We start from the raw sequence: 72,089 nt of genomic DNA on the forward strand, positions 1-72,089 counted from the left end.
CTTTGGCCATTACTGTGGTTCAAGCCCACCTGGAGCTGAAACATCACACAGTAGATCAACTCCCTCTCTCTCTCTCTTCATCCTCCCACAGTGGAATGGGAAGGAGAATCTAAGTAAAAATTGTATGTTGAGATAAGAATAGTTTAACAATTGAAAATAAAGTAAGTTAAAATAATAACAGTAAATAATAATAATAATAATAATAATAATAATAATAATAATAATAATAATAATAATAATAATAATAATAATAATAATAATAATAATAAAATAATGGAATAACAAGTGATGCACAATACAATTTCTTTGTACAGATTTAGTGTAAGGAAAGATGTCAGGTGCTATAATGGAGCAGCAGCTGTAAGACTGTATCCTCCAAATGAAAATCTTCTCGGCAAAGATGGATACCTTCAATGTGTTGTTAAATTATCTCAAAATGAGCAGAGATCTTTGAAAATGTGGAAATAAGAGGCACACACCTCTCTTTTCTCTAGATAAGAAGGGAAAAGCAGTGTTCTTCTGAGGAGTGTTGATTAGTCTGTAACCCCTAAACCTGGCAGGTTAGAAGTACTGAAATTAATACAAGAAAATGGCAATTTTGTCTAATAACTAAAAAGATTAATGGTGAAAGAAAAAAATCAATGACTAAGCAGTAAGGTAGATTAGATGCTTGTTAAATCTTGACTCAGCAGGTTTAACTTGCACATATATAAGCTCATATTATCTTTTTTTTTTCCAGTACTCCTGGCTTTACTGTCTACATCATTTTCTTCCGTAATTTCAAGTATAGCAAACAGCCAGAGAACAGAACAAAGGAAAGTACTATGTTTGAAGTTCTTGGCTTTTTCCTGGCTTTGTAATTAAATCATATGAAGTGGGAAATATTCCATCTCATCCAGGTAGATAACTAATTTTAAAATTAAAGGTCTATAAACTGTAAAGATTTTTTTTTAATTTTTTTTTTTTTTTTTATTTAAACCTATACAATTTAATCAATCCAACCTGGAAAACCATGTACCTTTTTAGGTCTCAAATTTATGCATCTATTAGATTGAAAATACCAATATCAACAAGAACTTTAAAAAAACTTTTAAAATTAACAAAAAAGGAAATTGACATTTTCTTACAATGTTGAGTTTTAAAGATGTGAGTTAGTGATAAGAGAAGAAACAGCTGTAGTTATAGACTATGCACCTTTCTTAACATGGAATTAAGCTGTATCAGGTAAACTGCCTTTAAAACATTCATAACCATCAGTATCTCTGTGCAAATAGTGAAGTTTATTACTGGAAAAAACATGAAAATACTGCCTGAGAAGACAGACCTTTTGCTGTTGCTTGTATGGATTTAAGGGTGTTTATTTGATTTGTTTTCTGCTGCTTATACATTTTGACATGGAAAATCTGTTTTCCTACAAAATAAATAGTTCCATAGTAGTGTCAGCTGCTTTCCATTGCAGTACATTTTACCAGGTTTATTGTGATCTATGCCTTTATGCAAATCAAGCAGCTAATATTTCTTTGGATTTTTTCATCTGTTTTCTTTTTCACTTTCTTCCTGAAAATAATTTTTCTGTCTACTTTTTAATAGATGTTTGATGTACAAGCCCCGCCATGAGCAGACAGTGAATGAAGCAGAGCTGGTCGAAGAGGAAGCTCGTACCCCTTGTATCTTCCCTGTGGTGAGAGGCCAGGAGTGCTTTTGCAGGGAAAGTTCCACCTTGACACTTAGAGTAGATGTCATATTTCCTCTTTGCTGTTTCATAGGGAAGTTGCTACTTATGGATGCTAGCTTTGGAGCAGGCTGCAGGGAGCTGCAGAAACTGCAGGCCCCATGGCCTCTCAGTCCTGCCTGAGAAGCTAGCCTGGGAAATTCATAGGAGGATTTCAAAACAATCCTCAGAGACAGAAAACAACTGCCAGGTGCTGTTTGTCTGTCCTCTTGTTTTCCTTGCAGGAGAAAGTCAGGGGGTGGTGAACCCAACTGACCAATGATGGTAATGTAGCACTTTACTAACTAATAAGAGTTTCCTTTCTGTACTTTCCACGTATCTGTCTATAAGACAAGCCTAAAGTAATAAACTGGGGGATTTCTCCTGTTCTGACTCCCTTGAGAGTCCTTGTCGTTCTTTCCGGCCATTCCTAATTAGAACGACAGCTACTGCTTTTGGAGGTTAGCTACAGTCCTTGGAATTTCATCACTGATACACCTATATGACTCCTATATCACAGCTGTTAGGAAAATCACTTGCCTGATGTGTCAGCAGTCCCTGTAGGGAAACCACCTTTGTAAAACCACCTTGAGTAAAAAAAAAAAAAAAAAAAAAAAAAAAAGTCATTCAGAGCTACTTTAGTGTCTTCACTATCTTTGAAAGTCCTGAAATTGAAGATAGCTGTTAGTGCTTGCTTGTTTAATCCAGAACTTCAATCTCTACTTGTTTTAACCTTTCTACATACATGTTATTTCTAATTGGTGCAAGACTGTATCAGAAGAACCTCCAAAACAAAGACTAATAATGGAAACAGCAACATACATTGTCCTGTCTCTTTGCTCAGTAACAACTGAAGTGGAGATTTTAGGAAAGACAGAAATATTTTTTTCCTTAGAAATCAGGATTTATGTTGAGTAGTTATTGGAATAATTAAACAAGGTTGCTGAGACATGGTGAGAATTTAGTGGAAAATTTAGATTCAGAATAGGGGAAAGCAAAGAATAATGTAGGCAAACCATAGATATCAGGCATGACATCAGCTAATGCAGAGTCATGTGTAGGCAGTAAAGAGAAACAGGAGTCAGAAAAGATGATAGTGAGGTCGGCTTACATAAAGATCCTGTAAACTTTGACAGACTGCAATAAAACAGTCTTTCTTCTTCAGTATTCCTTACAAAATGAAGCTGTTCCTTAGGGGAGAAGTAATGTGATAGACATGAATTTCTTCATAAGCTTTCAGTGCCTTTCCTTTTGGTATCATTTTTAGTCCATAGAGAACTGTCTGATATTTGATGAAGTTTTTGCTATAAGTACAGTTGCAAAATGAAAAGAAAGTAAGAACCTTGATAATCACTTTGCAAGAGACCTGTGTGTGACAGTTACATGAAGCAGTGAGTGAAAAACTCTGAAAAAATAGATGAACAAAAATGGGACTCGCTGACCTCTTTCAGTCTTGTAAAGACTTTCTTGTGAAAAGGAATAATTCTTCACATAAGCATCTGAGAATGAAATTATTTCAAATAAGGCCTATGCTTTTTGACATACTGAAGTGTTCCTAATTCTATAAAAGGTGAATTAGAAAATCGTATTTGAGTAGCCAACTGAATTGAGATAAAATGCAGTTGAAATGAAATGCAATTGTCTATAATGAGGAAAGTGGTTGGCCTAACAGCAGATGACTACTTTAAGTCAAATGACTAACAAATTGTGTTAGTTAAAATGTAGGACTGGAATGCATATTGTGGAACATCAAAATACCTTAAAATGTTTCTTAATAGTATATGCTTTGCTCTTGTTCACATCCTACAAGAGATTATAGGAAAGATAGAAATGATAACATTTCTTAGTATAACTTTTAATTGAAACACTATTACTCAATCCTACTAGGATTGGTTTGTCAAGTCTATAAGATTAAGATATGAGTAAGAAGTTATACCACCATATATTGCTGCAGTCTCTAATGTGCTTTAGAAGAAAATAACCTACAGCAATACCGTTATTCTTGTCATACTGTATATAGAAAAAATAATTACTTTATAATTCTCTACAAAACCTGAGGACATGAGTAAAGTAGAAAATAAGTCAAATTAAATATTGAAGTACCTATGCTTTTTAATCCTTTTTGATCCATGAATGTAAGCATACTGTTAAAGTAAAAAAATAAAGAAAAAAATAGTAGGGAGAATTAATCATGACTGGCTAGATTTTTTTTTTCTAAAGGCACAAACTTCATTCTAGAATTACACTGAAATCATATTAAACCTTAAATATTTATACCCCAGCTTTACTTCTTAATAGCATTATCTTTCAGTTTTATTCTGGTTTTTGTTGTGGAATTTTTTGTTTGTTTTCCTTTTGGACTTGGAGTTGCCTATACATCCCTCTTAGTTAATATCTTACCATACTCTTGGAAGGGAGCTAACCCTAACCATTCAGAAGTCTCTTCAGATCCTGCCCCTCAATGTCAATTATTCTGGCATCATCTACTCACTTTGTAGTCACTTTTATGTTTCTCCCTTTTAATGCTTTATTTTCTCCTTACATGTTTTCCTTCTCTCTTCTCCTGCCGTTTGTGTTATCTCTAGTCCAATAGGTTCCCAGCTGTAGCTTCCTTTGTTTCCTCTGTTTGTCTCGTAGCTCTTTTGAATCCATCCCAGTATTTCTGGATTGTTCTGATGGTATTTGGTCTCTTTTAATCAATGCCTTATTTAAAAGCAAGGTGTTCTCAGATTTGACCTGAAGAGTTCTTTTTTCCTACTGTGACCAAACAGCTAAGTAATTTTCCACCTTTTCTGAAGACCTATAATACTGCTGTCTATCATTCCATTGATGATATAATAGATGCAGAAAGTCAAAGAAAATAAAAGCAGAAAGAATGTAGACATTTGATTAAAGACTTAGAGAAAACATAGTAAAATATTATTTGTTTAACCATTTTGGAACTTAAAGATTGTATAATGGATTTTGACTTATGGTAAACATTTTTTTCTATCATTAACACAAATCAGCAATTCTAATATATAAATATTATCTGTCCCAGAAACTCACACAGACATAGACCAGCTCAGAAAGGCCTTTTTTCATTTATTTACTACTGAGCTGGGAAGTGTACTCTTTCTATAACCTGTAAACAACTGTTACAGGAAATGTTTAAAACCATGCCTTATAAAAGGATCTTCTAAATTCCTTTAAACTCAGAATTGTTCTACATCTATATTCCTTTCACTTCCTTTCAAATAAAATAAATTTGAGTAACATAGGTATTTAAATGGGTTTGATTTGAATATCAGATTACTGAGTTAGGAGAAAAGGATCTCATGCAGAGAATATCCTGCTGCCAGTCTGCTTAATAGCTAAGTGTAAAAAAGAATCCTGTAAAATTATACAAATATATGTCCTCCTAATAAAAATGTTCTAAAGATATTTAAAAATATTTTTCTGATTTTTTCTATTCTGTATTGATGTTATAACTCTAAAGAACATTTCAAACTTAACTTAATAACCTTTTGACTATATCACTTCTAGTTTATTCAGAGTTTTCTCAGAATGTTTTCACTTTAATATTTCAAATGATCTCATCTGCCTGGAGAAAAGCATCGGCCTCTAAGGTAACTAGACCTAATGCATTCATGAATGGGTAGATTAATCTCAACACATTAAGTTGCAGTCGTGAACTACCTGCAAACTGGTTATAATATATAGCATCTACACTGCTCTTTCTTGCACTTGATGAACATTCTTTTTAAGTTGTTCTGTCATCTCCTCCAATCTCAGTAAAACACTCTCAATCAGACATTAGAAAGATTAAATAAAGTGTACAAACTGAGACAAATAGTTGAAGTAATAAGAACGTCTGGTTGGAAATTTCCTGCCCTTATTTTTCTTTTTTCTTTTTGGTTGAGTTTTTGAGGAGATTCACTGTTGCCCCAAAACTGTCAATATTCATTTTTGTATTTGGCATTTTTTTGTTGCTATATTTTATATATTAGTAAAGGCCTGTATGCACAAACCAGCCTTTGAAGTAAGTCGTGATATTAAGGGCTAAAGTCCTTGAAACCTTCATGCAGAAGAGAGAGTAAAGCAAAACAATATCCCTGTGTGTAAGAGAAAAAATGTAAACTGTGTGTGTTAGCCAATAGTAGCTTGTTCTGCCTGCAGACCCTGTAGAACCCTATAAAGTGTGCTAAAGATAGAAATAAACTGGCATTCACGATTACTTCTGTGAAGAGTGGTGAAGAGCTGGCGGTCTCTCAACATTTGGCGCCCGAACAGGGACACCCTGCGGGCAGGGGGGCTTCAGTGGATCCACACACGGTGGGACGGAGCCTTGGACCGAGGTTGGTGGAGCGGATCTGAGTGCAGATAGATGCTGCCTTGGATCGGTACCAGATAGGCGGCTCACGAATCAACGGGGGTGAGTCGCTGGGGGAGTCCGAAGGCAGGGGCGTGGTAGAAGGGTCGCACCCTTCCCCCCTGCCGCCGAGCCGCTAGCATGGATGTGGAATTTGTAGCGGCAGAAAAACTGCTTCTCTGCATCCTCGTTAAACGAGGCGGAGCAGCCAGGGAAAAGGACCTGAATATGCTCATTATATGGGCTAATTGTCATGAGCATTTGCAGTGCTCGCACTGCTTCTTGCAGGGCAAGAACGGACTGATATATCGGCTCTGATATGGGAAACGGCAATTACGGAAAAGAGCAAGGACACTGTGTTTCTCGGTCGAACTTGGCAGATTGTAATTAATACCTTAAAAAACAGAAAAGTGAGATATGCTGAGGATGTGAGCCCTGTAATTCTACCTGCGTCACAGCGGCAGATGCCTTTACCTCCCACTGCTGGGCAAGCTCTCCTATCTATACTGCCCATGGAGAGAGGGAGGGAGAGTTAGGGAAAAGAAAATAATGAGAAAAAAGTTCCACAGGGAACGCTGAAACAACGAACAGAATCTGTTCAGTTATGGCAGGATGTGATACATCCGGAACTATTTGCTTCATTTTTTGAAGTCACTTTTAGCACTACAACCTTATTTAAGTTCCATCTTTACCACCCTGAAAGAAAAGAAGCCAGATTTAGACTGGTTTCCACCCGAACCAGGAAGATATGAGGGAGCGAGGTGAGCGCAAGAAAAGTTCCAAGGCCACTCTGAACAATTACAGAAAGAGCTGAGCAGAAACAGGTGGCTCAGACAGCTTCAAAGAGAGACAAACTAGTCAAAAAATCTCAAACTATATGGTATCTAGTTCAAAATTCATCCTTGTAATTAGAAGCTGATAAACGGCAATGATCACCGTTGTTAGCACCTGGCCGTGAGAGACTTTTCGTGTAAAATCGCCTGCTTTTGCAAAAGTATGCCTTCTTCCTCTATCAGCAAACAACAAGAGAGATTGAGAGAAAAACTGCATTTGTTAAAGTTAACTTTGTGAGGCTTTTTTTTTCTTTCTCTCCGTTTTTCCTCGCTGCGAGAGTATGTGGAGAATGTGAAGAAAGATAAGAGCAGAGCTGCAGCAGCAGCAGAGTGGGCCGTCCACCCCCCCGCTCCCTCTCTCGGGGGGGGCACTGGGATGGTGCCTGGTTTGTTGCACGGTCGTGATTTATTGGGTTTTCGGAGTGTTTTTGTATACCCTTTTAGAATTAATTTTGTGTTTTAAGTAATTATGAGTTTATGCAATTGCAGTTTTTAGAGTTTTACTAGAGAAATTATTGTGGTTCTTTGAAGGTTTAAAAAAAAAAAAAAAAAAAAAAAAAAAGAGAAAAAAAAAAGGGGAAAAAAGTGCTTAACAGAAGTTGCCTTGCAATAATTGGTTTTAGAACCCAAGGTTAAAATATGGTGTGATTTACAGCTTCTAGGAAAACCTTCTTCCAATTAATGTTATCTACAGAAGAGATTTGTGGTTTAAAAAATAATTAGTTAAGAGAACTTTACTGTACAAGACAAAGTTAAGTTAAGGTATATATTATCTATTTGCTTGTTTTTTCCACAATTTTAATAAGGGAATTTTAATGTAAGTTTTTTTGTTATAAAACACATATAACTGCATATATACCAATTTGGATTTTAGATTTTAGTTTAAAAATTAGACTTAATGTTTTTGAAAAGTGTTACAAAAGCTGGATGGCAACTTGCCAAATCCTGTGTTGTTGTGGTGGTTTTTCTCCAGAAAAACTACACTTTAACATCCTAACCAATTTAAGCATATACTAGGCAAATTTCTATTATGAATAAGTATTTTTAGTAACATTTGCAGTTATTGTGGGTTATTTTCAAAGCTAGATGACATAGAATTGTGATGTGTTTGCTACATCTTTATAATCTTTATAGTGAATTTATGTTATTGTTATATTGTGTTTAAAAGGTATATATTAAACTTTTAGTTGCTCTTTTGTAGTAACAGAATAAGATTAAGTTATGTTTTCATTTAATATAGATTAAGTGTTAATAGAATTAAGGATAGTCAAGTTTTATAATGTTTAGGCTTGAATGTTTTTAAGTTAAGTTTCCTAACTTAGATATTCTTTTAAGGTTAAGTTTGTTATTTCCTTTTGTCATATATAATTATTGTTGAGTTTAGATATTGTTTAATTGAAATTGTTTTATGTTTTCTTGGAGACACTTGTTTAAACTGCAAAGTATAGTTGTTTTCCTAGAGAGAGGAGGACGGCCACAGCTGAGACAGCTGTGATGGAACACTGATGAACACCTGCTTGTGGATAGAAGTGAATGCAGTCTGTGACACCCTTGACTCCATCAGGAGTTCTACTGGTTGTTGCAAATCTCTGCAATTTTGTTTTTCATAGCTTTATTATTTTTCAGTGTTTCCAGAATTTTAAGAAGATGTACCATTGCTGAGGATCAGCTGCCATGGGGGAGGCTCCAGATTAAACCAACTGCTGCATGGTTTAATTGGTCTGGTACCTGAGGCTCCTGATCATTTGCTCTGTACAAATGCATTTTAACAGTTTGCTGTACTGTAAGCATCTCATAGCTGCTACTATTGAGAACCTTGTTTTAGAAATGAGTTAAGAGGCATCTTTCCAGTTTAAAGCCAGGCCCTGGCCAAGCCTTGACTTTACCTGGATAGAATGTTTGCCAACAGATCCAGATATTTTCTGTCCCAAATCAGTATTTGAGTCACTTTTTGACTCAGCAATTTGACCCTATTAATATGACAGCTGGATCAATTTTGAAGTGGGCTTGGAGAGTCATTTTCCGGAGGTGATGATCCAATCCTTCACTGATTTTTGTTTCTGTTTGTTTGCTAACTATGGGATGCTAGTGCAGTGTTTTAGTAATTAATCAGTTTTATATTATATATGTTATTAATAATGTTTAAGATTTAATTGATTTTTAACTAGTATAAGTTCTTATTAATTGTGTATATAGTTTTGTGTTGATGTTGTTGCTTATAACAGAAGTACATCTCATTTTTATTTTTTTTAAGAAGACGGGGGAGATTGATGCCCTAAAAGCAATTTAATTAGTGTAATTCATTAACTTCAAGGAGAGAAGTGTCTGTGTTTTGTTGGCAGGTTCAAAAAGGTCACCTGTCCATCTGACCAGACTGTGTGCCTCTGAACATGTGAGATCCAGTGAACAGAGAAGTCATCACACAGCCTTGGTACTCCAGACTTGGATCAGAAGTGGACCTGTCAGGACACAGTTGTGTCTGAACACTATACAGACAGTTGCCAACAGAACTTTTATGTTGTTATTATGATGTTGTGTCTCTACCAATTTTTCAGGTATCCTTTGTTTTAAGATTTAGAAGGATCTGAAGAACAACTTGAACATCAAAGCCCTCAGTCACCGATCAACTGCCAGCTGACATCACGGGAGCAGTGAACATTCCATGACTGAATCATTCTGGAGAAATTCTGTAGAAGATCTAAAAAGTGTAGAGACTCCATTTAACTGTATATAAAGCAAATTGTTGTTGTGTGTTTACCCTTTCAGCAAATTGCTTTCACGCTTAGACTACATATATACCAGAGCACATGTGTTAAAAGTAGTTAGACAATAGTTTAAGTGTTCAGCTTGTATAGTAATTGTTATGTTAGTATAAAGTATAAGTATCCCCTCTTCAAGAGGTAGTGTAAGCATCTTTGAAAGTTCATTTAACAATTGAAGTTTTAGCTGTGAGTTTGCAAATATGGTGTCATTTACATGGTAAAATGCTTATGGTAATTGTGTTGTGTATAGTCATGACCAGCTGTCTGCTAACTAACATCCAAAAGCGACAGAACATATGGGTCACTCTGGCACATTGAACTGGCCAAAGGTCAATGTGTTTGAGCCTAGCCACCCCTGGAGATCCTTTCGCACCTCTCTCACAGGAGTCCCTGAATGGGATCCTCCGGCATTTAAAAGTTTAATTAGTAACGAGACTTGACTGAATCGATTGGCAATGTTGCAAGAGTGCAGTCGCACTGCTGGCTTCACATTAAGACAACCTGAAGCCTGTTAGCAAGCAAAAATTACCGAAGTTCTTAATGTTACAACCCTCAGAAGAATTGGATTTGTTATGTTCCACCAATACCTCAGGTGGATGGATAATGTTTGAACCCCCGACAAAAAGTCATTCTAACAAAGTAATACAGCACTGGGTTGCAGTCAACCCTATAGCTGATCTCGTTACTACCACTGTAAGTAAAGCCTTTATTCGTGGTGCAATCTCACAAGACAATTACCAAAACGATCACCTAGTTCCATATTCCTAATCTGTGGAGATAGAGCATGGAATTAGATTCCTGCTAATCCACATGGAAGACCCTGTTATCTTGGGAAACTCACTTTGTTCCACCCAAGCTTACATCAATTGTTGAATATAGCTAGCAAAATGAAGAACATCAAACAGTCAAGGCGAAGCCTGAATGAATTAAAGTTTAGCCACCCTAAAAAGGCTCGCTTGCTGGACTAGGAAAGAATTAAACTTAACATCCACAATGTTAAGTGAGCTTTCAGACAATGTGAGTAGTGTATATTATGCAGTACTATGAAATCAAGTTGCAATTGACCTTTTGCTCTTAGCACAAGGACATGGTTGTGGGGAGTTTGAAGGCATGTGCTGCTTGGATCTTACTGATCATTCAGCTTCCATCCATGAGCAACTACAACAGCTACAGGATGGGTTGCATGCCCTGAAAGAAGATAGTGATCCCATTGGAAGTTGGTTCGCCAGCTGGGGCATCACAGGATGGTTGAAGTCTCTTATGCTAGAAAGGGGACGACAGTCTAAGTTGTATGTTATCTTATCCAAAGCCTGGTTTGTGCAAAAAGAGAAAGGGGGATTTGTTGCTATATTTTATATATTAGTAAAGGCCTGTATGCACAAACCAGCCTTTGAAGTAAGTCGTGATATTAAGGGCTAAAGTCCTTGAAACCTTCATGCAGAAGAGAGAGTAAAGCAAAACAATATCCCTGTGTGTAAGAGAAAAAATGTAAACTGTGTGTGTTAGCCAATAGTAGCTTGTTCTGCCTGCAGACCCTGTAGAACCCTATAAAGTGTGCTAAAGATAGAAATAAACTGGCATTCACGATTACTTCTGTGAAGAGTGGTGAAGAGCTGGCGGTCTCTCAACATTTTTCTTTCTCCAGAGTTGAATAATCTTGAATTCAAATGTTACTGTTTGATACCAAATCTAAACTCTTCTGGAGCTTTAAAAATAATGTGTTGTTCATCTTCCTCTTCTATGTCTGTAGTTAGCTGTGTAGGAAAGAAGCCAGAATCATAGGCTCAGAGTAGAAAGTGAAGGTACAAGACACCATAACAAAAGCTGCCATGAAGCACTGGCAGTTCAGACAGACAGGCCTCTAGCACCTCAAACTTATGTTCTACCATTTTTATTATTTCCCAATACCAATTCAATTAACCAAAATATGTTTTTATATATTACTAATTATAATACTGATTTATTATTAATAAATATGTATTAATAATAAATTTATTTAATAATATTACTAATATTAAAAGTATGAATTTGTGGTAGCATTCCATTTATCTGTGTTAGTGTGAATGTCTCTCTGGTCAGCTGTTCTCATCCTCTCAGAATGGAAGAGCAGAGCACCATTTTGTCTGTTCCTGGCACACTTTACAAAACAGTATATCAGTAATGCTTCATGGCTAATTGTATCAAAGGCAGCTGCAAGACCCAAACAAATTAGTTTGAAGCCTAAACTCACTGCCATTGCCAAGAGGAGATAAGCAGACAATAAAACATTGAAATTCTCCTGTCATATATGCTGATTAAGGTTAAGGATTCCAGTACCAGCAGGGACTGGGATAATTATATCTATGCCTATAGATTATTCCTTTCTATATGGTCCCCCTAGAGAGGAGCTGGTATATTGATTTACTAACCTGAGGATTCAGAAAGGCTGCCTGTTTCCCTTGGAACTCAATCAAAACTTGAGGCATAGTTCCAGGGTGTGAATCAGAAACTAAGGAAAGAAAAACTGGCAAAAAAATGCCAGCAGAGCAAGTTCTGCATTCATCCTAAACAAGTTTAACCTTGGTCAAGAAACAACTGGGAAAATGTCTCACAACAATTAGTAGATATGCTACTAATGTAACCCTATATGAAAAAAAGAAAGAATTACATATGTTAAATAGCCAGTTGATTGGAATTTCCCATTTGGGAAATGGTTTTCTTATACAAGAAACAGATATAGTTTAATATTTCAAAATCTACTTGATTCATCAAATAATGAACTACTATATCTTATTCCATCCCATTTGGATGGAAATGACCTCTTTTACACTGCAAGCATATTATTTCTGTTATATAAACTTCCCTCAAAACTATTAAGGACATTACTATTACAGGGTACTAAATGTATATATTGTATTACATATAATATATTATTATGTATAATATATATATATATATATATATTACATATAATCAGCAGCCTGATTTTGATTTTCTGTCTGTGACTTGACTATCAGTATTGCAAGATCCCACCCTACATTTGACCCACGGTTTTTCCCAAAGAAAAGATGGTTTTAACCATGCTATTAAACATGCTCCATGGTATTGAAAAGCGAAGGGCATATTTCAAATCTTCATGCACACGTTATTTACAGTGTTTATTTGGACACGAGAGGAAGCAGACAAAAGGATGGATCAGCTAAGGATGTCTGTGTGTGAATGAACACATTCAGCTAACCAGGAGGCCCACCAAGGCACAGCTGAAATGCAAGGAGCAGGTTTATTCCATTACCACAGACATGGGGACACGGCTCTGCTGGGCTCAGCTCATCCTGGCAGAAGGGGCACTGCCTGCCCCCATGGATCCAAGGGCTGTGTGCAACCACAGCTCATCTCAAGGCTCTGCTCCTGTGATCTCTCTCCCAGCATGAGGCTCAAGCCTGTCTGTGAGAGTGAGTTATCTCTACATGGGAGTTCTACTTCTCAAAACAGGCAGAGGATGAGCAACACTGGGCATAACAAATGGAGTTTGCCCACACCGACGTTTTTAACAGCAAGGTGCAAGTTGACTTTGAGCAAAACTCCCCCCTCCTCCTCACCAAACCTTAGGGTTTTAACCCCTTGCTCCCAACCAATTAAGTCTGTTCGCATAGTCATCTAATTCTGCTCCTTGAAGATTCCTGTGTGCCACCATTATGAGGGAAGGCAGGCAAGTCCTTGTGCATGTGTGACTATGTGCACCTCTGGAATACACACACATGCTTAATTAAACACGGAATGCACTATCTAGAGTTACAATAGCTACACAAATTCTCTTCAAGACACAGAAATGTTTCCTTTCCAGCTAGAATACTTCAGTATAAGCTCTAATTATGTGAATAATTTATCTCAAAAATAGGTTTATGTATCGTCAATATAAAGTAAAATCTAGTTTAGAATTAAAAAACTGAGATTTAGGTTTATTTTTATCTTCACTCCCCAAGTTTTTTGATGTTGAAAAACTCCCTCAATACTCCTGGGTTTCCAGGGTTTATTATTTTAATTGATGACAATGCTAATGCAATGCATGTTTTCAGAATGAAAACTTTACTTGAATAAGTGGCAATATCACTGCAAAACTTAATGGTCTAAAACTCAGAAAACATTAAATCAGAAATTCAAATGATTTCTCCCTTATCATCTCTCATTTCATCATTCTTTGATGATGTCTAAGTAAGATTTGAAAACTGAAGATCCAATAGTGAGGATATCTGTACATTAGAAAAAAAGGTGTATATAAAATTATACGGATTCCTATTTGTAGTTATTTACCTGAAGAGAAAAGAAATAAAAGTATTAGATATTATATTTTATATATAATATATATATATAGTACACAAAATGAATCTTTCAGATGTTACATATAGATATTTTAGATTTTATTCTTCTGTGGTTCTTATATATCCTGGAGATCTTAACTAACTCTCAGAAAAAGGTAGGTAAAATTTAAATATACATGACATAGAGGATTAAATAGATGACCTTTTAAAAAACATTCCAACATTGTTTCCTATAAGCTTGTCTATATCCCTGCTTCCAAATCTTCTGATGCTGCAAGAAGTTTTTATTTCTTAAACTCCTCATGTTGTCTTGAATCATGAAGAATTCTGTTTGATTCTGACCTATAAACACTAGTCTATATACATATGTACAATTTATATTATATTTTCAGGTAAAATACTGCAATTCCTGTGGCAGCTATTTTTGGAAAATAGCTATGAACAAACATATTTATGATTGGTCAGTAGAAAAAATAAAATTGAGTGGTAGTTTGTTAGGATTGAAAATTCAGGTACATATTCAAAAACACACATTCAGAATTTAACCAAGATTTTATTTTAAAGTGATGCTTCTTGCTTGGTTGTGATTAATATTCACACATTTTCCTGAGCTGTCATAACATTTATCTTCTCAACAAATCAAAAGGGCTAGCAAAATTAGGTATTAAATGTTCTAGCCTCTGACTCTAGCACCTGAAAAAGAATTTCAATCAGCACAATCTATATTTCATTAAAACTTGTATTATATTACCAGAGTCTTAACCCACAATAACAGGATTTTAAGCTATTATTGCATTAGCATATAGCATGGCAATAATTTTTTTAATTTTTTTTTTTTTACTGAGAGAAATCCAGATTTTTAGCTGATGGTGAATGGTAATCTAACAAGCCCTGTTTCCAGAGGTTCATTTTCATCATTGCTGATATTACTGTTGATTCTTCTACAAAGCAGGTGAGTAAATATTCCATTGCCTGTAGTCCATGCCTCACTTCAAATGCAGAAGAGGATGGAGAATTAAATTTTTACAAAGTGGAAAAGAACAAAACTTGTGAGGAATAAAATGCTGTGCTTCTTTTTCACTAAAAGATCCTAAAAGGCAGAATGAAACTAAGAAATGCAAGCTTCCAGTGTTGACAGCATGATTTGACTAACAAAAACCAATTCTATAAGCAAGCATTTCTTATTATAAATTAATTTTGTAGTAAAATTATAGACACACATATGAACTATATTTTAAACTGAAAATGATAATTGTGTACATATGTGCATATGATTTTAAAGTAAAATATTGAAAATTAAAATCTTACACTAATTTATGTGGAAACAGGATTGACCTACGAGCTCAGGATGACTGACCCTGAAGTGATGGCAATCTGGTATCACACATCTGCGTCATCAACTGCTGGTCACCATGACATTATTTCTGAGTTACCTGTAATGCTATGTCAAGAGAATATTTTGAATGTCAGAGTCTAAAGGAGATTGCCACGTCTCTTTCCTCTATACAAGTGGAATTTGTTTTCTCTTCAGATTTCTATCTTCCACACACGATGAGAAAGCGATTTCTGCAATTCTGTACTGTCACACATTCCCTGCGGTAAGTTTGGAGGTAAGACTGAAGAAGCAGAACTTGGTCCCTATCTTCTGTGCCACATCTTCTTGAGAATGAGGTCAGATAAAGGATGTATCAACATGGAATGTTAAATAATATGGAATATTCCCCAGATAGGGAAGTTGTGTAACAGTAATAAGCACCTAGCCAAGCCCTGTCTGAGAAAACCCAAGGTATAGGGAAAAGAAACCTCTCTACAGGTGATAAATTTAGGGGGTTTTGTGGACAGTGTGTGATTTTCTATAGTATTTTGAGGGCTTTTCAGTTTCAGATTAATGCAATTATTAAAGTACAGTGTTGCTAAGGCAACCTCCTAGAACATTCCTTCCCTGAGGTCCACAGAAAATCCCAAGGAGCAAAGAAAGCAGTTAATTCCTACCTACTGTGTACTAAAATTTTTTTTTCTGGAATCTAATGCTTTTTTTCACATCTTTGAGCTCATTTACTTGCAGAGAAAAATAAGGAGAAAAAAAAAATCCTCCTTTACATTCAGGAACATACCTCACATACTATCACATTCCTGAATGTTCTCTATTGTAAAAATCATACATCTCTTCTGACCTTGTTGTCTTTGTTTTGTTACATAAATTATTCAGTTTTGACATGTTCTATAGGTCAGAAACTGAGCAAAAAGCATTTCAGAGACTTAAAAATAGTCAGATAGAAGAACTTCAGATAGAAGTTCAGGTTTTTTCCCCCCTGCAATCTGCTCAAATACAGGCTACTGCAGAAGTTGATTAAATACGCAATATCCAAATAAAGTGTGCACTTTGGAATAAATTGTCTGTGTTAAAGCTAGAATACTCTAGGGGCTTGCAACTCAAAAAAAGGAAAATTAGCCTGGAATGGATATTCTCTGCTTGGATGTGAAAAAAAATAATTAGAATTATCATTAGCAAATCAGCTCAAAGGATAGTACCTAGTTAGGTAATCTCATATGGTTTCTGACATGCATTTGCCTGTCAGAAAAACACCTTCGCTTTTTTATCAAATATAATTTTTTTATTTAACCAGTCCAAGAAACGTAACTCATTCAATATGTGACATTTTCAGTTTGCTTATTTTAAATGAAGCAGTGGAAAACAGATTTTTATTGAACTACCAAGAGACTGCAATACATAGAGATTCATTTTAGTGACTTTGCAGATGTCTTTTTTATCTATCTCTCCTCTCCTTACACTCCTTTAGCTGCTGCTCAGGAGAAAACATCCATTTAGGGAAGAAAATTCAGGTTTTACTTTCACATTAGTTTTAACATGCCCATTAAAGTCTGTGGTACATTAAATACATTAAGAGTTTGAAAATCATAGTTTGTAGCCTCAATGAACTCCTGAAAAAGGCAGCATAGCCATGTTAGTTTTGCTAGCTGTGATTAGCTGTGCTATTTTTTTCTCCACTTTATCTTCTGACACTTCTCAAACTGCCACCACCCTTAGTATCTTCAGTCCCATCCTTTTTTTTAGGACAGACTCATAAACGATGCATACCTTTACCAGGCTTATTAACAGACCTTTCCCCTCCACATCTAATTAGGCAATTTCTCGTCTATATTTTTAATGCCCCCACTATTAAAATAAAAAAATAGTTAAGCAGTATGCTGGAAATCAAGTATGCTAATTTGCACAAATTCTAGAAAATACTAGTTCCTTGGATGTTTTTGTAGAAAGTAAGGAGAAAAAGCACTAGTATTTCCAAACTCATGACCTTCTATTTTATCAGGTTTTTGTTCTATTATCTATTTTTTTTTCCATTCTTATTCTGTTATCCTCATATTCTTGATAAGAACATAAATCATTTAGCTTTGCTGTTATCACAGATTCAACTCAGATAAAAGGCAGAAAAAGTAAAATATAAAGTTGTTGTTCAAGTGAAAATATAAACAAGTAATAAAAAGATGCAAAAGGTATCCTCTTCCTTCATATTTTTGTTTTTCTGTCTTTAATTTGAATTTCCATCCTGTGATTTTTGAGTGTGTCTTACTCCTCCCTACCTTCTTCTCTATTTTCTACTCAAAGGAAAGAGCCAAAAGAGAAGGAGAAATTTTAATTTTTTATTTATGAGTATTTACAATTACATTTGTGCCAAAATCTGAAAAATCGGAAATTTGACAGAATTGGCCATGGAAAGAAAGATGTAGTGAATTAGCTAGAGGATAGGTGGTTGTTCTCTATTCCAAAGAACATGACACTTAACTAGTAAACATGTTCTGTTCATCTATCTGGGAGCTTCACCAAATTGAGAATTTTGGCTTTATTTTTGGTGGTTGTTGTTATTTATGGTTTGGGATTTTTGGGGGATTTTTTGTTTGGGTTTTTTTTTGGTTTGGTTTTTTTTTTTTTTTTTTGGGTTGCTTTTTTCTTTTCAGTTTGGTTTGTTTTTTGCCTTTAAAATCTATTTAATTATTTAATTCTCCTTCTTGTTCTATTGAAATCATGATCTGGAATGTGCAACATCCCAATAACAGCCAAAAGTAGGCAAGTAAGTAGGCTTACTGTCCTCAGTAAGCAATATATTAGTAACAACCAAGAAGAAAAAGAAGAAAAAGCTGAACCAAATAAAAAAGTCAAACAAGAATTACCTTGGCACAGTTATGCTGAAAAATGCAGAAGCTACAGTAATTTAATAGATAGAGCAGGGTCCATGTTCAAAGAGAAATTTGTAAGCATTTTTTTAAAATTCAAAACAACATTCCTCAGCAGCTGGAATCAACTACACTTCATCCTCATGGCACCTAAAAGTTTTATCCTGTATATAATCTGAGTTTTGTAAAGTCAAGGTATGAGATTTGGAAATAAGAATTTAAGTTTTATTCTTCTAGGTTTGTCACTCCATAAAATCTGTACACTATACCAGTGACCTTGAGTTACTTTGCTAATTTTTGACTATATGGAACATCTCATATAAAAGTTCTGAGAAGAGATGCCAAATAAATTATCATTATATGTTCTCCAGCTTATCGCTCAATAAAAAAAAAAAAATAAAAAAAATATTAAAATAAATCAGGTTACTCTTAGGTTACTTGGGAAACACCTCTAAGTAAGAAACATTGTGGTAAGGATTCATTCCTTTCTGTTTTCAGGTTGGATCTTCAGACTGATAGCAGTTTCTCAAGGAAAGAAGGGATTTGAGCAAGGTGTAGGAAAGAAATGAAAGAAAACTAAATCATCACACCAAATTCATTATTTATTTTAATGTCAAAGGATTCTGTCTGCAAAGACAAAGCAGGATTATACCTCTTAAAATTTGTATCACTGTTGTTGGATAAGCTTAATGAAGTGGTACAAATTTGACAACAAATGTCAGAGAAAGCTAAATTATTTCTAGGATTATGGAAATAAAGGAAATGCTGAAAATGAGAAAAATGGTAATAGTGTTTTATGTATGCTGCAAATGTGTGTTGTCAATAAAAAGGTAAGCATTTTAAAATATTTTCTCTGGTGTACAGTGTTCCTTCTTTGGCAAAGGTAGTTTATAGTTGGAGTTGGATGTTTTTTACCTATAAATTTCAACTTTACTAAACCCACTATATAACTTCAATTTTATTGCATGCAAGATAGAATCATAAAAAGTGTATGGCATCAGCTCCAAAGCCAGCAGGTTTACAGTTACTGACTGAAAGCAAATGACATAAGGTGACAAATGAGAAACCCCTTGAATTTATTGAATTTATTAAAAAACCCCAAACTTCACTGGACAAAAAAATCTGGTGTTGATTATCTTGTTCAAATTTCAGAGGTGAGGTTGTTTGACTCTGGGTCTCAGATAAAAGAATGGAGTCCAAATCTTTACCCTGACCCAGGTGATGCACAGAGCTTCACCTTGAGCGAGGTTTGCATCCAAGAGAAGGAAACCTCTTCAGGGAGGCTCAGGTTCTAAATCACATCAAAATTTGAAATTACTTTTCAAATTCCTGTTTAGAATCACTTTGCTTATTTCTCAGGAAAATATAGTGAAGATTATCTCACTCATCTCCTTGAGATAGTTTGAATTGGAAATGCTTGGCAGTCAAAACTTGCAAGAGAGGTAATAATGTAAACTCTTGATATTTCAACCTCTGATTGTTTAGGGCTTTTGAACTGCTGCCTAACAAAATCTGACATCTGCTGGTATGATGAGGATGGGAAACGCCAATTTTTAAGCATCTGTGCCTATATTTTGCTGAATGGTTCTCTGTCATTATTTATCTTCTCTGGATTTTTGATAATCATGCTTCATATTAGGACCTTCTATACATCAGTTTTCAAAGACACTAGAGTTGTGTATAACCTCCTCAGACATACATTCCCAAGTCATGATTCTCCCTAGAGGGTCTGCATTTCAGCAGCTAATAAGAAAAAATTAAGAATTCCAGCTACAACTAAGGATCCCTGTTTCCTCTTTCATTAAGATGAAGATATTGATGCTCTTCCCGGAGTTTCCATCTACATCTATGTCTTCCAGTAGAATGGAGCACATCAATCTTTTCATTGTCTTCTTCAAACATCTCTGCGAAAGCTGTGGAAATGAGATTTCTGCTATGTTGAGGATTGCTTTGATCATTTCCTATGGCAGAGAGAACAAGTCTTCATACAAATAGAGTTATCTGTTATGTAGATAAATACTACCTGCCTGTTAAAGCATTTGACCTAGCAGACAAAATGTTACTGTTCTTATATGAACCAGCAACTTTACTGACTTTAAAGTCTTTTTAGAACATGAAATGGAAGTTCTCTTACCCAAAAAAACATCCTCTCTGAGTAAAGAGAAGATGAATGCATGAAACAAAAACAAGACAGTAAGCTTCTTATAGGTTATAAGTTTAAAAAAAACATTAAATGGGTAGAACACATAACTCCTTTTCAGAATACTTGAAACACTTCTTCACATCCAGTTGGTAAAATAATTTTAGCTGTAGACATTAAATATTTACAGTTAAATGTTGTGGGTTAAACAAAGCAATGTGCATACTCCAGTGTGGAGGAAGAAGCACTGTCCTTCTGATTTTTCATTTACAGTCCAGCTTTAATTCACTGTGTCATTAAATTTTATTTTTTTTATAATAACATTATTTTTTTCTAATTTTTTTTCAGGTAGTGCTTCAATCATTAAGTACCAGCAAACAATACCTAAGTATATGTTATTTTTACCTACTTTGAGAGTCAATGACAGAAAAAAAAGGTGTATTTGATAAAGGACAGGTGACAGAGTTTGTCAGAATCTGCTAGAGGAAACCATACCTGATCTTTAGCAGCAGGCAACCCCATGTTCTTCTGAATGTTCTCAGAAGTTCCCAGGTTTCTGACAAAGAGCACAGAAACTGAAGAACATATCAAAGAAGTAGCACCCAGAAACTGCCTTGCAAACTGCAACGTCTGCTGGCTGCCTCTGATATTTGTGCTCTGTCCCTGATTGCTACGTAGACCCATACAGACTCGAACAAGCATGTACAGCAGCACAGAGTCAGATATCCTGCTGAACTCAAACCTCTGGTCAAGCTCCCTGAAAAGGGGCTGTGCAAGTGGAGGCCAGATTTCAATCAACCTCTAGTGAATTCTGAGTGTCTCATAAGCCAGCTTATACAATTATGGTATAAATGTGGGCAATGAAATTAGATCTTTGAGACACTTCAGTCTTTCCACTAGGTACTTTAAGCTTTGGACTGAGTCCCAAAAACTCTGAGTTTCACCAGCTGTTCTATTAGGATTGCAATATTCAAACACATTCAGACTTTTGTTCCATTTTGTTTAGATATATTTGAGCTATTTATAGATGTGGTGCATCTGTACATCTCCAGATCCAATTCATACAGGTAAAATGTTCAGAAGCATAATTTAGATCCAGACTCAAATAGATGCTAAATTTCATTACTGGAAGATACTGCATAACTGGAGATCCTGTTACTGAGAGGAGATATGAAACTAATGTCATACATTAAGTGGCCAAGGGCCAGTGGTTATGCTTAAGTGAGACATATTTCAAAGCATATAGAATATTAACAACTTTGTGTGACCACCAAAGGCACTCCATCCAGATATGTAATTTATACAGTGTTCCCAAAATGCGTTGACTTACACTAAATGGTTTAAATGCCTTTCAATAAAATAGAAGCCTTCACAGAGAATATTTATTTTTGAATTATCAGGACTTTTAGATATTCGTTGATTGCCAGCCTCAGTAGCATTTTAAAAATGAGGACATGTCACTAATTAATTATTTTCCCCTCTCAAAATTGTTATCCTTTGTTGCCCAAATGGGTACAGTTCCAATTTTTTTTTATTATTATTTTTTTTTGTGTGTGTGTGTGTCTACTCTTTAGGCTGAGTATAGTCCTTCCTATAGTGTTGGGGCATTCTGCATGACTTGTGTTTTCTCAGTTATTGATGATTTCTCATTCTGTTTGAATAACTAGACAGGGAAGAATTTTTTTATCAATGTAAAGATAAACATCAATGTTTTGGACCCTCTGTCTTCTCAAACAAGATCAGAGGTCTAACAAGCTGTGAATGAACCAAAAAATCTAACCCAAATCCCTGAATGCCATTCTGCTGGTGAAGAGTTTAGAGCAGGAAAGGCAAGGCAAACATTGCAGTAAATCATTCTCTATTGGTGGATTCAGCTCTTGTCATTAGGACCTCGTATTTAAAGTCTTTCACGCATTTGGTGCAGTAAGAAATAATGGGAAAACGGAGACATGGGGTGAATGTGGGCTACACAAAAAATACAAGCATGAAGAAAGAGGAAGGAGAGGAAAAGCAAGAGAAAATCATGAAATGTACCCTTCCAAGGCTTGATCAAACTTTGTATCATCATTTAGAAGGAAATAAATTAAAAATATTTCATGACAATTAAATGTTACCACATTATGAAATTATTCAAAGTTGGCTCAATGTCTTCTCAGAAATATCAAGAAAAAGTTTGGAAGCTATTGCACATTTCTATTAGGCAAATTTCTGTGAATTAAAGTCTTGACTCTACCCCACTGAAAAATCAGTTGCAGCATTATCATACATATTTATCATACAAATAATGGATCTGAAAAAGCAAAAAAGAGGAATATTAATGTCAAGGAGAACTTTACAGTGTTTTCTTTTACTGTGAGTTAGTTAGGATACAGATCCAAGACAGACCCTCAAGCTAGAGAGGGCTAGTAATGGAAAAAGAGTCAAATTTGCAAGGTGTTCTGAAGATTATCCAGAGTTATTGGAATGGCACACAGTCTTGTTTCTTTTACGCAAGATCTATAAACATTCTTCCATACTGGCCAGGCTGGTCTTTAGTGCTGAGTGTCTTCTTCTTACCTTACCTGTTGGTAAATGGTAATACAAAGGGAAAATTGTGAGGGGTTTTGGTTCTTGCAACAACAATGCCAGGGAGAGAAGGAGGAAAATAATACAAAAAGATAAGAAGGACGAATAGCCAAGTCATTGAAAATTAATAAGGACAGCAAAGGAGAACAGCAGAAAGCATAGTGATGAAAACAGAATAGCGATACCAATCTGTATTTCCTGTCTTTCTTCTTTAAGATTGGAGGCTGTTGACTGCAATCATACATTTAATTAACCTTCCACTTTATCCCATTATTTACATTGAAGTACATATTTCATTTCACTTGATGTTGACAGCAATTTATATATACATGTAATTATAAATTAGTATGGAATTATTGCATAATTATCTACTTGCTTAAACATAATGAAACAATGTTTAATATTCAAAAGAAATGTAATTTCCCATTTGTTATGGAAAAAAATTAATTTGCAGTATTTCTGCTTTTTTTAAGGAACAATTTCTGTTTTACTGACTATATCTTCTCAGAAATATCTGGAGAAAGTTTCTTATTTCTGGAAATACCAGAAATAATAAAGTAGCTCTGACAAATATTCAAGATTTACATTTATATGACCTCAAAGAAAACCTGTATTTAGCATGAATGCATACGTGTGTGTGAATATGCAAATGGTTTGCATCATTAAAATTAGTGTTTGATATGCATTTCGAATGAACAGCAGTTATAAACCTCCAGTTCAGAAGAACTGTACATTAAGGTAAAAAATATAAACCCAAAGTCAATGAAAATAATGTGATTTATGCATTGATTTTACTGTGAAATATTCTCCAAAATACTTGAATTATTTCCATGTAGACTCAGACCTCCATAGCCCATGAATATAGATTCTTTATTTCAAAGATTTAAGAGCCTATACATCAACATCTGATTGCCATAACTGTGTGAAGGTGGAAAAGCTGGTGTGAGCCCTGAAGCTGATGACCGTCCCATGTGTTTGTTCAGCAGTTAATTTGTTTAAAGTGCAAAATCTCTACTGTATTACTAACAAATGCAAGCACCTCTACAAATAAAAAAGAAAGGGGGCCTGAAACAGAAAGTGATTTTGAAAAAAATACTTGGAGTTAATCTAAGTCTGAACTTACTGTTCAAATGGGAAAGCTGGTTTGAAATATTTATATTTTGCTTTGTTTTTCATCAGAAAATTTGTAACTCTACATAGGTGTTTTTTTAAAGGATTAGTTCCACAGTCACTGCCTTTGTTGAATATATTGACCTCAGGAGAGTATAGAACTGAAGACCTACTTCCTTCTGGGAGTAGTATTTACTGTTAAATTGGTGGGGCAATGACAGCTTACATCATGTGATAGGGAGGAAGATAAAATGGACTCATATATCAGCATGAGACATGTTAGAGAAAACCGTTGTAGTTCTCTGAGTGTTTACCCAGTGTCCTGAAACCCTGTGGAGTCTTCTTTCTCTTAAATCCACATCCTTTCCCTGTCTCAAAGATTCATTGCTTTTTTTCCAGTCCATTTCTGTGCAATTTCTGTGTCTCTTCCCAGATTTTTTGCTCCACATATATCCATAAAAAAACCTTTGCTGCTGCTGAATGTGAGATTGCTGGGAAAATTTATGCTGGCTCTTGTATCGTGAACCTTAACCACTTGGTACCATGATTATTCTCTAGTGAAAGGTAGAGAAGTGAAATTTTGATTGTATTGGATAATCTTTTTGTTTTGGATGCTCCTGCCTCTATTCCTAACAGGTGGCCAGGTTTTGACTGTAGCCACACCTAGTGATGTGCTGAACAAAAGGTGGACTAGAGAATAAACCTGCCCTGAACTCGAAACATTTGTTGAGTTTTTAATGCTAAGAATAACAACAGAGTCTTATTACATTTAATGTAATTAATAAAGCATGAGAGACTTTCCTCTAGTATAGAAAATAGCAATTACCAAAATAAAAATATTGATTAGTAAATACCCAGTTGTAGGTTTAGTCCTTGAGGCAGCTAAGCAGCTTTCAGCTGCTCACCCAGTACCAGTCTTATGGTTCCAGATAAAAATTATTTAATAAAAAAAATGGAAGTAGGAAGAAAGAAAATAAAAAAAAAAAACCAGTGATAAAAAGGTAGCCACTCACACAATCTTCCAAGAGTAGAGTAGAAGACTTCTCACCCAACAAAAAATGGCAAACCATCTTAAAACCTCCTCTTTATCCTTTCATTTTCAAGGATGACATGATATGGCATGAAATATCTTGTTTGTTTGGGTTATCTTCCTGGTTGTGTACTCTCACAAAATCTTGCATATCCCCCTGTTCACAGAGGAAATTCAGCAGAGTGAGAAAAGGCCTTGATGTTGTGCAAGTGCTGTTCAGCAACAGCTGAAATATTGGTGTGGTATCAGCATTGCTTCAGGCACAAATCTAAAAACCCATTACCAGACAAGCTGTGTGAAGGAAATTAACTCTCCCCCAGACAGACATAACCATAATTTGCTTAAGAAATTTACACATTTTGGGGCACATGTTAAAATAATTTGCAAACTAGAAAACTATATTGACTTTGATAGCAGTGCAACAGATACTAGTCGACAGAACTAAAATTGTGGCAGTCTTCTTGTGGCTGACTGTGATAGTGAATTTAATTTCATCAGATCACTTCTCTGAGAGTAGTTGTCTTACTTAGGTCTCATGAGAAAAATTACCAGAATATGGCTCATTAAAGTAGTACTTATGCTACTACTTGCTGTGATTTTTGATTTTAAAATCCTCAAAATTTTCTTACAATTAAAAATATATATGCACATACACAGACGTTCTCATGTTTTCTCATACTTTTATATATGTTATGTATCTCTTAATGTTCATGCAGAAACTTAAAATTTGTTCAAGGTTACTGAAGATCATGTTTTGTCATTTGGAATGCAATTCAAGAGTTTAAAAGAAGTTTTACAATAATATTGTAATGCTAGTCCTGAAGAAACTAAAGAATTGCAACGGATTTGCATGAGTGACAGCAGATTAGAATTTAATCCAGTAGTATTTGTGAAACATCCAACTGGCCAAATGATGAAAATTCTAAGATAATCTAACAGAATAAATTAACAGAGAATTATGAGTGTCAGGAGTGCGCAGGGAGGAAATTGTGACTTTTAAGAAGCCATGATGCATAAGCATTTTAAAACCTGACTAATCTGTGTTGTCATCATTAAAAGGTGTATCATTGGAAGGATTTTAACAGCTGTCAATCCTCTTAATTTTCTCACTGCTGTTGACATCTTATCTTGATCCCAACCAGTGTTGCATTGTCAACAGCTGATAAAGCCAATGACATCACTAAGAAATTGTGGGGAGTTTTATATTTCACTTTCTTTTAAATTCTTGAACTTACTCTATAAATTCCATATACAGTCATAGAGCACAGAAGTCAATTCTCTATTCTAATCCCTAAAGCTGTCATTGGAATAGCCATGCCACTTCAGTGGAAATAATTGTTCATACACATGCCATCTGGGGTAGTGGCAGAAAATGTCATGGCTTAAATGATGGGCAAGAATGTGCTACAGGACAGGGAAACATTGTGAGTCATTTGCTTTAAGTGTTCTCTGCTATAAGTTTACTAGCCAAGGTTAGAAGGACATATTTGGCTACCTTCAGCTACTGGTATGGAAACGAGCTGCAAAAAAACTGTAAGATTTAAATACATTTTAATTTGGTATTAATTTCAATGCTCTATGGTTATTTCAGGTGTTATTTCAGAGATGAGTAGAGGTGCTCCCTGGTGATTTTCCACCATTATAAATCCCCATGATGGAAAGCAAGTAGCTTGTAATGAATGACACATTCAAGGTAAAGTGAGATTGCTACCTGCTGTTACAGCTGGTAAAACAGAAAAACTAATTTATCTCATTTTTTCCCCCACACATCTTAAAAGATGAACAACTGACACAAATCTTGTGATAAAAGAGGCATTTTCTTAAAGTTAGATTTTTTATTTGTAATCCAGCTGGTACTGCAGTTCTGAAATATTATTTTTACTTCATTAAAATTCTTACGTACTTCCATTTCCTTTGAATACCTAAATTCCCTTTAGCACCTGGCAGAAAAATCAGACTAGATCCTTTGGAAGACAAAAAGAGGAAATAATTTATCCTATCAAGGCAAAAAGTATAGAAGAAGTGCTTTTTGAAAATGGAAGAGTTTTGAATACTTCTCTCCTTGACCTGAATATTCCCTTCATGCTGGTAGACAGATTAAAAGGTTGAGAGAGATACAGCAACTCTGTCCAAAATTTATCCCCATGCCTATTTTTTTGCCTGTCTCCAGTACTGCTGAGATCAGTTAACAAAGCAAAGTTTACGTTGAACCACTGCAGTAGACATACCCTACAGCCCCTTTGCACAGATGAATTTAATTCGATGTTTTCCCACATAGTTCATCACCCTTCAAAAAAATTGGACTGTTGAACTCTATGGCTTTGGTATTGCCAACATCAAATGTTCAAAAGCACGCACCTGGTAATCTTTGCAATAGGAGTTCCAAAAAACATAATATTCATAAGCATAAAAAACATAATATAAGCAGTATTTTTCTGCTTTTCAGAATATTAAAAATCATATTTTCCAGCCTTAATTACAAATCTTACAATAAAAGGTTCTTATTTAAAAAAATATATTTACCTGTACAATAATAAAGATCATATATTATTATAGATTAAATGAAATGTTAAGGCTGGTATTTCGATTAATTTGAGAGTATTGCAACCAAAAGAATAAAAAAATACCATCTTCTTCCTCTCACACCAGAAAAGAAGTTGAAGGGTGAATTTTGGGGCTGCATTACTACAAGGGAAGAAAATATGAGAATGACATTTGAAATGTCATATCAATCATTGCATTGGAGTTTTTCTATCCATTGCCATGCTTGATCCCCAGACCCCAGGGAAACACCAGAACAGTAACAGTTTGTCTTGCTTAGCCTACATCCAGGAAATAAATGATCTGAAGCTTATACACAGTTTTGTTCTTGGTGCAGCAGGTTTCCATAGTGTTCACTGTTGTTGACAAGAATCAGGGTGAAATTTTGTTGAAGATTGAACCACTGTTGACAAAGTGTAAAACTGGAGACTTCCTACAACCTCTCCTTTCAGTGCATGCTTGAGAATAGAGATTTTTTTATTTTTATTAATATGATGGAAGAACATGTTATTTGGAATATTATATTTTATATTTTTTTAACAGCAGTATAATTGTAATGACAATTACTGCCCATCCAGTGGCTGTGTAAAAAGTAATGCATTGACAAAACATCACTGCACAAGAAGAAGCAGCAGTATAATTAAACCACCATAAGCAGTAACAGCTACCCGAAAATTATCTGCCTTCCTTTTACTCTCCTTCTCCTAACTTGCAGCAAGGATTTATAAATGTGAGTTTTAAAAGCATTTCCACAGCATTCCCTGGTAGTAATTGTATTCACCATTACTGCCAGTAACTCTGTATCAGTACAGAATGTACAAGAATGCTATTTCTTTGAATGTTTCTTCCTTTGATCACTGCTCCTCTAAATAATATAGCAGATTACCAAGATTTTTTTCTTTAGCTTCAATTTATCACAAAGAAAGCACCATTGCTTCTTATGGCTTTTAAGTGATGCATTCCTGTTGAAGTCTGATTTTATACCACAACTACTGCTAAAATACAGCATTACCAGGCTGGAAGAGTGGATTCTTGTACATAGAATAGATTTACAAAATTTATTCACTGATCTATTGACATTAAAAATTCCTTAAAATGTGTAAGCTCACATTGACCTAGCGCCTGTGAATTATAGTATCTCTCAGATACGATAATACTTTTTATATTGGGGTGTTTTTTTATTTTATTTTATTATTTTCTAAACCTCCCCTCCCCCTGTTTTTAAGACTGTTCTCTCACTGCAGAGCTTTCGGAGGGAGACATCTATTTTACATTTTATGGCCCAGTACGTGACATGGAAGCCAAGCTCCAACAGCATTCTCAAAGAAAGCTTCTGCTGTTTGTCTTCATTATTTAACTTTAACCTCTTTGCATGGGAAATTACCCAGTAACTGCCTGGAACTTTAAAAGAGAAGCAATTAACATGAAATCAAAACTGAATAGTAACTCAATAAATGAAAAACACAAAGCTAAATAAATAGATAAGCAAGCCTGTGTAAGGACCTCATACTTTCAAAGCTTCAATCTCTGATTACCAGAAAACAGCATGGAGTATTAAGAAAACTCTGGGAAAATAGATCCTTCTGTTTCTAGAATATGTTTGTGCTAAGTCCAATGGGTTAGTGCAATATGGGTAGCTGAAATAGGTAGATAAAACTCATTTAACTTCACACAGATTTAAAAATTCACAAGCCCCACCTGGCACAAAAGATTAAGAAAATCTGAATTTATATTAAAACACTCACCTTTTTTCATACTACTGCTATAAGTTTATTTTGATATCCACTCATAAATCATAGATATATGTATTTTCCTTTTCTGCTGATAAGTAGAATTTCAAAAGCATATGGAAATGCAGAAATTGAGAATATAAAACATATTAGTTTAATAAGTTGTTAATTCTGTTTTTCTCTAATAAACTTCTAGAAAACCAAAGTGATTAGAAACTTGTCACTTAAATTCCATTAAGTCTTCTGTGAAATTGCACATGTAGTCAGGAACACTGCTTTATTTAAGTATTTTATATATATATTATCATACATCTTCACTGATACAAGGTAATAAGGGCCTAAAGATGCACTCTTTTCAATCTCCACAATACTTAAGTGCTGAATAGTTAAAACATTTTGCCTAAAAACAGAGGAAATTAGCATTCAACATGACACATAACAATATCTATGATAAGGAGGCATAGAAAGGAATTTGCTCTTATTTAGAAATGAAACCACCTGATCAGAAATTGATTTTATAGAATTAGTTAGGGTCCTTAAAGATCATCTAGCTCCAACCCACTGCCATGGGCAGGGGTACTTTCCAGTGCCAGGTTTGTGGAATCATAAACTTTCCTGAGAGTTCAATTTTTCCTTTGAAATGCTTGAACTATATCTTTGAGTTAAGGTATGTGAAAGAACTTCCCAGGTTTAGTAAAAATGCTTGTATCAGCTGCATACAGCTGAGAAAATACAGAGGAAATGCAGTTTAACTGTCTATCTAAGCAAATTCTCTCAGAAATTTGGAATTAAATCTGGCCAAGGATTTCAAGGAGAAGAAAAGCTTCTTAAATTCTTCAATACAAAAGGAATACAAAGGATAGTGTGAGACCAGGACTAAATGGAGGTAGCAGCAAATGCAGAGAAAGCAGAGCAACCAAAGGCCTTCTTTGCATTGTTCTTCAATAACAACACCAGCCCTCAGGGATCTCTGACACAGGAGACCAGGGTAAAGAATGTTGGAAGACTTTCATTTGTTCAAGGAAAAGTGGATTAGAGAGCACCCAGGAGAACTTGACATCCACAAGTCATTCACACACTGTTTCTCTCTTAATAACACAGAAGGCCTTGACAAGACGGAAAGATGTAGTCCTAAGGAATTAGGAGGATTTTAAAAGCACTTACCAATGTTTGTCCTTCCCATATGCTTTCAATTTATTCAGTTAGCATTCAGACCATGCAGACACTACAGACATCTCTTTGATGATTATCTCACCCACATCTCAAATGGTGCTGGACAGCAGGACAAGCAGGTAACACCTTGAGATGATGAACTAACACACCTTTGAGTACTGCTGGTGATAGAACATCTTTCAGAAAGAACAGATCTCAGAAGCTTCAGAACTGGGTATCATATAGGTTTATTGTCATCTGTGCATAAAAGATGAATAATAATAGAAATGTATCTTCTCACTGGTCAGGTCCTTCAGTTGAGTTAGCAGCTTGTAACAGCTCCTTCTTATATAACAGTTTAAAGAAAAAGTTGACAATTTATTTTTTAATTTATAATCTACCGTGATATATGAGCTGCAAACACCTTGAAAATGCTAGCAAAGGTAAATCAAGTTTTCAGTTCTCATGTGTGTAATACCATCAGAAAGAAATTTCAGATGTATGCTTGTAGCAGTTCATATACACATAGTATGAAGACCCCACATGAAAATTCAAGTATATGCAACAAAGATCTGAAAAATTTTGGCCTGTTTGTCCAGAGAAAGGAACTAAGTCTTTCTCTGCAATTTATATCATAGATGTAAAAATGATCACAACATGTCTGTGTTCTAAAGAGCAAAATTCCACTTTCTAGGAAAACAAGCAGTTGTTGCCTTTCGATCATCCTTGTATGTAGAAATGGCCGGGATTAAAGATATTTCTAAGACATATCCTGGTATAATTTCCAGTTCATATGTAGTGCATTTATTATAATACCATACAAAAAAAAAAAAAATCCACAGTGTAAATAACGAGAAAAGAGTATTATTATATCTCTAAACAGAAGAGTAATATAAATATTAACAAAAGGAAAGCTAGAAAATGAAAAAATATTCATACCTTTTTGAGGGATTTTAAATTACATTTCCCTATGTTCTTACATTTTGTTTGACTTTCTCCTACAAGTCCCACAGAGTATTATGAAAGGATGATACATAAATATTTCCACAGGATTTAAAAGTGATCTTGAAACAACTGCAATTATACTACTAATAAAAAAAAACCTGTTAGTATCCTATATTGTCTGTCCAGAACTATCATGGTATTAAGACAGACAGTGCATTAGTTACTTATGTTAAACGAGGTTTTAGTTTTTTGTAAGACAGAAAATTTCACTATACAAGACTAGGATCTGTTCTCTTTGGGACCCATGGAGTCTCTGCTGGAGATGTCACTATTGTCCCTGAATCCTGATTGCACCTACATAGGAGAAATAAGGAAATAAGCCTGGTCTTGCTCCCTTTAATATCAGCAGTAGCATTCCCAGCAACTTACAACTTACAAGGCAGGAGCTGAGATAGGAGCTAAGCACCACCTTAATGGTGTTATCTTCTCTCAGTTCCTCCTGCCTATTAAGAAAACCTTGAACTTTAGTGTCTAGAAATCCCACAGAACTCATTCCTACATAGGAAGGCAAAATTCAGTTGTGCATGTGACAGTGGCATATAAAAGTTCTGGGCTGAGCCTCTCCTAACAGATATTTGTCTGTAGTCATTGAGAGAATTTCATTTCTGTGACTGAAATTATTAACATCAGCAAAGGGGTTTTAAAATCAAACATAACCAGTGTAAGAATATTCTTTCTGCAGAATAATTCTGCTGACAACAGTAATTGACAAAAATAAATTAATTTTTCTGGGTCAGCTGTCCTCATTCTGTGAGACACCAAGGATATATGATTATAAATTCTGTAAATTGTAGAGTGGATAAGACAGGGAAACTTGATATTTCATCAAAATAAGGTTTCTGGTATCTCCACCTTCCAGGGGTATGAAGTAGCTCCAATTCAAACACCTTCAATAACCTTGATTTTCCATGTCAGCAATCTACATTATTTGAGGTGCAAGACAGACTATCTGTCCTCTTTAAATTGAAAACTTCTCCTTTAACTGTGTGTCTGGTCAAAAGGTACCACCTGCACTCTGTATGGAGTGATGTCAATGTCTAGAGAAGATAATGATTATAAATCAATCTTAGAAAAGAGCATGAAGTATAATGTTGAACATATAAAACTTATAGTATTGAGTTGAAAGAGTTCTAAAATATGATTTTATGACAGACTTCTGAAAATGGTGATTCCAAAACATTCTAAATAACTTTTATTTGAGCCAACATATCAGCTTTTAAGGATGACGAAAGGTAGGGCAAGCACTGCTTTTTAGCTGCTCTGAGCACCTTATCTTTTTCCTTTAATCTGACTTACACTGAGTACCAGATTCTCTGATTTAATTTCTTATTAGCAGCAGTGAATGATGAAAAGCACAGTGGCCTTCACAGGCATTTCAGAGCCGACAGCTCTATTCTTTGTGGACAAGATACATTATTAATGATAAAATTTTGACTTTCACCTTAGTCAGAGTTTCTAAAAAGAGTGCTAAAAATAATTTGAGTAATTTGGGTGCTTCACTTCAACTTTGAATAGGATTCAAACAACCTCTGAATTTTGCTTTGCTTGTTTTGCACAGCTCTTCTCCATAGGTACAACATATGTCTGAAATATGATTCTATATTGTGAAGTTTAATAGGGGAGTGCTAGGATTAAGTTAATAGTGTAGTTAACAGTGATGTAAGTATAGGGAGCACAAAAAATTCTGTATGGTTTGCCATTTTGTTTGGTTTCACTCTTTCAGTCTAAGCTGAATAATATGTTACTTTACTGGTGTGCTTTCGTTTGAATTATTGTGAGGTACACATAGGTCTCCAGGTATTGACACTGAGAAATTGCAATTATTATTGAGTTGGACTTGGACATATTTCATTACACTGATATTTATTTCTCTCTCATGGACTGCAATATATAGCTGTCTTCTTCAACTCAAAACACACCAAAGTTTTTAAAGAACTCGAGACCATTACTGAAGTCACATTGCAATAACTCTAATAAATTGCACCTGTGAACTCCTCTCTGGTTTATTTATATACTGTATCACAGGTTATTAACAGAAAATAACCCACTGAGATACAACGTTCTTGTTTACAGTGAGATGCTGGTAGTGACAGCAGGAACATAAAACATAAAATCAACAGGGAACATAGAACTAATAAAAAGACAAGGGTCTATAAAGCAGAAAAAAAATCCAAAGCCAACTGTGAAGGCAAAAATAAAATAAAATAAACTTCCATCATAAAACAATCAAAAATCTGCAGTATATTTATAGATACTAGAGAGCACAAATACCCACTGAGCTTGAATACTTATGACTGTCAGGAAATCTGTGAGCTAGTCAGAATCAAAATTTGATCAGCAGAATGTATATCTCAAAAATATGGTTATGTTTATTTCACTATAGTAAATGAAAAGGATAAAAAAGGAAAGGAAGAGAAGAGGAGAGTAGAATAATCATCCACTGAGAAAACCAGTTTATCTTTATTTTAAGATAAAAAAATATTTTTTAAAAATTCGAGAAAATGAGAATACTTTGAAATTGTTACGACTCATTATTCTCTTAAAAATTGTTTACTTTTAAAATTGTAATATCTTTACAAGTATCCTGATACATATTATGGATAGATGCCATGAATATATTAACCATTCTGTTGCTCACTACCAATATTTCTCTTTGTGATACCAAAAGAGAAAAAGATGAGAATGATATCTTGAAGGTGTAGAGGATATGGTTACTATTTTATTATATCGTATTATATTCTGTGGGATGCAGGCTATAGAGATCTGCAGAGCTCCTTGTCATTCTACAATCCTCCACACTAAGTTTTACATTGTGCTTCTCTATACCTGCATTTGTTTGATGTCTCCTTATTTTCAAAGGGACAATTTATTTCAAAATAAAGAGAAAAAAAACACATTTTTTTTTTTTTTAATAAAGGTAATAGGTGAGGAGTATATCTTCCTACTCTTGACAGTGGAAAACAAGCAATGGTACAATTTTTAGCACTCATTAGTTGACAACTTCAAAAGCGACATCTATCAAAATAAAGGAAAGGCAGAAATATTTCCTAGCTAAAAGTACTATATTGGAAAACATATAGGTTGGAAAACATAGCCACAAAATGCTGCTGGGATTGGAAAAGTCTAAACTTTGGTATAAGACATACAATTGCATGCTCATTTCATGTGGAAGTGATTCTTCTCATTTATGACAGAGTGAAATGGTACATTTCTGGGATAAAGCCAGTTTACGTATCAGTCAGCCCCAGAAAACACTGCCAGGCACAGAGTAACAGTGTCCTGAGGTTTGGAGATGGGAAGTAACATTCATATTTCTGTCACCAGGAGAAACATAGCCAGAGCAATAGGTAAGACAAAAATGTTGCTGACTAGCTCTTGAAAATCCAGTCCTTGCTTCTTCTCCTCTCAACCAAGGTTCTGTGGTTCATACAATGAACTCTGAAATTATTTCCTCATCCCTCAGACCTATTTCATTATCCATGCACAGAATTGCTACAGAATCACTCTGAAAACCTTATCTGCCCTTACCAGCAGGATGTGGCTTATATCAGTTGACATGGAGTGACACAGCACCCTTTCCCTTTGGTGTGGACTCTTCAGGAGTGTGAAGGTTTCACAATGTAAATAATATTATTCCTTATTCTGCTTCTAATTCTGGGTGTCCATAGTAAAATACAATAAACTAATTTCAGTCAGTCCAGGTGCTGCTGCCCAGGCCAGTCACTGCCCCACTGCATTCATTCTCCATAGTATGCAGCAAGGTGAAATGAAATCACCTGGCTTCCCAAGAGCTGCATATCTTGTGGGGTAATTTCACTGAGGGCCCGCTCTAGCTGGATGCCTTTCTGGCATTCTGTACCTCTAGCCAAGAGTACTCCTGTATTGTTAGTTGTTTGGTGTTTTTTTCTCTTTTCTTTATTCTTTTTTTTCCCTGCTTCATTCTCAACAAAACACTTCAGAGTGTTGTCAAGAAGGCTGAAGTAGACTGTGTTATTTTTTCAGCTGAAGGGAATCATCATTTTTACAAATAGTTTTACTTTATGTATCAGCTTCACGCTCACCACTCCTAATAAGCAGAGATATCTGATTTATTCACTTTGTGGGTTTAAAGTAATTGAATATAACAATTGCAGTGGAAGTGATATACAGCCTGTAAGTCATACATCTCCTTTGTGAGGTTTTCCAAGGAGAATATCAGCATTCTTGTATGTCTTTGAGGAAAATCTTCCACTAATATTTACTAAAAAATAGTGGGCAAAAATTCTTTCACGATTTCCTGTGCATTTCTATGCAACCAATCTGTACAGGACTGATTAGCATTCACAATCTAAGAATTAAATATCAAGATGATTAGGATAATCTGATTTTTCTGCCACTCTACCAAACACCCTACTGTTATTAGCAAATCTTGGAGATTAACTGATCTATCTGCCTTGGGATGATGTTAATATGTAGTATAACCTGCGCTTTGTTCCACTTCATCCTATATATATATTGTTCTGTATGTAAAATTGTGTATTTATTTATAAGTAATAATTTTATTTGTATTAAAAAAATAAATATTTTTGTCTTGTTTCTTAAGTAGAGATGGAAATTGAACTTTAACTGCCAAATCAGAAGTGGCCACCTAATCTATAGTGCAAAGGTATTTTAATTTATAATGGACATTTTTGCTTAGCTCACATGTATCTAAAAGAAAATAGAGGGGAAAAAAAAAAGCATTTACAAAAGAGTACAAAGGTCCCTGAAGACACAACATCTCATTTTCAATTCAGTTGGCAAGAATACTAATTACATTATCACATATTCAGCAGCATTCAGCAAAGTTTATTCACTCATCCTTAAGACCTGGGATGTCTGGCAGGTCACTGTCAATAAGCACTACCTTGAGAATCTCAAATGATGGTATACAAAGAAAATTAGATGTTGAGCTGCTGGAAAAAGAATCTCTCACAAAGAAGCTAAACCTCTGAGATTTCAGTCTTTGCCAGCTTCATGACTGAGGGAAAAAATGTATTTGTCTCCATGAACTAAACAAAACAAACAAGCCCATAACTTTCACAAGCATAAAAGAGAAAGAAGGAAAAAAAGGAAAGGAAAATATACAGGATGATTTGAAAACCATAAAGCATGAGATTACAAAGGATATAGATGAATCAGGAGTCTACATGCCAAACAAGAATCTGCATGCCACAATATTATACTCCATCATGTGTGTGTTGTACTCAATTCCACTGATTATGAAATAAGAAAATTAAATTCTGAAATTATTTTTAAATATTTTTGTTTCCTTTTTTCAGTAAATTTGACATTAAATTAAAGCCTGCATATTTCACAGCGTGAAGAAAGAGATCAGGAAAACAAGGAGGAATGACAGGAAGAATCAGGACAAGAAGTGATATTTATTATGAGGAATAGGAGCTTTAACAATGTGCTGTTTAAACACAACAGAGACAAATTAAGATCCAAATAATAAGTTTAAACAGCAGTCACACTGGGTGGCATCCTGTCCTTCAGGTATGTCAAAGGGCACTCAATTTGGTGTTATCTGCAAATGTGCTGAGACTGAATTCAATCTTTCACTCTGTCATTAATGAAGAAATTAAATAACACTGGTCCAAATATAGACCCCTGAGGAGCACCTGTTGTCACTGATGTCCAGTGGGACTTTGAGCCATTGACCACTACCCTCTGGATGCAACCATCCAACTGCTTTCTTATCCAACATCCACTTACCAAATCCATGTCTTTCCAGTTTAAAGACAAGGATGTTGGTTGTTCTTTACAGAAGTCCAAATAAATTGCATCTGTGTCCCTTCCCTTGTACACTGATGATGGAGTCACTCCACAATATAAGGTCACTGGCTTGGTCAGGCAGGACTAGTCACTGGTGAAGACACTCTGGCTGTCTCAAGTCACCTCCCTGTCCCCCATATGACTTATCACAGCTTCTTGAAGGACCTGTTCCATGACCTTCCTAGGCACAGAGGTGAGGCTGACAGGCCAGTGGTTCCCAGGACCCTCCTTTCTCTCCCTTTTAAAGATGGTGACATCTTTATGAATCACTATTTCGTATCATTTATGTATCATTATTTTCCCCATCACCTTGGACATAACCTGATTGCCAAGACTTTTCAAATATCATGAAATGTGGCTTGGCACTACATTAGACATATCTCCCCAGACTCTGCCATGCATCTCTTTGGATCCCATATACTTCTGCACATTCAGGTTCTTCAGGTGGTCATGAACCTGATATTTACTTACAGTGGGAAGAAGGTCACTCCCCCAGTCCTTATTCTGCTGCACATCCATTCAAGAGATGAGGGAAGACATGTTGCCAATGAAGACTGAGACTGTTACCAATTTTCCAGCACTGTTTATTGAGGGGGGAAATTTTCTTTGACCTTCCTTATCTGGTTATCATACCTGTAGAAGCCCTCCCAGTTTTCCTCTGTGTCTCTTCAGAGGTTCAGTTCCATCTGCCCTTTGCCTTCCTCAACCCATCTCTACAAAACTGAACTTCCTCCCTATATTCTTTCCAGGTTACCTCTCTTTGTCTCTACTCTCTGTGCACTTGCTTCTTTCTCTTTAGTTTGACCAAGAGTTCCCTACTCAGCCATGCCAGTCTTGCCTCCCTTGTCTGATTTCTTGCTCCTGGCAAGTGCTAGCTCTTGCGCTCTATTGAAGGTTTCCTCAAAGATCTGCCAGCTCTATTACATTCTCTTGTCCCTGAGGGCAGTCTGCCAGGGGATCCTACTGGCTATCTCCTTGGAAAGCTGGGAGTTTGCTTTCCTACAGTTTCCTGCAGATCAGAGCTTATGCCTTATATGATCCATATCCCTGAGGATTGCGATGATCACTGCAGCCCAGACTGCCATTAGTCTTGATGTCCTTGATTAGTCCATTTACATTGGTGATTATCACATCCAGTATTGCATCCACACTGCTAGGGCTGTCTGTTACCTGGCTCAAGAAGTTATTCTCCATGTATTCCAGGGGTTTTGTGGATTGCCTACAGCTCTTTTCTGGCAGATGTCAGGGTGGTTGGAATTCCTCAGAAGAACAAGAGTTTGAAAATGTGATGCCTCCAGCTACAGGACACTGCAAGTGTGCTGCAGTGGGACTAGAACACTTCAAAGTCACTGGCAAAAGGCTCTCAGTAATGACCACATAAAAAAATTCCTCAGAAACATCTCTAACATGACTCAGTTGCCATGTTTAAAGAGTCAAACATTATCCCTTTAAAGCACAGCACTATCTATAAAAAGGTCACTTTCTACACTTTCTACTGTCTCAGTGATATTGTGCTCCTTTACATTGTCACTGATTAAGAATCCTTTTTTCCATCTAATGAAATGTGGCATGAGTGGCTTTTTTGTTTGGTTAAGTTTGTTCATTTTGTTTTTTGGCAGTTGTTGTTTTGTTGGTTTTGTTTTGTTTTTTTTTTTTCATTTAAGTTCTCTGAACATGAATTTGGCCATATAAAAATGAACATAGTTTTGACTAACATCTTCCTCCAAACAATTCAGAGTGGTCAGTTTAGTGGATTTGTACATACTGTGATTTATCACTTTATTAACTTTTGCTGTCTTAGAAGAGATTGGCTTGGGTTTGTTGGGTTTTTTATGTTCATGGTAATTTTTTTTAGCATTTTCGGTGGTAAGTGTACTCCTGAAGTGCAGACACTAATATTCTGGACCTTGATATTAATTTCATTTAATTTAATTGACCTATACAGTGTTTCTACATTAATCCAAGTCACTGGACAGTATTCAAATGCATTTTCCAATGTTTGAGCCACAGATTTGTTACTCCATACTCCACCCTCTCCCCCAACATCCTCAATGTATCATAACTTAGCTATAGCCTTCTTTCTTTATTATCTTTGCAACTTCATCTTTCAGTATTAGTTCAGTTTAACTTGACTAGCAACAATTGTAGGATCTTTAAGCAATCTTTCTAGCATCCATTAAATCTTATCGTTAATGATTTTCACAGCAATGCAGTATAAGGTAAATTTGCTAAGTAGAACAATTTTTCAATCAGATCTCAGTGGGGATGTTGTGTCTTCATAACTGACAACTGAAAAGGCAATGAAGCAGAACTTAAGTGCCACGTTTTGGCCTTGCTGTATATTACTAACAATAACACCAGAGCTGAGGAAGCAGCTCGCTGTATTTCAGAGGGGTTATTTGTGGAGCAAGCTACTGTCACTGTAATGGCAGCAGTGTCAAATTCATGAACTATGTTTACACTGTGCTACATTGTTATGTTAAATGCAGTAAAGTTCCATCAAGATTACTTTTCTTGGAGAATGCAAGATGAAGTATCCTCCAAAGTTAAAAATTCACCTTTTTGATCTCTTCTAACAGCCCAGTACAGCATCTGAAACAGAAGAAAACTCATTTCCAGGCTGCCAGTTCAGTCCACGTATACAGGTGGGCATCTCTCTCCTGGACTCACAGTGGTTTTGATACAGATGTTTGGCATTAGTGAATCTACTAGAAGTGACATTGTCAAGAAAACATTATGGGATTTTAATATATTCTCATCTCCTTCTGGCTGTTCATCTAGCTTACAGTCATCTGACATTACTTTCAGAATTGGACCAACACTCGTGAACAGTGCTGTCACAGCCAGCATGGCTTGCTCTGCATTATCCAGTTTGTGTCCCAAGCAGAGAAGCTACTACATCAATATACAGGGTTACAGAGTTGGCAGATCACTGCTTCTAGGGGGGGATTCAGAATGCCATTTTCTCATCTATAACCTTTATACTTTGAAAGTTAAGAATCTTCTCAAAGTCTACTATATTAAGAGCAGAAGTATTTCTAAAAAGAGAAACTAATTTAAAAGAAACTACTTTGTTTTTAAAAGACCTAAGCTAAAAATCCTTCATTGATATAAGTTAATGAACTTTATAGGTCTTCATGAAGAAACTGTGACTACAATCACAGTCACATGAACAATCCCAAAATATACATTCTTTCAATAGTCTCTGCCTCACAGACATTCACACACTCACACACACACACACACACGCACACACACAGATGAAAGGACATTTGTGCATTGTGCACAGCAATTGTGTCCTTTCTAACTCAGGCCTTTTGAAATTACTCAGTTCACAGATAGAGACTATTTCCATACAGACTGCATTTGATTAATGAGGCCAGTTCACATTAGTCACAGTTCTTTCAAGAAAAACTTTGATACAGGCCATCTGTTGGAGTCTAGTAAGACTATATGCACATGCAGGCTAAAGCATTAAGCAAAGTATCCAAAGAGAGATTAAGAACACAAAAACAGGCTGTGTTCTGAATTAGTTCCTCTAATCTGCTCAAAAGTGATTTGACATCAGTAAAGGCAAAACCAGGGCGATTTGTTCTCCACTGCTCCTCAGATAAACTTTAAATTCAGATCCTGCATTTTTTTCCAAGATATTCAATAAAATGGACTTCTTTTTTTTTTTTTTTTTTTTTTAAGTACAGCATTACAGGCATGCGGTCTTTGTTTAAAAAGACTGGAAATCCCCATCTTCATGCCTTTAATTTCCTTCCAAGTCAATATAAGTGAAGGTGGATGTGAACTGCAGCATGTTTCACAGAAGTCACCTTCCAGTCTTCCTGTGGCAGGCACCCTTCATAAGTGTCATGACCCAGATAACACTCTCCAGGTTCCTGTGAACTGTGGCAATGTGACTGTCATCTTATAGTGAGAGCCTGTTCATCTTGGTCTGCTATAAGCTTTTAGAAAAAGTGTGCCATGCCCAGCAGCTTGTGGAGGGTGGAGAGAGGAATGAACAAGTGGATCAGGTTCTGTGATTTTCTGTGTTGGACCTTCTGTAAGACAGACTTATAGAACTCCACCAGCAGAGTCATATGCTGCACGTGGATGTCCAGGAGGGAGATCAAAAAACCAGTTTTCAGCCTTTGGCACACAACAGGTGGAATGTTACCAGTAACCTGGAAGGCATTCTTACATCTTATGTCAAAACTGAGGAGAGAATTTGGGTGTGAGACTACTTGTGTACAAAGTATAAAAACAGAGAGTAAACAAATATTGGATTTTTCCCTTTCAGTCCTCAAAGGTTCTGCAAGTAGTTTATGACTTCAACTGGAATCACCCTGAGTATTCCTAACAAAACTTTTGCTGTAATCAGGTGATTTCTGAACATTATATTGTGAACACTCAATTTTGAATTGCCAGATAAGTAGCTTGATTATGGGTATACATAGAGACCACAGGGGCAAGGTTCTGTTCTGTCTCAAGGTTACTATCTCTTGAAATCAAGTTCATTATTTTCTGTGAGCCTTTCAAAACTAGTGAAAGTTCTCATTAGTACCGTATTTTGGACAAGAAGAATTAAATTAATATGAATACACTGAACAGATGTTCCATGTAAATTTTGATCTTTACTCTTGTATGGCATTGTTTCTGTATCATGTGATCATAGTTTACTGTGGAAATGGTTCTTTTTTTGTTCCTGTCTTCCAGATGTTAGTACCTGCAATGAAATTAACTAGATGCTTGGTTGTCATCCTTGACATTTTTTGTTCAAATAAAAAACAACATCTTAAACCTCCTTTAGGATATATTTGTTACATGGGACAGCTGGTGGAATAAAAGGGAAAATTGTTTGGAGTGTCTAGAAGGGGGCTAAAGAACTATGCATTAAGCATAAGATTTCCCAACATTTTAAAAGAAACATGTCATGGAAAGTACAAAACAATAATCAAATTTGAAGAGAGAGAGAGAGAGAAAGAAAAACAAAATGGAAAAACTATCTAAGCAACAGCTGTGGCTTGGGTAGCCAGGAGGATTTAGACATATAAAGGTTACAAATCCTTTAAACAAATGGTGGGCATACCTTGACAGCTGTATAAATGCACCCACTTTTTCTGCCTGCTTCTTCCACTCATAAGTTAATTCTTTTTACATGTCTTGCATCTTAATAAAACAAACCACCATATATTACTGCTTCTATTTTTCTTAATTATGTTTCTTTCTTTCTCCTTGGGCATCTCCTGTTACACTCTTATTGAGGAAGGCAGCAAGGGAAAAAAGTACTGGACTTGACACAATGAGTTAGAGTAAGATTCTTAATTAAGTCTTTCTCCAACATTCCTGGCAACATTGGAAATGAACTAAGGCTGATTCAGAGAGGAGACTTTATCTGGATAGATTGCAGGCCTGCACCATCTCAGACACAAAAGTAAATTCTTAATATATCCACTATTTCAAAAGCAAGCAAATACCTTGTGACTAAAAATACAGAGAGGTCAGTGCAGACACCTGTTTCTATTCTATGCCAGAAAAAGAATATTCAAAGCAATTGCTGCTGCTAAAATGAACTGTATTCCCCTGTGCTTATAGTATATACCCAAAGAATAAGCAGCTATAGTTTTGCTTTTCTCTTTGCCTCCTCCACACCCTGTTAAATTCCATATTCTCCTGTACAGTCATTTATCAATCCTAATCCTCATCTTAGTGCATTTCCTGAGCTCATATGGCAGCTACTTTCCCAAGACCAAGTCTTCAATGTATTCAGATAAGAATGGACTGGTTCAGAGTTCAGGTAGTTTCATAAATTATCTACAAAGCTATAAATCATATTCCTTGATAGCAGTCAGTCACAGTATGCTTGATAACAGGAGAGACACGGTATGCTTTGCCGCTTTGCCTTACTAAGATTTCCCATGTGACAAGACAAATTTCATACTCTACAATAGAAATGCACAGGTGATTCGCACCTCTTGGGTGCTTTTATTTGGTCATCTCACTTCTTGCCTGAGCAGCTTTGAGCAGATGCCTGGATGACAGCATCATATTTCAGACACTGGCATCAGACATTCAGTGGTCTCAAGCACTCTTTAGCCTTAGAGTCATCTTTTAAGGAATGAAGCTTAGAATCACCTTCAGCTTCTCATTCATTGCATTGTTCAATATCAGTATCTTGAAAATTAGACAGAAATTTATATAATTATTTGTCAGGATGAGATCTCTAAATGTATTCCAGATGATTTGGAGCATCTGTTCTCTTCTTAAACTACCATTTTTGTCCTATAGCACTGATGCTTTGCAAATCCATGTCTACTTTCTCTGTAATAATACAGTCCATGTAATTTATGGGCAAGAACATTGGTAAAAAGAAAATTCTTACAAGCATGTAAAATATTTAAAATCTTTGCTTTCACCATTATGAAATATGGATTTATAGGATCTTTCTGACAATAAAGTGATGTATCTTATTTTTATTCCAGTTATAGCTCTTGTTAAAACCATGCTAGATGTAAGGTGATTAAAATATGGCTTTAATGGATAAATTTATATAAATACAGGATCGTAAGATCCATTCAGCTCTAGCTTTCTATATTACTATATATGCTTTACCTGACAATATTTTATTGGTGGGGTGGCCCCTATGAGAACAGACTAAGGGTTATGTTGGACACAGCTGATTCCAGCCGGCTCCAAAATAGCCCCCCACTGACTGACAAAAAAGGTAAAAAATGCACCTGTGAGAGACAGGAGTTTATCAGGATATTCTCTTATGTAAACTCAGGAAGTACATGATGAGTGGACGTTGAGGTAGATAGAGAGCTGCCTGAATAGCAGATCCCAGGGGGTTGTAATCAGTGGAACAGCATCTGGTCAGAAACCTGTAACAAGCAGTGTCTCCCAGTGCTCCATATTGGGTCCAGTCTTGTTTAACTTATTCATCAATGCCTTGGATGGAGGGGAGATGCCTCCTCAGCAAGTTCACTGGAGGCACCAAGCTGGGAGGAGTGGCTGGTACCCCGGAGCACTGTGCAGTCCTGCAGAAGGACCTGGACAAGCTGGAGAGATGGGCAGAGAGCTGTCTGAAATTCAACAAAATCGAGTGCAAGGTCCTGCACCTGGGGAAGAATAACCCCTGCACCAGTACTGGCTGGGGGCTGAGCTGCTGGAAAACAGCTCTGTGGGGAAAGATCTGGGAGTCCTGGTGGACAACAAACTATCCATGAGACAGAAGTGTGTCCTGGTGGCCAAGAAGGCTGATGATTAGATTTGCTGCCTTAGGAAGAGCATGGCTAGCAGGTTGAGGGAGGTGATCCTGCCCCTGGTGAGGCCACATCTGGAGTGCTGTGTTTGGTTCTGGGTTCCTCAGTACAAGAGAGACATGCAGCTCCTGGAGTGAGTGCAACAGGGGTGTCAAAGATGATAAAGGGACTGGAACATCTCTCTTATCAGGCAAAGCTCAGAGAATCGGGCCTGTTCAGCTGCAAGATACAAATGAGAAGAGACGTCATCCATGCATGTGTGTCTGAAGGGAGGGTATGAAGACGCTGGATCCAGGCTCTTCTCAGTGGTGCCAAGCAATTGGAAGAAACACAATGGGCAGAAAATGATGTGCAGGAAGTTCCACCTGAATTTGAGAAAGAACTTTTTTGTTGTGTAAAACCAAGCACTGAGACAGATTGCCCATAGAGGTTCTGGAGTATCCCTTACCAAAGAAATTCAAGAATCATTTGGACAAAATGCTGTGCAGTGTGTTGTAGGATGACCCTGCTTGAATACAGAGATTGGACCAGATGAACCACCGTGGTCTTTTCCAACTGGAGCCATTCTATGTTTCTGTAAACAAAATAAGGAAGAAAGAGCCCTGTAATACACCAAGGTCAGTAAGGAAGGTTGGGGAGAAGAAGTGGAGAAGCTACAAATATCAGAGACTTCACTGCAGTCTGTAGAGAATACAATGGTGAAGCAGGTAGTCCCCCTGCATCCAGTGGACAAGCCTGTGCTGCAGCAGGAGACAATGCCTGAAAGAAATTACAGCCCATGAAAAACTCAAATTAGAGTTGCTTCCCAAAAGAAAATGCAGCCTGTAGAGAGAAGGCTGTGTAGGAGAAGATATTCTGACAGGATCTGTGTCCTATGGGGGGGATTAACACTAAATCTTTTCAGAAGTCTGTTCCTGAAGAATTGTAGTCCATGGAAAAGTCTCATGCTGGAGCAGAGAGAATAGGTGAGGTAGGAAGAGTGGCAACAATGAGATGGCTTGAACTGACTGCATAGCCCACTCCCCATTCCTCCTGTAGTGCTCAGGGTGACAAGATGATAGAAGAGACGGGAACAAAGTTAAAGTCCATGCAAATTTTATAATTAAAGTATATAAATATAAATCTATATAAATAAGGAAAATCCATTTTCTTTCTAAGAGAGATGTAGGTATTGATGAGATTAGAATTAGTATGAATATGAACTTCCAACATTGCATAGACACAGGAAGGAAGACCAAATTTATTTTTATTTTACTATTTTTTTCCGCACTTGTTGGGTTAGATAAACTAAAATTGCTACAGAAAGGGTGTTGTAGCTATTCTGAAGCAGAAACGACAGAAAAATCACATTAGAAAATTTGCATACAAAAATATTTGCCTAAAAACGGAATGTCTGTGTTAGTATAAACAGTAAACTAAACATAAAATTCAGTTTGTATACAATAACAATTCTTTTTGGAATAAGCAGCACTTTAAGGAAACTTATTAATAGGAAAATCCACTTTTTTTTTTTGTTTCTGCATATATCCCTTTGGTAGAAGTCCCTGTTTAACATCAGCATCTTCTGATGTTAAAAGGAAACCAGACACTGAGATAAGTAATATGAAGTACATATATGTTCACACATTCAACTTTATTAACAAGTAGAGATGTATTTCAAAAAAGTATCCAAAACATGAAAATACTTAATCCTGATATAGCACCAACCACTGCAACTTGAATTAATCTTTTATGTTCCAAGGGAAATCTTTCATTTAAGGAGAATGTTCTAAAGAACTGAAATCCTTGAGTCACTGTATCATTCTATTATCTCACTGAACTCATTATTTAAACTGTCTTCTTGGAGTTAGAAACAAGGTATCAGGTCTTCAAAATTTCTAAAATTCCCAACTTCCCTTTTCTTTTTCTTTCACTTTGAAATAATGTACATTAAACTATAAGATCAAAAGGAAATTATCATATCAAATTGTTTTTTGAAGTTCACTCTGAGATACTGTGTTAGACTCTGGCCTTGAAACTCTATGTTTTTATGGGGGAATAACACCATTGGTGATGATAGAATATTTTATCCAATAACAATACTACTAATGCTTACCACCAGCATCTGCTCACCATGACTGGGATTGGCTTTTATGACGGTTCAGCACTGTTATAATGAGCTCCAGATATCTTATCTAGCTTAGAATATATTATGTCCTTGTATTAAATTGCATCTGCCAGACAGCTGTCTATTCACAATAAGTAATGTAATTCAGTAATTCTTAGATCTTACTCTCCTTCAGGCTATTGTTTCTTCCGCTGATCTGTCAGGGAAAAATAATCAAAACTCTAACTAGCTGACAATTGTCTCAATAAAAATGTTTGCGTTGGTGGAAGCCACTAGTGAAACAATTTGAGGAGAATTTCTTATTCACAACCAGTGTCCATGTGGGATTATTGCACTGGAGAAAGACTGCTAGTTACTTATATAATTTAAATTAACATCAGAAACCTGGGAGTACACAGAGGAAAGAAAATTTCCTTCCACGTGCCTTCATAATAAACGTATTGTAGTGAAAACTAAGGGTCTGATATCTAAAATGACTTTGTCTTCATCATTATTTGCTTTGGGAATGATCAAAGTACATAGTAGCCAATTCCTAGAACACATTTATTTGGTCATAAATGCCCATGGAACTATGCAGATTCATGAAAAATCAAGATATGGTCCTGTAGAGTATTCATTTACGAAGCACTCAAATTTTATATATGTAGTCTCCTGGTGTTTCCTTTATAACAGAACAAATAATAAAACAAAGAAATTGTGCAATCAGAGAGGTGATATATGTTTGCTGAAAAAATAAAACATGCACAAGTACAAACACAGAATTTTTTTTAACAAGGATGGAAAATTTCTTTGCATGAAGAGACCAGGAATTAGTAAGAGTGAGAATGCATTGTCTGTTTCCAATCAAATAGACACGGATTTGGAAAGAAGTGCTAGAAGCTGATGTCATTAGAAAAAGTGAACAAGCCTCATCTGCGTATTCATTGTTACTCTTGGGCTGTAATTTTCTGCTTCTACCTGTCTGTCCTTTTTTCTCTTTTGAACATTAATATGGAGTATTGATGAAAGATGTGGAAAATTGTTCTTTTACTTCTCACTAATTCAGTTTGCCATATGAGGTACAAGTGTATTTGGGGTGAAGAAAATATAGCCTTCCATTAAAAGTATAGTATGGTCTTTCATGGTAATTCAGAAAGAGACAATGAAATCCAGCTCAAATTATGTAACCAATGGTATGTAGAAATTACAAGAAAAATATATTCTCAGAAAATGTCAAGAAAGAACCCATTAGGGTAAATCTAAAATTCATAATAATCCTTTCCATGTACAATTTTTGTTTCCATGGATTCATAAAAGGAAACAGTTCGCGTTCTGCAAGCAAGGTGATTAGACTCTTTTATGCTGCTGAAAACAATGATGCCCATATAATCAAAGCTATTATAAGCCAAACTATGAGTATGAGTAATAGTGTCCCTGAATCTCACTGGAATGCATACTCAGCTGCCTTTTTTGCAGTAAAAAATATGCTGCAAAGGGAAGAATCTACAATAAGTGGCTAGATTTGAACTATGATTTAGTCTTCAAAAAAATCTAATGACCTCTGGGAAATGTTGCAAGACTGATCTCTTTCTGCAGGCATTTCCTCATTCATAAATCTATTTTAATTATGGTTTATGGGCAAAAGTGCAAACTTGGCCCTGATCCACAGCCTTGCTCACTGCTGTCACTTTGGGAGGTTCATGGAAAGATCAAGGATAGTAACTGTAGCAACTAAATATTTAGTCATTATTATTCCTTCAGTACCCTATGGTTACACTCAGCATCATTAATAAGTGAATGTACTCATTGTTAGCTTACCATTTCTGTTCCTTTTTCTTTCAATATCTCTTTTTCTTTCTCCTTAGGGAACTTTGCCTTTCCTTATTTAGGAAGCTGCCCTTTACTATTCTTTATTAGATTTTTTTAGCACCATTGGTGAAAACCAAATTGCTAACCGGGTGTGAAGTACAGTTATTGCAACTGCTTTACACTGAAAAGGAAATGTCATTAATTGGTCTGATTGCTTTCAGGAATCAACAGGATATAATAATAATCCACCATTTTTTGAATGTACCATTTTGTAAGGTTATAGATAAAAGGTGATACTGTAATATTGTTATGTTCCACATAATATGCTTTATATGGAATGAATTACCTATTGAACTTTATGGTTAGAAGCATACTATTTTTCTTAAATAATTGATAAATCAATGCATACAGTGAGCCACATAAATATGCCACATTTTTTTGCCTGACAAAAATACAGATTTTAACAATACTACTTCTAAATGTTATTTAAAAAAGATTTTGTGAATCAGCTGTCTTTACCAGCTGTAGGAAGTTTAACAAGGGCGAGTGCTGGATTCTGTGATGGAGCAATCCTGGATGCATGTTCACAGTGGGGAACGACAAGCTGGAGAGAAACACCGAGGAAAGTGACCTGGGAGTCCCAGTTGATAGCAAGCTGAACATGAGTCAGCAGTGACTGGCAGCCAGAAATGCAACAAGTAGCCCCAGGTAGCCAACCCTGTCCTGGAGTGCATCAGACAGCATCACCAAACAGCTGAGGAAGGTGATTGCATCACTCTACTCTGAGCCTCCTGAAGTATTATGGCCTTACATCAAGTCCCACATACAGTTTGGACTCCCAGATAATTGGGATTAATGCTTTAGAGAGCATCCACAGGAGGGCTATGAAGATGATGAAGAGATTTGAGGTGAAGCCTTATGACGCATGACTTCTGTTCAGTCAAGAGAGGAGGAGACTGAGGGGAGACCTCATTGCAGTTACAACTTCCTCATGAGGGGAAGAGGAGGGACAGGCACTGATCTCTCCTCAGTGGTGACAGAACTCCAGGGAATGGCCTGAAATTGTGTCAGGGGAGGCTTAGGTTGGATATTAGGGAAAGGTTCTTCACCCAGAGGGTGTTTGGGCACTGGAAGAGCTCCCCAGGGAAATGGTCACAGCATCAACCTGGCAGAGCTCAAGAAGAATTTGGTCAATGTTCTCAGGCACAGGGTGTGATTTCTGGGTTTGTTCTGTGCAGGGCCAGCAGTTCAACCTGATGATCCTTGAGAGTCCTTTCTAACTCAGGATATTTTATGGTTTATTATCAATAATGTTTAAATTCACCTGACTTCAGCCAGTGGGGACAAAAAACTGTCTTGCCATCCTGTTCAAGATGAGGAGGAGATAAAACATAGCCCATGAACTATCTTATATTTAAACTTTTTAGATACTCTTGAGAGATAGTTAGGAACGTGTTTCAAGCTACATCTCCATGTCTAATTCCATGCTTTGGCCTGAATCCCTTACTCAGTACAGGCTTACTTTTTTTAATCTTGTGATCACATGTCTTGACTGATATCTTGGCATTACTACACTCCTTTATTTGAAGATCAGGACTAGTTTTTTACTAATCTCCAGTAACTGTTTTCTAACTCGTATAGTGAATACCTGAATTATCCTCAAAGTCCTCATGGACATAATTTTAATTCAATCTTGGCAATGTTTTTCTAGAAACAAAATTTTTTAAAAAGGTAAAGAAAAAAGTGCTTTTAAAATATGAGTAACAGTAAAGTATAAATTAGTCTATAATTCTAAGTAAATAAAAAAATAACCAATTATTCTCATTGCCATTTCATGGGAGCAGAGGACAGAGATTTACCTCAAGAAATAATACTTTGAAAGTAAATAATTTTGGATGGGAAGCATAATGACCTTCTCATGTTGGCATCTTGAGGACACTTATGTGCTCAGAAGGGTCTATGAAAAATGTTTCTCTATGAAGAATTCTCAATTTATGTAGCTAAATCTACTTACATGGCATTTCAGAACAAAATGAGTGGACTGTTTTCCTTGTGTATCATATTTTTGTAAATCTTAAAGCAGGCACTCCTCATTTTTTTCCCAAATAAAGCAGACTGAAGTCCAGTGGGAACAACCTGAAACTTTTCAGTTTGTTTGCTTTTCATGAAAACTGTTGCCCTTAGACACAAGAGTTAAGAAAGAAAGGAATATTCCAGCAGTAAAATTCTTTTCAACTTGCAATTTTATGTTATTTCATCCGCATGTTATTTGATGAACATTCCTCAGACATTTTCCAAATTAATTATTTTTGTAGGACAGAAGGGGAAAGGAGAAAAAATGCTACAGAATTCCAGGAACATGAAACTTTTCAAACTAAAAGTCTTTTCAAGTCTGTTATAGTGGCAAATATCAGAAATAAATAAATAAATAAATAAATAAATAGAATACAATAAATATCTATGTATTGGCTTGTATTTCTTCTTGTACCTTGCAGACAAGTTAAGAAAACAACCAGAAGCCATAAATAAAATATTAAATGAACCCTGTGACAACCTTCTTTGTCTATTACTGTGCTCCAGCCTGGCAACAATTTCTCTTCTTGGTTTGTGTTTACGCTGGGTTTGGCTGGGGTATATTTCCTTCTCAGTAGCTAGTATGCATCTACGTTTTAGATTTGTGCTGAAAACAGTGTGGATAATACAGGGATGTTTTTGCTACTGCTGAGCAGCTCTCAAAGAGAGTCAAGACCTTTTTATCTTCTCACCCCACCAGTTAGCAGGCTTGGGGTACCAAAGGAACTAGGAGGGGACATGGTCAGGACAGCTGACCCCAAGTTAGGAAAGGGATATCTCACAAAATATGTCATCATGCTTGGAATATAAAGCTGGAAGAAGACGGAGGGAGTGAGGGTGTTCACAGTGATGGTGTTTGACTTCCCAAGCAGCTGTTTCACTGGATGGGGATGGCTGAACCCCATGGGAAGTGGTGAACGAATTCCTTGGTTTGCTTTGCTTGCATATGTGCCTTTTGCTTTCCCCATTAGTATGTCTTTATCTCAACCCACAAGTTTGTCGCATGTTGTTTTCTCTGCCACACTCCCACCATGGGAGAGTGAGTGAGCAGATCTGTGGGGTTGAGGTGCTGGCTGGGATTAAACCTTGAAAGACTTTTTTGGCTTTTTCTTTTTTTTTTCTTTCCCTTTTTTTTTTTTGTGTAGCATGCTTCTGTAAATAACATGAAAAAGAAAAGTTACAGTGAACACTAGCAACATTAAAGGTATGAGAAGGTAGGATTATAAAATTATGTACATTGGAGGTTTAATTAATTTCTATTTCTTTTTATCAAGATAGGACTGTATCATCATAATTAGTCAGTTCTATTAGTCAGCACTGAGAGATATTTAAAATTTAGTCTAAGACTTTTTCTGTAGAGCATAAAGTAAATTAAATCTTATCTGTTAACTTCATATCTTCTTTAGTTTCCTTTCTATTTGTTGTCTTAGTTTTACTTAACCCTAGATTAAGATCTAAGTAGAAATATACTTCAGTCTTAACTTCTTTTTAGATCTTGTAAAGGGTTTCACCCCTTCTAGCTCCAGATTTTTTTTCGTATCTTGCCATATTTTCATGAATAACACCTTTGAGTTCTTTTTATGCCTTTCCAGATTATCACTTTCATTCAGAAGAAAACTGAAATACATGTTTTAAACATTGTATTGCTTATGAGATTTGTGTGTTCTATCCATTTTGCCAGGAAAAAAGGATCAAGTACTAGTTTGCATTTGTCAGTACCTTGCATATGCAGATGTTTATTAAATGCATTTTTGTATTTGATGATTTCAATTAATTATTATATGAATATTATTAGTGTACTAAGAGGCTGTTTTCTGGTAAATTTTGAATTAAAGATCTTCTGATACTATTACACAGTCTGAACTGTAACATATTATTTGAAGAAAATTGTAATTATTCCTGATGTACACAATTGCTGAATTTCAACTAATATGTCAAAAAATGCAGTATCATGAGTTAATGGGACCAATATTGCACTCTTATGGTGAATGTAACATTCAATTTAATATTAGCATGAATGGAAATAATGGCTTCCTGAATTTTTTGTGTTTGCTCTTGCAAACATATAATGAAATTATCTTGTAATATCTCAATACCTTTTCCTATTCAAGATTGCCTGAAAAAAGTGATACCGATAAGGTTCTGCTGTCCTTGAATATTCAGATATACTTTCCTGATCATTGTGTGAAAATTACATATACAATATAAGTGACAGCACAAAAAATACTCCTTGCAGGATACACCAATTTAAATCCATTATCCTATATTACAACTCTCAGATAGTATGTACTTCCTAACTTTTCCTAACTCTAATATTGAATTATAAAAAGCCGTGAAGAATTACATAGCAGCGCATGACTTTCTGTCCCATTAGGAAGATTGAAACAACAAATCCGATGTTTTTAAATTTCTTCCAATTAACTATAAGAAATGTTCATTACATTATTCTTCTGAATTTCCTAAGCTTTCCAGATAACATTTCATCACATGATGAGCAGTTTGTGTACTTACATTTTGTTTACAAGTTTTCCTATTTAGATCTTGCTAATGCTCTCATTTTAATAACAAGAAGATTTTGTTTCCTGCTCAATGAATTCATGCTTTCCTTTGCCTAATCTGCATATGAGAGATTAAAGTGATTTCTTTGAAACGACAACAAAGCGAACATAATATTCCATACCTAAGAACTAAGGATTAAAGGAATGTGCTAATTCCATTTGTGAGAATAAAAGAAGTCATTTTCCTGCTCCAGTGTGTATATGTCTCAGCGTTAATTATTTCAAATCAACAACTCAGTGTGTTTCCTGTATTTGGCCAAATCATTATTTTTTACTGAAAAACTGATTTTTCATTAACAACAAAAGTGAAATACTTTCAAATAAATTATTGCTTTTAAACATATGATATACAATGTAGCTGGACTGAACAGAATATTATAAGTCTAATAATTTTCTGTATCCTTGAAAGATTCAACTTCTGTTAGAGTCTCAATCTATCAAATCTCTAAATTCATTAATTTCTCTATTTCTTGTCCAAAGCCAGCCAACACACAATGCAGGAGGGTAGTGCTATGAACTATCATTTAACACTGCTAATTACCCTAAGTCAGTCCATCAACATTTATATGTTTCTTCAAAAACATGATAATTTTGCAAATATTTAGGTCTCGTTTAAAGAAATATTTTTCTTAATATTTGCTCATTTTTAATATTTAGAGAATGGTCTTCAATTTATGTAGAAGTATTTTCAAGCTTTTCTCATCCCAAAGTTGCATTATGGAAAGAATAATTATTTTTTTAAAAAGCCAAAATTGTTATAAGCATGATGGTCAATTTAAGTGTTATCATTCAAGACAAACTGGATTTCCTTAGGAACAAATAAATTATCTTGTATCAAAAAACTTCCAAATACTCTTCTGCTACTTCATCTAATATTGCCGTAAATTTAGCATTGCTTTTTGTGTCACCTGGAAGTGACAGTGTAGGAGCACAGAGTAAGAAATGTTAAGAACCAAGAACTGATCAAGGAAGCAATAAAGAAAGAAGGAACCCTACATCTGTAGTATTCACACATGAAATATCACTCAATGCCCAGTTACCCTCATTTCACATTGAAAGTGCACCCATTTTTGACAAATACAGTCTGGTTTCTACAAATGTGTCAGTACATTATTGATGTAGGCAGCTCCTGGGTGACAGTTTCTGTTGCCTCCCAGGCCCAAGATTCAGCTCATTCATTTGTTTCAGAAAAAAGGGAAAGAGGGTGGTCACCACTGAGGCAAACCTGCTCAGGCCGCATGGGTCCTGGCAGCCCTTGTCTTCAGCAGCAGCAAAACCAGCAGAGCCTGTGCTGTGCCATGCTGGCTTCACTGTCTGGACCAAAAAGGTACATTTTGTTTCCTGTAGTAAAAAGTTCCACAACTCCTTCCCTTGATTCATAAAATGTGTATGGGTATCCCTTTAATGTCAGCTGAAATTAATGGGATTAGCACAGGCACCTTCAACAGTGATTGCACAGAGTAACCACAGGCTTTCAAAGACTGCTCCTGGTGTTGGATTTGTAAACAATCCAAAATATTACTCTTTAAATCTTTAACGAAAATGATTGGCTAAATTTTATATGATTATGCATAAAAACATACAAAATTCATGAGGATTCTTTTCTGGCAACAAATGTAAACTGTGTTTGTCACAGAGTTAATATCAGGAGTACTTACATAACTGCTGGTGTCCCATTCCTTGAGGTATAGAGGCATCCAAATTTATAATTTAATTTTCCTTATTTTAAAAATAAACACATGTAGTTATAATTTTTTATTTTATGACATAAGAAAAATTAACATATTCAAACAAAGTAAACACTATTTCTATACCATTGAGTTTTATTAAATATTAAGAAAGTGGTTATCTTTTTTTAATTTCTTACAATTAAATTTTAAAATAAACCCAAGAAAATATATATGCAAATGTATTACTATAAGAATATATTTTGGCCTCATTATTTCTAGTCCCTGAGAAATAAAACAAATTCCAAAGGTAATTATGTCTGTGCAGCAAAGTCTACACAATATATTAAATTTCAGTTGCTATAGGTAATTCCCAAGAAGAAATGGGTAGAAGAACCAGCAGAGATAAAAGAAAAATATCCTGTAGCATCAAGACCAGTTAATAAAATTTCTGTCCTTCTGGTGCACTTCTGAAACAAATGGACTGCCCTCTGTATGGAAGTAGCTTAAAGACCCCTCTGCAAAGTTTCCCAGTAAGCTTTCAGTGCACCTTCCCTTACTTTCTCACTGCTTTCTGTAGACCAGACTAAATGGGTAGGTAGGATTGAAGCTGCCTCCTAAGAAACTTGAGGTCAAGTTCAAGTTCCTTTATGATTTGGAAAAATGTGTTAAATAAATTTTAAATAGGGAACCCCTGATAATAATATGAAGTACAAAATGTGCCGTGTTCTAAGTATACTTTACATGTTTTGTTGTGAATCTAGCGGAAACTTATATCTAGACTAGTAAGAAATATGATTACAGTAAAGATTCTATGGTCTATTAAATTAATTGAAGCCAAATAGATGGGCAGTATCATGTGTTTTGGAGCTCAGTTTCTGGTACTGTTATAAAGCTGCTTGAAGATAGAAGACTGAACCAGTAGGATGTATTTTAGTTTTTATGACTATCCTCTACATTAAATATTATGCAACTTATTATACACACAGAAAAGGCTGGAACTTAGTAATGTATGTTGGACAGAGTACAACCTATCCCAACTTGCTTGATGTCTTGCTAATAGAATGCTAGCCATGACCTGTATCCTCCACAGTTCTTTGTGACATTCACAGTCTTTCATCAGCAAGGGTGATGAAATGGATATAAGTTAATTTCACCATGTATTTTGCAGACCAAGAAGAAATATAAAGTTTGATTAGTAAAGAAACTTTACTTTTCCCTCAGTGGGAATGATCCCAACACAGTGATTACAGTTCTCTGCTGTCTCAAATAATGGATCTTGTGATTTCTAACCAAATGTTTTTATCAAATTTTCATGCATAAATTAATTTCTTATTAAAATTTATCTCTTCCCACTGCTAGAAGCTGAGTGGCCACTTTCCCTAATGACAGAAAAAACCCCATGTCTGACCAATCATTTCAGGATTCAAGACTTAAGGAAAGCTTCACATAAGCCATGCACAGCAATAAGCACTTAGCACTCTACTGCCATGTCAATTTGCTACTTCTTCGCTTTTCACTCTGTCCACTTACAGACTGACAAGCCAGTTTAAATAGATGCAGGAGTATACTGTTTCTTAGCTTGGATAAGTGATCTGAATAATCCATCAAACATCATCATGCTGACATAAGTTAGGACCATAAAACTACCTTGCAAAACAAAAAAAAAACAAACACAGGCAACACCACAGCAATGCTGAAATAGCAAGGAAAAGCATTTGACAAGGTTATAAGACTGAAATTCTTAAAAATTAGTCATGTCCCTAGAAAAGAACTGTGAAAAATAAAGCATATATTACGTTCAGCATGTAATCAGCCGGATGGTTCTTTGAAGGACTATATTTTTATGTTGATTTTCTAGTGGACTTTCTCCTTGGGATCAAGAAACTTTGTATCTTTTTATGCTAGAAAACAAAAAAAAAATTACCTTTGAAAACATTTCACTTCCTTCTTGAGATATTTGCTAAAGCTGGAGATATAAAACCTTTCTTTTTTCTCCCCCTCTCTCCTTTTTGTTTTTGTTTAATAAAAATGGTGGAGTAAAAAGTGAGTTTACAGTGTCCAGCAGAGCTGTTTTAGCAAGCACAGTTAGCATCTGTAGGTAACCAGCTGAGAGAGTAATAAAGCTATTAGAAATAGGAAATTTAAAACCATAGGGACAGCACTATATGGGTGTCATACCCACATAAAAAAGAAACAGGCACATCCAGTGGATTTTACATAGGGGAAGGAAAAGGGAAATGCTTTAGAGGATAAAGTGGATTGCTTTCTGTGCAGCTGCTGAAATTTTGCAAAGCTGTCTTTCTCTAACAACTCCTATGTCTTATCCCTCTTCTATTTATTTGCACTGTGAGAATGCTGTGAAAACAAAGCAAATATTATTAGCTTTATGTTGACTTTCTGCTATAGTTATATATTTTCTGAAAGGAAGAACCTGATAGGAACAAATGTTGCTCATAGAATTTTCCAGATGAGGAAAATCCTGTGTGATCCCTTTTTTGTAGGTCCAGCCACTTCACCTACACTACTTTCACATCTTCCCTTCCTTTTTGTCACACAGTAGAGCTCTCCTGAGTGGGAGAGGGATGTTTCAAGCTCCCATTACTTTCAATAAAATTCCTTGTAGTAATATGCATGATGCTGAAAATGTGTAACAATACCTCTCAAAGGTAAATGATTTCTTGATTTTTAAAATCTGAATTTAACTTTATAAATAGAAAGTTGCCAAGATTCACTGACTGCTCTTTGCACAGCATTAAAGCAGTGAACATGTACCAAGTGTTAATTATTACACTTACCATGAGATAATCAGAAATATTCAAAAGCTAGAAATGCCCTGTCCTAAGCTTTCAATATCATTACCAATCTTTAATATTATGCAAAAAATCTTCTTAATTCAACACAAAAATTATAAATTCTTATTTCTAAAGACCCTATAGAATTTAACATAAAATATAAAGGTAAACTTTATAATTTCAACCCTAATGAGTTCTAGTGGATCTTCTTTCACAATTACACTGTCTGAAATCTTAAGTTGACGCAGATAAACATCATTCATTGATCATGAAATCTGGAGTGCTCTTTAAAGCCTATATTTTCATAGTATTTTTCTCTAAATAACATATTGCTGCCCAGGTTTTTGCTTTGCAAAAGATTTTGCCCTAGTTTCCAAAACAGTGGGGTTTTAGGGGTTTCTACTCATCAGTGCTAATTATCTTATTGGTGGAGACACAGAGCAAGATATATGAAAGGCCATGAGTCACTGCTGTGCAGGAGGACAGACATTTTTTCTTAGAACTAGGAAGAAAATAGATTTAAGATCAAATCAATTTGCAGGACCTATCTGTGGACATGCACTGCATAGTGAGGAGGAGGAAGATTTACTAATTTATGGACTAACATTGAATGAAGTTTGATCTATATCTCTATTTGAATGCTTACTATCTCATATGAGTAAGTTTCAGGAACTTGTTCACAAAGTAAAAGGGCTTTCAGTTTGGGTCATCAGAAGTATAAACACAATACGTACTTGTGTTGTGGAAGGAAACCTGAAGGTAGATGGGCATGCTGAACAGCATAAAAATTACTGTCTGTAAGGCTGAAATTACTGTTATTCTTCACTTATTGATGACTTAGTCATACTCTTTTCTGGAGAGTTTTGTAGGTCCCAAAACTCTAAAGTCTGATGTTCTTGGAATTAATATTGACATTTTCTGCTTTGAACGTAGATACCTAGTACATGTACAAATCATTGAACTCTGAAGAAAGCTTGCAAAGACTTGGGAAAAAACAACTCTGTGTGGGCATTGGTTTCTGTGCAGCTTTATTTTTCAGATAAAACCTACACTTTAAAAATGACTATATTTATGCTAAATATGATCCAGATTATTGCAGGTGGCAACTCATAGAGACAGGGAAATGAAGGGCTGTAATTATAGTTATAATTATGCATAATGATATGCAGACTGCTGCCTTAATACACAGATCCCTCATTGTGCAAATGGGGCACAAAACACCTTTGTCTCCTTTGGGACAGACAGAATTTCATCATGAATGGATCCTTTGAGAAACACTTGGGAGATATGTAAATAAATACTTACCATTAATTTGCCAATGTGGACATTATGGTCTTTTTTTCATACTAAAATTAATGCCATAGCATAGTCTCCTTGAGAACATGACATAACAGGAAGGATAATTTGTCAAGTCCCAAGGTGACTTTTCAGACACTGTTAAAAAAAATAAATCCCTGTGCTGTAGGGATAAGGAGGCATAATGAGGCAGGGAAGCCAAATGGAACTCATCCCACACAATACAGCATGTTTGATTTAGAAAGTGAGTTTTCACCTTTGCTGTCAGATTCTGCTCACATGAAAACAGTGTGTTCAATTTTTAAATCTTTTCTCTCTCCTGCCTGAATGCTGGAACTTTTGCAGCTTTTTTATCATAAAACATTTTCCTTTGGCAAAGATGAAATATGTCTATCATTGATGTTGCTGTGGTTCCAATGGCTGCTCTAGATTAAGGCACATTTGAAAGCTGATTGGGTGTGCAAAAAACCAGAACTGTGTCCTCCTAAAGAGCTACCTATCTCATATTATTTTTAAAAGAAAAAGCACACCGTGACTTTGACTGCTAGGGGCTACATATCATCACTATACAAGGAACTGTGGTTGCTTAAAATGGAGGAAATTCTGGTAGAATTTGCTCATAATTGTTTTTCTCTACAGTTCATTTGTTCATGACCACATTTCATATTAGGCTAGTAAAGGAGATTGTGCCTTGATGTACCAGGTATAAATATAGCGTGGAGAACTTGGGGTATCTTTGTAACAACTGTAACTAACACTTGTTTGACAACAGACTTCCTGAAATATTTGGGCCTCTCAGGTAATAAAGCAATCACCTCTCCTTCATTGGAGGTGGTGAACCTCACAAAATTTAATCAAGATTCATTGGAACTAAGGGAGACTTTTCACTATGCTATGTGCCTCACAAAGTCAATATCCCCTGCTTGCTGAGTGTGATTGCACATGTCATATCCAATTGGCAGTGCTTAGGGTAAGATTTTACCTATAAGGGATAGCAGTGAGCCCAGACTGAATAAAAAATAACATATACTTCCATTAAAAATCCTGTAAAATCTCAGTAAACTATCTGGAAAATCTCATCTCATAGCCTTTAGACTTTTAGACAGTGTGGTATCTTCAAATGAAGATCCAGTTGCCATGAGCTTTAATAAAACATTACTGTTAAAAGACACATACCAAGAAAGTTGAAATGTAAAAGACATCAAGCTCATTATTACTAAGAGAGAGAAAAGTCTTTTAGTCAGCTGAGACAGAGAGAATCCTTTTTTATATTCACAGAACTCTACACAATGTCACAGTGGCAAATTAAAAAACCCTTATTTTATCTAGTTTAATTTAATTCCATGATAGCTGATGTATTTTATTCTTGCTGCACCTTTCTCATGAGTTGTCACCAATGTGAGCTGATGGGTAACCATTGCAAGGTTTCTCATTTTCTCTCTTTTTAAAAATAAAGACCACTATGCTGGAAACCTGGTCTTCCAGCTGTTAAAGAGTAAAGAGATCACCATCTGCTCAGATGACTCAGTGTAACAATCTCCATTTAGTTTGTCCTTCCAAAGTCAAGAGTGTGATTATTCTATAATTCTCGCACCTGATTAATTCTTAACTATGAACATAATTACACTCTCCAGAAGGTAAATCACTCTTATAAATCAGTTGCTGCTGACAGTTCCCTCTTCTGCACATTAGCACACTGCAGCAAAGTCAGTCTCAGATTGTAGAAAGAGATGATTGTTAAAACACATATTTTTCAGAGGCTGTACTTATTAATGAATTACACGTAATACAATAGTGCAAGAAAAAAAAAAAAAGGAAAAAAGGTCAGAGTGTGGAATTTATCAATCCTTCATCTACTGCAGAAATGTTTTTTATGACCACAATGAACAAAGAAAGCAGTGCCTGCATATAGAGTCATACTGCAGCAAGCTGAAGTGAAGAGACAGCTTGACATTTATGAACTCTAATCTAATATTAAATTGCCAAGGGTGGGCTTGGAACTGGGACTGACTTCAAACAACAAACCCAATAAAAATAAATCAAGCAAAAAAATTGCATAATACATATTTTTCATGTTCCCCCTACCTCACTCACCCCCATCCCAGATTTAGCAAAGATTTTTTTCCGAGTTCTGGCTACTGATCACTTTATGCCCTAACACATAATTTGTAATAACACCATGTGACTGTAGTTCCCAATTGTATGAAAAGCATGCCAAGGGACTTCACATTCAGGAAAAGTCAATGTTTCATACATTTCTCTTAATGTTTATCCAGTTTTCTCAAGCAGCTTAAAAGCCCAAGCTTTGTTAAGAAACCAGAAACTTTTAAAGCAGATTTTCTGAAGCATCTACAAGACAAAAACCCCACATTGTCCCATCATGCACAGAGCAATAGCTCTGCTACTACTGTCTAATCCTAAATGTTTTAAGACCTTGATACATTTGAATCCTGAATAATGTCTTTGCAAGCCACAGAGGGACAAACTAGAATGACATAATGATAAGAATTGAATTGGTTCTGGGCTTGAAATTAATTTTTATTTTCCATAGGATAATATGTACTGACTTTCCTGAATAACCTTACCTATTTTTTCCCATAGTATCAGTGAATTCCATGAAGTGATTCAGATAAAGGCAATATATTTCACCTCTGCCAAATAAATACTCCAACCTACTGGTGACATACATTATTATTTTAGAAAGGATAGAAAAAATTATGATAAATCTTTTATTCCTTAGCTTTTGATGTATTATTCACTTTATTGCATTATCCTTTCTTTCTCTGTAGAAAGCTAAATAGTAGGTTTTAAACTCTCTTTGGGTACAGAAGAAATTACTATCAAATGTACTTTTAATTATTTCTGATTCCTTTTCCTTGTTCTTTTGCATGTTTGGTTTCCCTAGTGAAATGAAAAAGTACTATAAGATAATGAAATCTTTGAAAAATATATTTTCAAATAACTAGGCCAGAATTACTTCTGAAATCAGTGATACTACATCAGGGATGAATTTATTATCTTACATTTCTTCTTTGTGTATAAGTCCACTATCTCAAATCCACATTGAAAAGGAAATGCAAAATAAATGTGCTATGTTTTCAGTTAAATCTAGTTAAAGAGCTTAGAGAAAGATTTCAGATAAGGCCTGATATAAAAGCAACAGATTAAAGGAGATATTTTTTATAGGATGAAATTCTACATAAGACTTACTTAAAAAATTCAAACTTTCAAAACTTTATTTTCTATCTTTTTATCATAGTTCTATTGTAACTCCTTTAATTGGCTAAGGGATGAAAGCTTAAGGAAAAAAAGTTAAAAATCTTCTATTATCTATGTAAGATAAACTCCCAACAACCTTATCATATTCTGGAGGACACCTTCTTTACTTTTACTTTGTTTTACTTTGTTCCATACAGACTTTGAACTCTACACTGCTGAAAGCTAACTGTAGTTCTTGTAGCTTGATTCAGAATTGCCCTGTATATATGATACCAGAGCTAAATTTTCACTTCACTCTACATACACATTTAGATTATATATGGATTTACTTAACTAGACTTCTAATCATAACATGTTCTTAAGATCACTCTCAGTTGTAGATACAGGCTCTGCATAGCACATGTTGCAGGAATTGTGAATGTATTATCCTGAAAACCATTTTATGACCGTGTCCTTCAGCTTTGTTCTCAGCTCCACATCATTTCCAAAATCTCACAATCTCCCATAAAACCCAAAAGCAAAAAGGAAACTTGTGATGAATGCTCTATGAGATTCTTAAATCAGATGTGTAATATTCACTTGTTTTATTATTGACAAAATACAGTTTACAGTTGTGGGGGTATTTTTGTGGGTTTAGTTTTAGATTTTTGTTTTGGTTTTTTTTTTCTGTTTGTTTGTTTGGTTTGTTGTTGTTAGGTTTTTTGGTGGTTTTGCTTTTGGGTGGTTTTTTTGTTTGTTTTTTCCTCTCTTAGGAAAGGAGAAGACATTTTGCAAAGCAGTTTTATTAGTTTAATTTTTCTTTACAGCTAAGGTTTTGGCTCTGCATTCAACTCAAACATCTTCTGTATGAGAGAAGTTTCTATTAAATCAACATACTTATTCTCAAGAAGGGTCACAGAATCACAGGGTTGATTTTGGCAGGGAGTTCTGGAGATCATCTAGTTCAACCCCACACTACAACAGGTTCTCCCAGAGCAGATTCCACAGGGTCACATCCAGAGAGGCTTTGAGTATTTCCAGAGAAGGGAACTCCAAAACATATTTGGGCAGCCTGTTCTAGTGTTCTGTCAACCCTAAAGTAGAGGAGATTTTCCTCATATTTAGATGGAACCTTCTGTGTTCCAGTCTGTGCCCCTTGCTCCTTTATCCTGCTGCTTAGGACCACTGTAAAGAGTCTGGCCCCATGCTCTTGACATCCACCCTCAAGGTAACTTTATGCATTGATAAGATCCCATCAGAATCATCTTTTTATGGGGTAAACAAGCTCTCCTCTCCCAACCTTTTCTCATAAGAGGGATGTTCCAGTTTCCTAATGATCTTCACAGTCCTCTTAACCGTTTCCTGTAGTTCCTTGTCTTTCTTGAACCTTAGGGCCCAGGACCCTAGGGCTCAACACAGATGTCAAGATTGGGCCTCATAAAAACTCAGAATAGAGTTTCCTACTCTACCTTCTAAAGCCCTCAGTGATGTTGACTTACTGGCTAAAGAAGCTGAAATTCCTTGTTTTTGCACTTCAAGTGTTCTCCTGCTGACCTGTTATCCCTCACCACTCATCTCTTGCTAACTCCTTGCATCAAACTGGTAGGACTGGGATGGATTGAGATTCCCCTCCCCTGTTTATTTTAGTTTGAAGTCTCCATCACCAGCTTGGCAAGCTTATGACCAAAAATGCCCCCCTCTTCTCAGACAGATAGACCCCATCAGTCGCCACTAGACCAGGTTTCTCAGAGTGAGCCACATGATCTAGATAGCCAAAGCCCTGGCTGGGGCACCAGTCCTGTTGTTGATTCTTCAGATTCAACTGGCCCCTTCAAAACCCTTCCCTTTGATTCCCTGAGAACTGATGAAAAAGCTACATGTATCCCAGAGGCCTTTACTGCCACTCCTAGGGATCTGTATTCCTTCTTGGTGCTGCTTGGACTGCCCATGGCTGCATCACTGGCTCCCAGAAACAACAGAAGTGAGTAATATTCACCGGTCTTTTTGAGTCCTGGTAGTCACTCAGCAGCATCCCTGATAAGATCTCCCTCTAAGCACCACACTCCTCTAGAGACCATCAAACTTTTTCATTCTAGAGTGTTTGGTTTCCTCTTTCTATAAACTTTCCACTGAAAAGGGCATAACTACAACATAGAAAAGAGATTGTGGCAAAAATCTAGATAACAAATATAGTTTTGATGCAATGGCAAATGGAAACTACTGAAGTTAATACAATTCTTGAAAATTGTCAATCTCTCTCTACTCATATGAGATTCTTCCATCTGCTTTCATCAAGGGAATAAAGTTTTTTTAAAGTTCTTAAAGCCAGGTTTTAGAAGTTAGATAGGAAAATGTCATAATTTGTAAGGTTTGTCTCATACATATATATATACATACATACTAAGATGACATAGGTGTGCTGTAACTCTGTCTATAAACACCACTATTTCATTTAAGTGTCTATATGCAGTACAAAGTGAAATATGCATAGATGTAATGGAGCCAAATTCCCACAATATTTGAAATTAAGTAGGTCTAAGATTAATACAGAAAGGTGCACTCCTGAGAAGCTCCAGATTTCATACATGCTAATTTTGCAAAAGGAGGTGTCCAGTTCAAGGTTTTAATGCAGGCCTGTCTTTCACTACAAAGCAAAGCAAGGTGAATAAATCCCTTACTCTGCTTATTCTGTTGCACACTACAGTGGTTTGAATCACGTTTTATAAACCATACCTGATTTATTTTAAGGTTCTAAGATACCATATGTGCTGCATCCACTTGACAGATGGATATTGGTATTTGTTCTCACCTGCATGAGGGCTAGCTGAAGCATAGGCAAAACTGTTAATGATATTAAATCTGTGCTGATTAAGGTCATATTCAAACCTCTGATGAAACCCAATAGCATGTTTCACAAATTCCACTTCTGAATTTTTTATTGTTATGCTAATATACCATTTGTTGATACTGTGTAGCTAAAATAAAATTTAATATGTAGTAGTAATACTATGAAAGTTCATGCAGATAATTTATTCCTCAAATAAGTTAGCTCTAAATAGTAGTCAAGACACTAATCCACAAAGGGAAATATTCAGGAAAGGTAAAATGTAGGTATGTATAAAAATACAGAATTAATGGGAGTTTTATCTAGTCCCTGGTGCTAAGGAAGATGTTACACTCAGAACTTCAAATGAAAGAGTGTCTTTTAGGGTAAATATCAGAACAAACCTCAGACACAGAAGTGTCTTCCCCACACAGAAGGTTTGCAACAAAGAGGAACTACAAAAACAGAAGGTCAAATTCTGCCCCAGAATACCTAAAGTGTTTTTCTAATAAAGGAGACCAGTAGAATGCTGTATTACACTCTGTTTAAACCTCAATAACTGAGAAAGCATGTTATACTGGATAATGTAGTAGGGGATTCACATCCTTTTCCATAACCAAGCAATGTAGGATATTGATGGGCAATTCAGGAAAAATTCTAGGTGTCACTCTGCAAACAAATCAGATGCTTCCTTCCATTATCCTCATTTCCTTTCACTAGAAGATAGCACAGCTGGTTAGAGCAGCTAACACCAAAGTTGTGACTTCCATCCCTGTATTTGCCATTCACTTAAGAGTTGGACTTGATGATCCTGGTGGGTCCCTTTCAGAAGGCGAATATTCAAATCACAGAATATTCTGTGATTTGTGGTCTCTTCACAAAGTAGGTGGCATGACCACACAGTAAAAAAGTCTACTCTTATGAGTGTACTTTATATACTATACTACTATATGTACTATATATACTGAGCATACTCTTAATGAATAGTTTAGGATAAAGTGCTTTAGCTTAGTAGAGTGTAACTGAAATATGGGCACCCTTTCCCTTGTGATGACTGCTGGAGACGTGGTCATTTATAGACAAGAACAAAGTAGTCCTTGATGAGTAGGAATCTTTTTCATATGATGCAGCAAGGGTCATCAGAGCTCAACTATCAATGCTGTCAAACAAGATATTTTGTGCTCCAGTTTAAAATGAGGATAATTAAAGCTTTATTTTTCTTTTTTTTTTTTTAGAACTCTAAGAACTCTGAGAGTGAGTCTTGGTGTTCAAGATTTCATTTCATTTAGCCATACCTTTTTGGTAGTTAGTAGTAGTTACTAAATCAGCCACTGTAACTGATGACATCCTCATTATCAGATTTGCACAAAAATCACCAGGGACTCAAGATTACAGTTTATGCATGTATTTTATTGGAAAATTTATACTACAGATGGAATATACATTATATAATAAGGAAAAAATCCAACATTAACTGCAAATTTATTTTGCTTTGCTTCCAGTACTCACACCAGAGTTTGATTGGACCTAGTGGAACAGTCTTCTATGACACATGATGCATATACACATTGAAGCAGTGGCTTAATTGTAAATAGAGGCAGAGAAAATAAAAGAAAAAATTTCTGATACAGAAAAACACATTATTATTGAGAGATGAAAAAAACAAACTCTAGCAAAGCCTCTGCTTTCATATTCAGGTCAAACTATTCAGATAATTACACAACATTGTTGGGTTTAATTCATATACTTGTCCCTCTTCTCATACATATTCACTGCTCTCTCTCCAGCTATCCAACCCAGTAAAGTGTGCCATTCTCCTATTTCCCACAGGAATTCTTTTCTGGACAGATCACTTAGTCTTTCTGAAACATGAACTCATTTATGCAAAAACATCATTCTAGGAAGACCTGGCAATTTTTCCAAGTGTGTTCAAAATTGAGCTTTCAACTTCATATCTTAACAGGCTAAGAAATTTACAGGCACTTAACTCCAATGGTTCATCTCCCTGTATGTGAAACAAATTATTCTAAAGCCTCCAAAAACACCATAGTTGAAGTCTTTGCAAATATTAATTGCACAGTGTCAATCTGTGAAAGTATATGTTGCAAACTGAGATACTGAAAAATATTGAGAAGCAAATAAAATAAATGTCTAGAAAAAAACATTTATAGGGTTAAAATAAATTTATATTCCAAAACAATATATTTGGGTTGTGGAAGAAAAGATACCTGACACTTTCTGAATCCCAACATTGGACCCTAGTCACAAGGGCATTCTGTAGGATCACTGTACAGACCTTAAAACAGGACTTAAAAAAAACTTTTTTGTATATTTTCATATTAAATGTTGACTAATGTGATCACAAGTTCTCCAGAATATACTGGGGAAAGAAGAGAGTTTAAAGTAAAATTATCTTCAGAGACTTGGGGGGAGAATTGGAGGAAGATGTTGAGAGGTGAAAAAAGACAGAGGGAGATATTGTTTAGATCTAGAAATGCATTTCCTTCCATAGTTTCTGAGAGGAATGCAAGAATCACATTGGTATTTCAGTTCACCATCCAGGAGCCATATGAAAGTATGAATCTATAACCTGGACTTTTATCAACTCAACAAACCATAAATCTTTTTGCTTCGATTCATGGTTAAAAGTTGATGAGGAAAAGTAGTGAGCTACACAGCTGTTTAATGAATTTCTACTAGCAGAGATTTACATCTTTATATTATATAAATGTTAATGAACATATTTTTAATTCAACACCTGAAGGATTTTCTGTTCATTTTCAGAAGGTATCCACAAATTCTGTGTTAGCCTTCTGTGCCTTTTCACAGCTGTAGCCTCTGGTGTCTCTTGCTACTGTGCTTTGTACAATATCCACAGGACATGAGAGACATTTTATTCATGCACAAAATTATTCACATATAGAAAAGAAATCAGGTGGGAAAATGAATCGAGGTAGACAGATTCTCGTCTGAGGTAGATACTTGCCAAAGTAAATACATAGCCACATTTTCAATTCATTACCTGGTTAACTATTGACTAATCACTGAAACCTTTTTTAACAAAGTAATTGGGCACAACATAAAATTGCCCTTCTACCAACAAAAATGCGAGATATAGGTTACATTAGTGACAACGCTGAAATTGTTCAGCATAAGTGGACTTCACAGACAGATAAAGGCATGTAATCATATACCTTAGCATATATTGTATATGTGAAGTATTCTAAGATAATTATACTTAACAGTCAAGTATTATCTGAGTTTATTTAATAGAAACAGGAATGTGGAAAAAAAAAAATCAATTTTGTCCTTGGTTGCTCTGTATACCTAAAGGGCAACAACTGTAAATCTGAATAATGTTTTTAATGCCAGTATATTTCCAAAGGTAAATCCCTTGGTTGTTATTATTGATTTCCAGCAGCTCTTTTCTTTAATTTAAATGTAAATCTTTTCAACTTTACCCTTTGTATGAATCAATAACAATTTACCTTGCAGTATTATTCTAGCACAAATGTTTAATACATGGATTATGTCCTTTGACTTGCACCTTGCTATAATAAAAATGGGTTTGGAACAGATGAAGATCAGGTTGGATAGTGCTAGTACTCTGGCACAGTAGCTTATATCTATTTATAAAATGAGAAATAATGATAAAGCAAAACCTCTTCCAATAAATGTTAATTTAAATTAATACATCTGCAGATATAAAGATACAGAACCTAGAAATTCTGATTAGCTAACAAGCAGTAATGCAGTTCTCTGTTCCTTTCTTATATGCATTAATTTAAAATTAAAAATTAATTTTACTAGGAATTCTGACAACTCTAAATGTTTCACCTATAGGACTCGCTAGCAAATGGAATGGTAAAGTCAAATACATTTTACTGTATATCTCTGATAGCTGTCCAAAAGCTCAGAATTTTATCCAGTGTTTGATACCACTTCGGGGACTTTTTCCTGGTCCTAAAGACCTCCAAAAAGCTACAAACAGTTATGAATACCTAAGCTTTGCTCTTGTTTTGGAAAATGTCAATATATGGTTTGCAAAGACAAACAAATAGTGATATTTTAAAGAACAAATAATAGAATAATTAACAGATGTAGATGTGAATATTTTTCCTCAAAATCACCTTCTCTGTATAAAAAATATGAATCTTTGAAAACCTACACATCTTCTCAGTGATGAATCTCAAAACACAGTCCTGTTGATTCATTTACAGTTAAGGTGACAGCGTGAGGCATCACAGTGCTCTTAAGTGGAAAAATTTTTTTGTTTTCCATTCTTTGATAACATTTAGAAGAGATTGAATTTCTCATTGACCAACTAGAGCTTTCATTTATTCCTTTTGTCAGATTTTTTTTTCTTTTTCTTTTTTTTTTTTTCTTTTTAAATGAAACTGGAAATAGCAGCAAGTTAATTTCAGGATTCTAATCTGGAATATCCTCTTTCTCTCACAAAATTTGTTCAATTTCCAAAGTCTTGTGTAATGCAAAAAAAAATACTGCTACTTTAAAAAACTCCTGTTGAAAAATGGCAGATTTCCTTAACATCTGGGATGTGTTTGCTGTAGCAAACGTAAGGTGAGCAAAATGTTATTTTTTAAAGTAGCTAGCTAACATTTTTATTGTAGTTGAAGGAGGAAAAGGTACATAGAGGCTTACCATTGACTTCATTTGAAATTCCTGTTGCTTTCAATGTACTAGTAGGACTGTCACCACATATAGTGTTGCGACTTTTTTTTTTACTTGTGACTCGTTTCATAAGAGGATAAAAAAGACCAGAAAAAACATCTGTGAACAATCTATGTCAAAGTACTGTGGCCCAAACTTTTCCAAACATTGTTATTACTGCTATGAGAAGAAAACCAAATTGGAAAAACTCAAGCAAGCAAAACTCACCAAATAAACATCCAAACCAACAACTAGAAAAGAAAGCAAAACATAAGATAGGGAGAGTGAAATGCTTTTTAAACTCTTTGGGCAATTTTTACATTTCATTTTTTTAATTTCATATTTAACCCAATGTTACTGATGTATTAGAATCCTGAAGTACCACTCAGGTCAAGTAAAAATTTCTGCAGGAACAGTATTATGGCTCACATGTATAATATCCTCATTAGCTCACCTGCCCTGGAAAACAATAAAGCTCACATCGTCACATGCATAATAAATTCTGTACCCCTTTTTTCTGGCTTGGACCAAGACAGGGTTAACTCAGTCAGCTTTGGAAGGCTTTGATTTGAGGGCAGAATAGTTAGGCAGTAAAAGGAACAATATAGATTGCACAGGCAAAGCTGACATTGTAAAAGACAGTGTAAAGATTTTAAACATATTATAGTGACATCCTGTAACAAAGAATAGCAAAGAATTCTTCTATTTATCATCTGCATTTCCCTGGGGAAATCCCCATTTGGAGTTTTCCTTCCTAATTTGCCCTAAACTAGGACACTTATCTTCTCCACCTCAACTGTATCATAATTAAAAGAGGAAAAAAAAATCTATGAATATTGAAAAATATATTTTTCATATGACCTCTGTTATTTTCTCCTAATTCTAAAATTTAAATTATATTTTGGCAATAGTAAAATTTTCTGGACCATGCAGAATCTACTAGAGGTTCAGTTCTGAGTGATTTTTAAACAGTGATTGCAATCACAGAATCACACAGAATCACAGAATATGCTGAGTTTGAAGGGATCTACAAGGATTATCCAGTCCAACTGCTGGTCCTGCACAGGACAACCCAAGAATCACATCACTGGCTCAGAGTATTGTTCAAATGTTTCTTGAGCTCTGTCAGGCTGGTGCTGTGACCACTGCCCTGGGGAGCCTGTTCAGTGCCCAAACACCCTCTGGGGGAAAAACCTTTTCCTAATATCCAACCCAAACCTCCCCCAAATGTTTTGTGTCATTTCCTTCAGTCCTGTCACTGGTCATGAGAATAAAGAGATCAGTACTTTAATAAAATATAGTCTTGTCCAATTTTATCAATAGAAATGAAAAAAGATGGGAAATAGTCTTCAGAAAGAATATTATAAAATAACACCTAATTATAATATGGGAAACAGAGTATAGGTCCTAAAACCTTTGTAGAGTAGATGACAGAATGTTTTACAACTCCTTGAATTAAGAAAGATATGTTTTTCATGGTCTATTGCAGAGATAGAGTTTAAAAGTAGATGTGAAAGAAAGCACTGTACACTATCAATATCCAGTCTTAAATCTGAAGTACTGACAGTGGAAACTCTGTAGGCATGTAATATAACTACTTTATTTAACACACAGAATACGTTGCAATAAAGACACTGTTAAATTGGATAAGGTTATAGAAAATAAAACTCCAAAGGTGATAAGATTAGCAAACCAGAAAAATGAAACTGAAAGAAGTAAACCCTATAAAAAGGTAAGCGCTAATAAAACAAAAAATTCCTCTTGTAACTTTGCACTTGTCTTTACATTAGATACAAGTTTTCTAATTTTCATTTATAAAAGGTAATAATTTACAATTTGTGTGAAAATAAATGTTTTGGAAAAGTAGAATGTCTATCATATGAAGAAAGACCACAAAACGTCTACGCCAAATTTTATAAGAAAAACACATTCTTGCCACTGCATCCTATTTTGATGGTGTATAGAGGCTGTTAACAATATGCAAGTGTTTTATATCTTCAGAATAAAATCAGTAAAATGAAAGGAACACATGATAAAAGTCAGTAGAGGCAAAAGAGCTATTGATTTGTTACAGTGTCTTTGCTGGCTGGGATGCATGCTGCCTTGAATATTTCATTCAATTTACTGAAATCATCAACGTCTTGTATAACAACATGCTGGAAGGTAAAAAACTTGTTCTATAACCTGTTCTTTAACTTGTAAATGCATGCAGGGTACAAGATATCTCAAAAGACAGCAGGTAAGAGAACTGTCTAGGGTACATTTAAGAGGTTTAATAATGTCTCATATGTATCTCATAGAATTATACTGATTTAGAAAAAAAATACAAAAAATCCAATTTCAAACTTCCTGTAGGAACAATAGGATAGACAATAAGATCACCAATATTCAGCAGAAGAATATTACCCACACCCATCTTTCCAAATGTGAAATGTTCAGGTATGCCTAAAGAGACTAAAATTGAAGTAAGTGAAGAACATGTGACTAATTTATTACAATATTATTTTTATCACTAGGATTTATTAAAAAAAAATAAATTAGTAATGCAAATTAGTAGTAGTCCTAGTAAAGGACTGGGGACAAACTTTGAAAATCGTAATTTAGAAGTTTCTACCCAACCTGCCACTGAAGCTTTAATGGTGCT

The sequence above is a fragment of the Poecile atricapillus genome, chromosome 1 (genome assembly GCF_030490865.1).
Source record: "Poecile atricapillus isolate bPoeAtr1 chromosome 1, bPoeAtr1.hap1, whole genome shotgun sequence".
NCBI lineage: Eukaryota > Metazoa > Chordata > Aves > Passeriformes > Paridae > Poecile > Poecile atricapillus.